Source organism: Lolium perenne, chromosome 4 (assembly GCF_019359855.2).
Source record: "Lolium perenne isolate Kyuss_39 chromosome 4, Kyuss_2.0, whole genome shotgun sequence".
Taxonomy (NCBI): Eukaryota; Viridiplantae; Streptophyta; class Magnoliopsida; order Poales; family Poaceae; genus Lolium; species Lolium perenne.
Genome location: NC_067247.2, coordinates 335,829,159 through 335,901,247, shown reverse-complemented (window position 1 = coordinate 335,901,247; position 72,089 = coordinate 335,829,159). Strand labels below are relative to the sequence as shown.

The window sequence follows — 72,089 nt, the reverse complement described above, 5'->3', positions numbered from 1 at the left end:
TCTTGGAGCGGACAGAGCTCTGGAGGACGAGGTGGAAACAACAACAACAACCGCAACAACAACAACAACAACCGCAACTACAACAACAACAACAACAATAAGAGGGGAAAGCCTTATGGAAAGCTGAATTGCACATCTTTGGAACAAGCGGAAGAGTCGGATCAAACAGTCTTAGGTACGCTAAGCATTCTTACTCATCCTGGCAAAGTATTATTTGATACTGGGGCAACCACATCATTTCTTGCATTGGAGTTTGTGGAAAAATTCGGGCTTAGATGTTCTAAGTTAGAAACCCCTATAACTGTTCTATCCGCGGGGGGAACGATCTTAGTAACCCACGTGAAAGAAGCACAAGTCCTAACCATATGTGACTGTGTATATTTCGCGGACCTATTCATCATACCCATGAAGGACATATCAGTCATCTTAGGGATGGATTGGTTGACAGAAAATGGAGCGGTGATTAACTGTGGAGACAAAACAGTATCACTTCGCAACTCCATCGGAGGTAGAATAGTGTTCCAAGGAGATAAGTACAGTGAGTTGGAGATCGGATTGGAACTCAATAGCTTGAAGGAAGTGAGAATTGAAGATATTCCTGTAGTGAATGAGTTTAAGGATGTATTTCCTAAGGAACTACCGGGTATGCCACCCGATAGAGAGATAGAATTCACAATCGATCTGATTCCAGGCACAGCACCAATAGCACAACCACCATATAAGATGGGGCCAAAGGAGTTAGTGGAACTAAAAGCTCAGATAGATGAAGCTGGAACAGAAGGGATTTATTCAAGAAAGTGTGTCACCATGGGGTACACCAGTTATTTTTGTGGATAAAAGAGATGGAGGAAAGAGAATGTGTGGAGATTACGTAAATTTGAACAATGTAACCATCAAGAACAAGTATCCTTTACCCAGAATTCAAGATCTTTTTGATCAAGTTCAAGGAGCGGGAGTCTTCTCGAAGATAGATTTAAGGTCGTGGATACCATCAAATCAAGATCAAGAAGGAGGATGTACCAAAAACAGCGTTTGTATCAAGGTATGGACACCATGAATACTTGGTTGTACCATTTGGACTAACAAATGCACCAGCAATTTTCATGAATTTGATGAACAAGATATTCATGAAGTACTTGGACAAGTTTGTGATAGTGTTCATAGATGATATTCTAATCTATTCCAAAGATAAAGAAGAACATGCCAAGCATTTGAAGATAGTTCGCAAACTTTGAGGGAACATCAGCTATATGCGAAGTTCAGCAAGTGCAAATTTTGGTTAGATAGTGTTGAATTTCTTGGACATGTTATAACCAAAGAAGGCATAGCGGTGAATCCAAGCAAGGTTCAGTCCGTATTGGAATGGAAATCACCCAAAAATGCTAAGGAGATACGAGGATTTCTTGGTATGGCAAGCTATTATCGGAGATTCATAGAGGGATTTTCGAAGATTGCAGGACCAATGACCAAGTTACTCAAGAAAAATACTCCATTTGTATGGACTGATGAGTGTGAAGCCAGCTTCCAAACACTCAAAGATAAATTAACCACAAGACCGGTGTTAGCGGTTCTGAACCTGGAAAGGATTACACGGTGTATTGTGATGCTTCCAAGAATGGACTTGGATGTGTTCTTATGCAAGATCGGAAGGTAATAGCTTATGGATCAAGACAGCTTGAAACCACATGAACACAACTACCCGGTACATGATCTCGAGTTAGCGGCGATTGTGTATGCTTTGAAGAGTTGGAGACAATTTCTATATGGATCCAAGTGTGAGTTATACACCGATCACAAAAGCTTGAAATATTTCTTCACCCGAAGGAATTAAACATGAGGCGTAAGAGATGGTTGGAGTTGATTAAGGATTACGACCTTAAGATCAACTATACACCGAGCAAAGCTAATGTAGTAGCAGATGCCCTAAGTAGGAAGAGTACGGAGAATCAACCTACGGAATGGGAGATTCCAAAGGAACTTCGGAAAGAGTTAGAAGATGCTCAGATCTTGTTTATTCAAGGTGATGTCAAAGGAAGTATAGCAACCATGAGGATTATGGATGAAATGTACTCGGACTTGAAATATGAGATTATCCGAAGGCAAGCGGATGATTTGTTCATTCAAGAGGAAATCAAGAGGATTGGCGAAGGAAGACCATCAGAATTTCATCTAGGGGATTTTGATTCATTATACTTCCGTAAAAGGATCTCAGTGTACCGAGATGATCCGAAGTGAAGTCAATCATATTAAAAGAAGCACATGAAACCCCTTATTCCATACACCCGGGAAGTACGAAGATGTATATGGATTTGAAGGAGATGTTCGGTGGAACAACATGAAAAAAGAAATAGCACAATATGTCTCGAATGTCATACATGTCAACGAGTGAAGGCAGAGCATCAGAGTCCTGCGGGATTACTCAAACCACTAGAGATACCGGAATGGAAATGGGATGAAATAGGAATGGATTTTGTTACTGGTTTACCAATGACTAGTAAGAAGAAGGATATGATATGGGTAATAGTGGACAGACTTACCAAGAGTGCTCATTTCATAGCCGTAAACACAAAAGATACTGCAGAAAAGCTTGTGGATATATATGTGAAGGAAATTGTGAGTAAGCATGGAGTACCACAGAAGATAGTCTCGTATAGAGGTTCGATTTTCACATCAGCATTCTGAAACAACTACAAGAATCTTTGGGATCCAAGTTGGATTTCAAGACAAGATATCATCCACAAACCGGAGGACAAACCGAAAGAACCAATCGAGATACTAGAAGACATGCTTACAGCTTGTGCTCTGAACTTTGGAGGCTCATGGGAGGACCATTTACCTTTAGCGGAGTTCTCATATAACAATAGTTATCAGAGTAGCATTCAGATGGCACCGTACGAAGCATTGTACGAAAGGAAGTGTAGATCACCAATTTGTTGGTTTGAAACCGGAGAAAACAAGGAGTTTACACCAGACTACATCAAGGAGAGACAAGACGTCATCGAGGTGATCCGGGATAGACTCAAAATAGCTCAGAGTCGTCAGAAGAGTTACGCCGACTTAAAGAGAAGAGATTGGGAACCGAAAGTGGGAGACATGGTTTATCTGAAGGTTAGCCCAATGAAAGGACTTAAGAGGTTCGGAGTGAAAGGAAAGTTAAGCCCTCGATATATTGGACCATTTAAGATAATCAGTCAGAATCGAGGAACAGCTTTTGAGTTGGAGTTACCGGCACAACTAAGTCAAGTTCATAATGTATTTCATGTATCACAACTCAGAAAGTGTTTGAAGGCACCGGACGATCCTATCACATATGAAGAAATAGAATTGCAATCTGATCTAACCTATGTGGAAAGGCCTGAAAAGATCTTAGAAGTACAATGGAAGAAGTTAAGAAACAGGGCAATCAAATACTGTAAAGTGCAATGGCAACATCATCCTGAGCGAGAAGCCACTTGGGAGACGGAAAAAGAACTCGTAAAGTCTTACCCGAGAGATGTTCAGTACCAATCTTAACTTCGGGACGAAGTTTACATTAAGGGGAGAGGCTGTAATAACCCAGAACATAGGAACAACGAAGGGTAGATTTAGAAATGGGATGTGCATTTCATCGCAAAACGGGGGAAATTTTCGCGCCTTATTGCAACTAAACCTAAGAGGGATCGAGGTTCTCTCTCATTTTGCACTTAGGGTTAGGCAATGTGAGTTAGGGAAATTTCGACATGATCTCTTTTGTATCTTGTTGATTTGGGGAATTGATTTCATTTGACAAGTGTTAAAACATTTAACAATAAACATTGAACAATATAAAATGGAATTCATAATTTAAAACACAATTTAGGAATTCAAATCACTTTGAATTTCAAAGGGAATCATAAATACAATATTCATTCCAATATAAATATTACATAAATCAAAAGCTCATAAACAAAAACTTGGGCTTTATTGATATCACAACACAGATTACAAAGTCTTTACAATATTCTTGATACAAAAATTGATGAATAATAAACAGAAATGAAAATGAAGATTACATTATTATTCCTAAACTAAAACTAGACTATATGACTTGAAGTATATCTTCGCCATGTCCATCTTCACAAACCTGCAATAATAAAACACCAACACTAGCGAGAATATAAGTGTTAACACAAGGTTCAGTTTGGACAGTTAGCAAATAACACAATATTCAGTTTGGACAGTGCAAAGCTGTCACCACACACTTGTGCTTGTCCAAAACCAGGGACAAGACAAGATAAGGGCAAGAAGAGACCAAACCTGAGCACACACCGTGGGCTCAAGTTTCAAAGATATGAGAGCACACAGCTCAAGTGTGCTAGGCAGCAACAAGAAGGCCATGCAACAGCATAGTCACCAAGCAAGCCAGGCTTGTGTGTCAATGCAAGGATAGAAGCAGTGGTTCATATAAAAGGGGCACAAACCCTAGAAATCATAACCATCGACCAGATAAAGATTCACCGAGGTAAGGGTGAAGCAAGAACAAGCTCAGTTCATCCAGCTTCTTGAGCAAGAACAGAACCAACACACACAACCACTTAAGCCACCGTAAATCATGGTGACCTAGAAGATCATCCAAGATCTGGAGGTGAAGGGCTGTGAACAAACCCAAGTCTGCATCAACAAAACATTTCTTTCTAGGAGCTGGAACAAGGTATACCTAGTTCCTGGAAAAGATCCAATGGATCTAATCCATCATATGCATAAGCATGGGATGAGCAGATGCTCATATGGGTAGATCATCACTTGGTTTTCACCAAGGATTCTTGCCGCTACCAAAAGCTACTAAGATAGAAACCATCCAGATACAGATCATGTGCATGAAGCTAGAAATCATGCACAAGATGCACACACTAGCAAGATCACATGCACATAGCACCAGTAGATAGCAAGGATTAGCAGCTAAGACTACACGAAAATCCTAAGCATGCAACCATCGTAAACCCTAGATTTCTTCACGGGCAAGCATATTGGCATTCATAGTTACTATGATCCCCAAATATGCAAGCAAAGATGAGTAGCCAACAAGATCCAACCAACTAGGTGAGCAACCGATCGGTAGCAAGGCTGCGAGGTCACATCACACTTAGCACCAATTAAAAGAAAGCCAAATAGATCACATCACTATCCAGTAATGGATTCAGACTTTAATTGCTTGTAAAAGAATCATGAATAGCAAATTCATATACAAGCAAGTCATTTAAATCATCACTGCACAAGCAGTTCATCATAATTAAGTAATCCAAGCATGAATTTATCACAGATCCATGCTAAGCATGACAAAGCAGATACTGTTAAGCAATACAACTTAATTCATAGCCACTAGAGCAAGTCTAGATAGCTAGAAATAAGCAACAAAGCACAAGTAAGCAACGACACGGTGATGCTTGAGCATCGGCATCACCGGATAAGTGAATCATATAGCCACAGTGTTAGCCAAGAACAATCACTGACAATCAATTGATCAAATGGATCAATCATAGCAAGCCAAGTTACACAGAGAGGTTAGCCAACAAGCAAGAAATGATCCAAAGGATCATTGGCTTGCATAGGAAGCACTGAAGCGTATCACAGGCACCACTGGCACACACACAAGTGTCACTGATGCATCACAAATACACCTAGCCAAGCAAGCATGATAGACCAGTAAGCATAAGCAAGTCATAACCAATCATAGCATGGCATAGATAGCTCTTGAGCAAGCACAGTAGAGCATGGCAAGTACAGAGCATGCTAGGAGCGTGAGAGAATTAAGCACGACATAAATAGCAAGCAAATCGACATGTGCCGGTACCATAACGGTAATTTGACCACGAGCGTGCGATGAAACCGAGGCACGGGAAGATTGCGCGGCAATAGCATGGCTCTGCGTGATCACAGACCACCGAGAGAGCAACAGAGCATGAGGAGGAAGAAGAACGGTGGCAAGGGAGGCGCACGAGAAGAGAAGGAGGAGGAGCGAGAAGACCTTACCCGCGCACGGAGGCGAAGCTATGGCATGGCGAGGCAAAGTGCCCGCGCGGCCATAGCAAACGCAAAGCCAGGGAAGTCGCCGGCGTTACGCCGACGAACACCACCACAGAAGACAAAGATGGAGACGACGGCACAGGCGCTGCGAGCAGCACCCGCGCCAGGTCGGTCTCGGAGGCGCACACGTCGACGGCGAGGGCGAGAGCTCGTCGGAGATTCCCAATCGCCCGAGGCGATTCTCCACGAGATCCAGAGGGGAGGCGATTCGCCAGGAGAAGAAGCAATCGAGGAAACCACGCGGACAGATCGATAGATCGTCTCGCGGCGGTTCAGGAGCGGTAGACGGCTACGGCGGAGGAGGCCGGCGATGGCCGGAGCAGGGCGGCGGCCATGGCGGCGACGCCATCGCCACGGGAGTCGCCAGAGATTAGGGTTAGGTCGAGTGAGTGAGAGGGCCGAGTGAGAGTGAGTGAGGTGGGCCGCTTCGGCGCCACCGAACCCAAAAGGGGGCCAGCCTTATTGGGCCGTCCCTGGGTTAGGTTATTGGGCTGGGCCCAATATGAGTCCAGGGGGTATTTTGGTCTTTTTACATTTAATAAAAGACCAAAACTTTACCAAATTTTAATAAATCATAAACAACTCTAAAAATCCAATAAAAATTGGATTTATGAATGAAAAATAAATCTTAACCAGAATAAAATATGAAATGGAATTTATGAAACAAATTCAAAATTATGAATTTTCAGAATTTAAATAATAACTTGGAATTTTAAATTATTATTTCCTTGTATTTAAAATTCAAGGAAAATCTCAAATAAGTTCAAATACTTATTTTCAAACATTTCAAAATGAAATTCTATTATTCCAAGTCATTTCTTTTGAAAAAGGGTATTTTTCCCAGAAAAATATTATATTCCCTTTTATTCCAAAAACTATGGAGGTAACTCTATAATTTCAAATTATTTTTGAAATGACTAAGGTAATCATCAAGTAAAACCATTTTACTTTGAATTGTTATACTTTGTGTGAATTACAATGATTAATACTTTTAAATCAATTGTAAATTACCGTCAAAGACATAAATCTTAAATACAACCCTAAATTGTAATAACTCAACGGGGTAAAGGGATTCAACATAAAATAATACATCCATGATTGCATTATTTGGATTTTTATAACATTGTCCTTACCGGACAATGATGCTTCTTACAGAACCCGAGGTCCAGGTTCCATCAACTGCATTGAACTGCACTATCTCGCAGTCCACAGGCAAGTTCACCCTTGCTCATGTCAACTTGATTATTTTCTATTACTTTAATGCAAAGCTATATACTTATCATTCCTGCATCGCAAATGAAATGTTATTTTCCAACTATGAATATGACTATGTGGCTGGCAATGGAACCATGGTATGTGTTGATATGGTGGAGGTTCCATTGCAATGGGTTATATCACCCTAGGATTAATTACCAATGCCGTCCAGTGATTCTAGCGCCGTACAAATCGCGTTGACCATGAGATCTATAATGGCTGCAGGGAAGCCACGCTATCTTTTCCTTACGCACGCCAACGGATTGGTAGAGCCGGCGGGGTCTTTGGAGGCACTGCCGTAGGTTGGGATAGCCTTTTAAATCCCCATCCATTAGTGATGATGGCTCTACGATCTATGAAGGATTGTCCAAAGTACACCATGAGTAAAGCCGTATTATCGGGGGAAGTCTACTGGAGGTGTGCGGGTGGACAAAAGGGTGGGTTTGCAGTCGCGGAGAAGGCGGTGTGGGCTTGGATCTTTATACCTGGCCTCACACCAAAGGAAGTGTGAACGGGGGCAAGTCCCTGCGGATGGCAAAAAGGGTGAGATCTCTTGTGGGAAAAGTAACGCACCTCTGCAGAGTGTATCAAATTGTGGCTGTCACTCCCTGTTAGGAAGGGAATCGCGAACGCGGCAGGAAAGGAACTCCACGAAGTTCTAGTCAACCTGTGAAGACTGACGGGCATAGTTTTCATAATAAAAGCAACCTTTTGAAGAAATGTTTTCAAAACATGCATTGACCTGCGATTTCCTGATCAATGGTCGTAGCTAGTGCATCAAACACCTTTTATTCTTTTAGAACTTGCTGAGTACCTCTGTACTCACTTTCTTTCGACACCCTTGCTAGACTGTGATCCGGAAGTGGAGGCTATCAACGATGGAGCACCAGAAGGAAGCTACGAGCTGGTCTACGAAGAACCTGATCTTAGCGGCGGAGTGGAAGGCGTAGACTATGGGATAGTCTACGGACCAGATGACACGGAGGTGGAGGAGTAGTGACATACCCTAGTATCTTAGAGCCGAGCAACGTAGAACTTACCTAAATAAGTTGTTGAGTTCTTTATATTTGTTATGAGTTGTAATCGTACTTAAGTAGTATCTTAGGGTGTTCTCATAGGACCTGTGAGAATACCAACTTGTTAAGACAATGTTTGTAATAAAGTATGGAGTGTTATGACCTGCAATGTTTCTGTTGTACCACTCTGAGGGATATGGCAATTTGTGAGGAAGCCCCTTCACAAAGATCATATCAACGACTTGTATACTACAACATGCAGTGGTATGCTGGGTCACCGCAGTATCCCTTGGCGTGAGTTATCGTTATGAAATATTAATGAGAAGTCTTATCATTTACATATTGCACACCTTATTTTAGTTTGCAATTTCTACTATATGATTGATCTTGATTTTAGTATTGGTACCACTTTGGGAGCATTGAGTAAATCTATTTGGTTTTGGCAAACTTAGCAATGGTCAATAGCAACAACACTTTGAGTTTAAGAAGAATAGAGGAAATACATGTAGAAGATGTTATTATCTTTCTTATCAGTTCTTAGCTTAGTATTCTGAAGTTAAAACTGTTTGTACTTACAAGTAAGATGCATGATTGTTTCTATCACATGTATATTTGTTTGTTTCCCTCAACTCTTATGCTTGCTATTTAACCTTGCTAGCCAAAGACCTGTACTGAGAGGGAATACTTCTCGTGCATCCAAACCTGAACCCAAACCCATGCCATTTGTGTCCACCATATCTACCTACTGCATGGTATTTTCTGCCATTCCAAGTAAATACTTCATGTGCTACCTTTAAACAATTCAAAACTTAGTATCTCTTATTTGTGTCAATGTTTTATAGCTCATGAGGAAGTATGTGGTGTTTTATCTTTCAATCTTGTTGGGCAACTTTCACCAATGGACTAGTGGCTTCATCCGCTTATCCAATAATTTTGCAAAAAGAGCTGGCAATGGGATTCCCAGTCCCAAACTAATTAACCTAATTAGACACTCCTCCATGGTATGTGATTGATGGATGGCACCCGAAGGATTCGGTTAGCCATGGCTTGTGTAAGCAAAGGTTGGGGGGAGTGTCATCATCATAATAAAACTAAAATAAAAAGGCACTCCTTCATGGTATGAGATTGTTGGCAGGCACCCGAGGATTCGGTTAGCCATGGTTTGTGAAAGAAAGGTTGGAAGGAGTGCCACATAAAATGAAAATAATATGGGAGCCGCTCTTTGAAGGTTTGTCTGGCAAGGGGGTTAGAGTACCCGCTACCATTCGTTGACAAACAACAAACACCTCTCAAAATTTTACTTTTATTCTCTTTATATGATTTCAAAACTGAAAAAGCTCTAGCACATGATTTAATCCCTGCTTCCCTCTGCGAAGGGCATGTCTTTTATTTTATGTTGAGTCAGTAAACCTATTTCCCTCCATCTCAAGCAAGCATTTTAGTTGTTGTGATCAAACTATTATATTGTGATTTGCTTCATCATGTCTTTACTCTTCCTTGTTTAGTACAAGTTTTACCTGAATGAATATAGCTTTGAAAGTCATCAATGATTAATATGATTGAGTATGCAAGTTTACCATAAGCTTTAATATGAGAGCGCTGCTCAATAGATAAGTATAATCTGTTAACCGTTCTCTGACCAAGAACAAAGTTTGCCATCACCAATTATGATTTCTTATGCACCTTTATTTGTGATTACCTTATACTTGTTTCAAGATTGAGTTATATGAGGAAGTTGTTTACTATAATGTCTTGTGTGAATGAATATGATGCTTCTTGTCCGTATTTTATTTATCGACTCTTCACTCCATAAACATGTGGTCCTGTTTACCGAGTTCAGTTTCGCTTGGGGACAAGCGAAGTCTAAGCTTGGGGGGAGTTGATACGTCCAATTTGCATCACTATTTTATATCATAATTTGCTGTTATTCATTGATATATTTCATATTGGGACACAATACTTATGTTATTTCATCTATTTTGCATATTTCATGATTATTGGAGGATCGAGCACCGGAGCCAGGATTCTGCTAGAAAAAGCACCGTCAGAACGCAATATTTCGGAAGATCAACTGCGGAAGGAAATTATACCAAAAATCCTATTTTCCAGATGACGAAGGAAGCCAGAAGGGAGAGCCAGCTGGACCCAAGGTGGGCCCAGACCATAGGGCGGTGCGGCCCATGGCCTGGCTGCGCCACCTTGTGGTGTGGGGGCCCCACAGCCCCTTTCGCCTCCTTTTCTTCGCGAAACCCTTCGTCTCGAAAACCTAAGCCACAGAGGGTACCTCACGAAGAGTTACAGCCGCCTCTGCGGGGCGGAGAACACCAGAGAGAAAAGAGCTCTCCGGCGGGCAGGAATCCGCCGGGGAAATTCCCTCCGGGAGGGGGAAATCGACGCCATCGTCACCGCCATCGAGCTGGACATCATCTCCATCGCCATCACCATCATATTCATCATCATCATCGCCATCTCCACCGCAGCACCTCGTCACCGCTGTAGCAATTTGGGTTTGATCTTGATTGTTTGATAGGGGAAACTCTCCCGGTGTTGATTTCTACTTGTTATTGATGCTATTGAGTGAAACCGTTGAACCAAGATTTATGTTCAGATTGTTATTCATTATCATATCACCTCTGATCATGTTCCATATGATGTCTCGTGAGTAGTTCGTTTAGTTCTTGAGGACATGGGTGAAGTCTAAATGTTAGTAGTGAATTATGGTTGAGTAATATTCAATGTTATGATATTTAAGTTGTGGTGTCATTCTTCTAGTGGTGTCGTGTGAACGTCGACTACACGATACTTCACCATTTATGGGCCTAGGGGAATACATCTTGTACTCGTTTGCCAATTGCGGGGTTGCCGGAGTGACAGAAACCTGAGCCCCCGTTGGTATATCGATGCAGGAGGGATCGCAGGATCTCAGAGTTTAAGGTTGTGGTTAGATTTATCTTAATTACTTTCTTGTAGTTGCGGATGCTTGCAAGGGGTATAATCACAAGTATGGATTAGTCCTAGGAAGGGCGGTACATTAGCATAGGTTCACCCACACAACACTTATCAAAACAATGAAGATTAATCAGCTGTATGTAGCGAAAGCACTAGACTAAAATCCCGTGTGTCCTCGAGAACGTTTGGTCATTATAAGTAAACAAACCGGCTTGTCCTTTGTGCTAAAAGGGATTGAGCCACTCGCTGCAATTATTTCTCTCGCATTTTACTTACTTGTACTTTATTCATCTGTTACATCAAAACCCCCTGAATACTTGTCTGTGAGCATTTACAGTGAATCCTTCATCGAAACTGCTTGTCAACACCTTCTGCTCCTCGTTGGGATCGACATTCTTACTTATCGAAGATACTACGATACACCCCCTATACTTGTGGGTCATCAGGTATCAAGTTACAGTCTGAATTTGAGGAATGTTTGCTTGAACCTGTCTAATTAGGTCATTGAGTTTGGCCTTATTGGCGTTTGACGATGAAAGACCGATACTTTGCTATCGGTCCTTGGAGCGTTGACCTGTTTTGACAATCGGAAGAATTACTTTGACAATCGGAAGAATCGAATTGCACAATTGGAAAGTCAAAATTGGAAAAGTACTCTTCATTGATCAAAAGAGGGATTTTACAAAGAAAGAGCCGATTGCTCTCAAAAGGATGATCTACTGCCTAATGCACTACTACTAGCCCTGTGAATCCCTAATCTACGGGCCGTCGCTGCCCTCGTCGTCGCCGTCTGCGCCGCTATCGGTACTGTTGCCGGCGATATCCTCCTCGTCGCTGCTGAAGCCCTCCGCGGGAGCTTCGTCTTCATCTTCATCGTCGTAGTCGTCGTTGTCTTCCGACCCGGCGCGGAAGCGTTTCGCCGGCGGGTACTCGTCGGAGGAGGTGTCCTCCTCCGCTTCCTCGTCTTCCTCGTCAGAAGAGGAGAAGCCGTCCCAGGAGAAGAGGTCGTCGTCACTCTCCTCCTCCAACCCCCCATCCACAAGGAATTGGAGGTTGTCCTCCCCGTCCATCAGGGAGGCATCGTCCTCTGACCCGTCGGTGAAGATCCAATCCCTCTCGTCCCACCATTCCGGGGCGAGGGCTTCGTACGCTGTCATCAGGTCAAATTCTGGCTCCGGCTCGCTGGAGGAAGAGGATTGGAAGGATAGGCCCGAGAAGGCAGAGGAGGAGGAGGAGTCCATGGTGGGAGAAGGGGTTTCGAGTGCTACAGAGGAACAGAGGATGAGGAGGCGATGAGGAAGAAAACGGCTCGGAGGAGTTTAAATAAAAAGGATCTAGTGAAAGGCGATTCAATGCTGTGGCAGTTTCGAAGACATGCTGCCAAAACTGTCAAATCGTGCAGAGAAGTTGAGAAGGCAAGGCATCATGATGAAGGATACTGTGACGGTTCTGCTCTGCCACGACGTGACCCTACGAAGAAAAAAACAGAGTGGTTTTGAAATTATCATTACCAAAACCAGGGGGGCATGTGTTATCACCAGAATTTAGCCAGAGCAGGAGATGGGCCGTAATTGAGATGGGCTTGGAGGATGTGCGCATGAAGTGTCTCTAAATCGGCCTCGTAGGACATTTTGGGCTAGATTGCCCGTGTATCTGTATATTATGGTAGATTAGAATTAAGAGATAGAGTTTAGCTCGTACACGGTTAGGTTTATTCCCGAATTAGAAAGTCCACGGACTATAAATATGTACCTAGGGTTATTGAGAAAGGAGGAGGACCACGTTCACAACAAACACAATCTAGGCGCATCGCCACCCCTTGTTTCGAGGGTTTCTTCCGGGTAAGCATCATGCTGCCTAGATCGCATCTTGCGATCTAGGCAGTATAGGTTTATTCGTTATCTGGTGTTGCTCGTACTGAAGCCTTGTTGATGGCGAGTAACACTACTTATCGTAGATGTTTTGGGGCATGCATCGTTGTTCTTCTGATATGCTTGCTTAGCTATGCTGCCCCTCGATGTCTACCCGCCCTTACACCTATCTTAGGTGTAAGGCGGCATCTTGCTTCATCTTTATTTAGTGGATTTGATCTGTTATAGTTGCTCCTTGTTTTTTAAGGATTAGTTTGATATCCGTATGGTTAGGCCTTGCAAACGGGTTGAACAATCCGGTAGTGCGTTGGGTATGGTTTGCCGATCTTAGAAGGGATGTTCCGGGAATCGACTCCATGTTAGTTTTTATGCCTCTTTTAGGGTTAGTTTTCCATCATCTTTCGTATCTGCTAGGCTCAACTACGTGTAGGATGTTCCGGTCATACGGTGAAAACCCTAAACTGTCGTAGATCCATTTAGCTTAATATTATTGAAGCAGGATACCCATGTTATTACAAGATCTAACATGAACCATGGGTCAATCGGCTCTTTGAGCCGATGAGCAGGGTAACCTGAGAGCCGATCGAGGCATATTTAATGTTTACGTGTCTACCATGCAGTAAACTAATCGAAGCGATCCAACACCTTCCTGACCAGGTATAGGTCAGGTGGCACGTCCTTGCGACCGTCAGGACGTGTGCCAGAGCATTGCGGGCCGTTGACCGAGGGACCAGGGCCCACCAGCAGTCTTGGGAGCCTCCCGGCTCTTCGTGTTGCTCTTCGCTGCTCGCCGGTGGGTTTTGGCAGGCAACAGGTTCCCGTCCCTTCCGTTCCCACCCGCGGCCCAGCTTGCCGTTGGGAGATCCTACGCCGTTGCGCCTTCCAGCCACCGGATCTACATCACGTTGGAGAGATGCGGGCTACCACGAAGGTCTCCCGAACGCCATGAAAGCTCATCTTCTTCTCCAAGCCAATTCCACGAAGGACAAAGGCCTTTCCCTTTTGGCTATCTTTTCCTCCACTCCGGAGATGGCAAGCTCCACAACCACTTCACCAGCCGTGCGAAGGAGAAGCCCGGACCTCTTTAAAATCTTCCACAAAGAGTTCATCGAAGCACCAACCTCCAAGCCAACTAGGAGGTCACCCTCCATGAGTAAAAGCTCACAGTCTCTCAGTCGAACAAATCGTAATGGAGAGATCAACACTATGCAAGGATGCAAATCAAGAACAACAAAGATATTTAAATCCTTCACACCAAAATCCTACCAAAGCAACAAATCCTAGGGAGGAATTAGAGAGGAAGAAAAAAATGACTCAAAGATCTAGATCCCAAGAGTTCCCCTCACTTAGAGGAATCGATTCATGGAGATTGTAGATCTAGATGTCCTCTTCTAAATCCCTTAGGAAGATGCAAGAATCAAAGGAGGGATGGAAGAGGAAGAAAACTTTTAAGGTTCAAGAATGGTGTAGAGAAACATAGCTCAAAGAATAGTTGGCATAACATCCTCAAGGAGGAAGAATGGCTATTTATAGTCTAAGCCAGCGGTAAGCTTGGACACATAGCTCAACACATCAGACTATCATCACATCAACTTAGACCATATCTTGAATTTTTCTCTTGAAATCAAACTCTCAAGATCTTGATCATATTATATTCTTATCTTCAAATAGATGATCTTGATGCCAATACTCAAGATATATCATTATCTTCATGACATCCATACTTGAATCCAACACTTGGAATACAAGCTTACCCGTGGAACATTTCTTCATATAAACTCAATAAAAATATTAGTCTATAGGAATTGTCATTAATTATGAAAACCACACATAGGGGCAATATACCCTTATAACACCCAATACATGGAGCCGCTCCCGTGGGTGTCGGTGTTCCTCCCGAGAGGCCTACATTTAGGACGACGCCATCCGGAAGACGACGACGTGGAGTACGAGCCAATGGAGGAGGCGGATCGAACAGGGGAGGAGGCTGTCGCGCGCTCCATGTCCATCTCAAAGGCCGTGGTGCGCGCCAAGTGGATTGGCCCCATGGAGGCCATCCACATCTCGCAGCAGGCCACGGAGGCGCCGACACCGCTCGCAGCGAAGCAGCTACTACTGCCTCCTCTGGCGGCCAATGTGTGGCCGCCGCTGTAGGTTTTCATCGACTTCGGTGAGGAGGACTAAAAGCTGGCGGCGCCAGCGAGAAGGACCACATGCCTGCACACTATTATTTGTTTTCCTTTTTTCCTGCCAACTCTGAACTTTTGGGCCCACTTCTAGGCCCTATATATTATGTAAATTATGTTTATATATGTTTTCTGCGTCGATTTTTTTGCAGTTTGAGGTTGTTGTGGCCGCTGGCCTATTCGGGGACCGGTATAAATGAACCATTGTAGATACTATTAGGATCTTAAATGATGTCCATTGTTGGGGTTGCCTGTGGGAAAGCAGGACCGAAGCATCATCCTCTTGGGTGGACCATCGAAGTGCCAAATGCCACACTTTTTTTTGCGAAAATTCCACCGTTCTATTAAAAATCATCAACATAAGTACAAAGATGCCTAAAAGTAATAAAAATTACAAATATTTCATTGGACCACTTGCGACGACTACAAACACTAGCGCAAGCCGAAGGCGCGCCGCCATCCTCGCCCCTCCATCACCGGAGCCAGGCAAAATTTGTCGTAGTAGAGCTTGTTGTAGTAGGCAGACGGGAAGTTGTCGTGCTAAGGCCCCAAAGGACCATCGCACTAGAGCAGCAACCACCGCCAATGATGACAATCATAGATCGAAAGAGAGTGACCTAAAACCACACAATCAAACACGAAAGACGACTGGATCACGAGAGAACCGCCGGACACACAACTCAACATGCCCTCCGTCGGTGCTAGATGCACCACCAGAGTGAGGATAGCACGGGGAGAAACTTATTTTGATTCAGAAAGTAGCCGTTGTTTTATCACCTCTCAACATCTCGAAGAAGACACCGAAAATAAACTAAACGAAGAGCTGAAACCTTCCTGCCGACGAGAGGGCACGGTTCGCGACGTCTCCAAAACCCAGGAGGCTACCCGAGGCGGAGCGGACCAGAGGCCAAATGACACACTTTGACCTTTTGGTCTTAGCACACCTTGCAATGCAATGCTTATATAGTAAGTTAATAAGACTTGATCCGCTGGCTGTTGGAGCACGGATGAAACGTACTGCACACATGTGTGTGTCATGGAGATCTGCGCCGCACACATGTGGCTGATTATTTACTAAACTTGATTGAATCTAGCTGATCCTACAGTTTATTACAATGTTTGTCTGAATCCAGAAGGATCAGGTAAGCTTTAAATATTGACTGATATTGGTACTCAAGGGTTGTATTGTTGTTCGAGCACACGTGACCTAGTACTATAGTATCTTGAAGAGATTGGCCAACACAGATTACAGAGCATAGCCATCAACGACGTTGAAGTGAAACTGATGCAGGCAGCATCAATGTGAGTTGTGTCCTTCAGGAGGAAATGCATGGCATCATTGGTGTTGGGTGCACGGGGAGTAGTAGTTCATGGTATGAAACTGCAAACATGAGTAGTAGTAGTAAGCATCCCCACTCGTTGGCGCTCCCCACGCCCAAATCCGGCGAAATTTTCGTCCGGATTGGATGAAGATTTGGCGTGGGGAGCGCCGAAGTTCCAGCCGTCCCCCCGGCAGGAAACCCCCAACCTCGACCATTTGACATATTTCAAACAAATTCAACATAAAATTTAACAAGTTCGGCAAACAAGAGTACGAAAATTGCTGAAACAAATTCGGCGATAATCAGTACAATGTTTAACAAGTGCTGAAACAAATGAAGCACACAATTTCACAATTTTTCAAACAAATTAAGACAGACTAGTTGGCGTCGGCGCTGCCATCTCTTCTTGCATAAGCTCGACGAACATCTGCTCCTCCTCTTCGTCCGAGTCCATGGCCGGCGAGGCAAATGGACGAACACCTGACGGGCGTGGTCGAGGCAACCCGAGCCGCGAGCGACGAGGAGCAAGCAGGCCGGAAAACAGGCCGGCGGAAGAGCAGCCAGATAGGCCGTCGTCCAAAGACGGCGGAATATAGGCAGGTGGGGAAGGAGGGGCGGCGGAATCTGGGCAACAAGCCGGCGGGGTGGTGCCGGCGGCGAGAGAGATACGAGGGGTGGGGGAGATTTTGAGCGACGTGGCGGTGGGGTTCGTGCGTCGAGTCACCGACAGATCAGGCCCTTCCCCGCTTTTCACTCGTCCGGAGTCCCGAACGCTCCCCGGGGGGCCGGGGGTGGCGTGGGCTCGCCGGATGGATGAAGGGCCAAATTCGGACGAAAACGAGGAACCGGGGGCGCGACTGGGCCGAATTACGCCGTCCGGATGGAAAAAACGCTCGCCGGGGGCCTCGACGGGGGCACGAGTGGAGATGCTCTAACCAGTACATGTAAAAGTCATTCCCAAGAAGAATTGCTAACTTGCCAGTAGCTGGAATCTCCAACTAGCTTGTATCTGAAGGAAGGGGTGGAGAAAAAAGAAGGCTCGTTTGTTCGATCCTTTCTCTTTTTGCCACCCCCCATGTCTGTCTATTTTACAACAGTGGTTTGGACATTTGGAGATAAATTCTTTGCTCTGTTACTTAGTCTAACGAAATTCTTTGTTATTACTACTACTACTACTAATCAGGAACTATCTTCTTAATTGTTTTTGTTTTCTGCGAGCTAGCCTGTCTGTCCATCGTCGACTCGTCGTCTTCCTCGTTCCTCGTGACGACGCTACAGTACTCCTCTTCTGCTCGAGTCCCTAGGCAAGCCGGGCTTCCGTGTCTATGCGAAGTGAGCCATCCCCTCTCGTTCCCACTCTGCTCTGCCGCTGCAGCACAGCATCTTTCTCTTCCGGGGAGAGCAGCAGCAGCACTCCATTAAAGCAGCACTTCTGCTCCGGTGCTCCACCCCAAGTCAAAACTTAAGTCTGTGAAACACAAGGACGGCTAAGATCCTCCGATACCCCTTCGGACTGGAGGGCATGATGGTAATCTCGTACTCTATATGGTGTACATAGAACCCACAAGAAAGCCTGTACATCCTGGTCACACAGTACGCGTATGCATACGCGATGTATACGTATGTGCTCGCTCCGTCTCCACCTGCACGTGTGCGCTGACGAGGGCGAGACCGAAACATCACGGAACTGGATACGATCGGGTATGGAAACCCTAGCAAGGAAGAGACCGAGAGCAGCCGGTGGTGATTGGATCCTGGTGGATCTGGAGCGGCGACGTGATCACTGAGTATCGCGACGAGTAGCGAGGAGCAGCCGTTGCGGAACCGATCCGTGCCGGCGGAGAGGCTGTGTACGGCGGCGTCCCGATGCGTGCCGATGACTGCGTACGTCGACGGCATCGATCGGATCCTGGCCGCCAAGGAGAAGAGATTCATCCGTGACTGTTCCAAAATTATGGAAGACGTGGGTCGAGAATGACGGAACTGGATCATCAGGTAGGGGCGTGCAGTTTTTTTTTTTGACGTAGAGTACACATACGGTATGCATACACAATTACACATAGGTATACGGGGCTTGGATTTGGGTTTTAACGGGCCAAAGAAAAAAAAACTGGCGGGGCAAAATTACCCCTTCAAACTTGGGGTTAGGGGGGAGCACTGAAGTAGGGCTCTTTTTTTTTTTTTTTTTGAGATCGAAGTAGGGCTCTTAAAGCAGCTCCGAACGCTCAAGAAAAATCGTTTCTTTCCTTTAGACAAAGAAAAAGAAACCACCAAAAGCGGAAAAGCCACAGCGGCAATGGCGCCGGCGTCCTAGAGACAGAGCAAAGCGGAGCAAAGTTTCTGCTCCCACAGTCTCTCACCTATCCACTCTCTCTCGCTATCTTGTTCGCCGGCCGGGAGCCGATTAATCCTTGGTTCGCGCGACAATGGAGGCGCCGTCGTCGTCGGACCAGTACCGCAGCTCCTCGTCCTCCGCGGGCAGCCCCTCCGCCGCCGCGGCTGCCGGGCGCAGGTACTACTTCCCCAGGCCTGGCCGGCCAATCTCCTTCGAGGACTCCCCGGACTGGGGGGACGACATCACCGCCGCCGGTCCCCACACCCTCACCTCCGCCTCCCTCGCCAGCAGCTCCTACCCGTCACCATCCCCCTCCCTCCCCGAGCCTCCCGCCCCCGCCTTCAGGGAGAGGAAGGTGGCCGGCGCCGCCCTCGTCTGGAAGGAGCTTACCGTCTCCGTCCGGGATGGCGGGCGCCGCTACTGCTCCGGCCGCGCCGTGAAGGGCTCCAGCGGCTACGCGCTGCCCGGCACGCTCACCGTCGTCATGGGCCCCGCCCGCTCCGGCAAATCTACCCTCCTCAGAGCCATCGCAGGTTACCCACTCCTACTGATTGATTCACCTCGAGCTTCTGTAGTTCTGTTACTGAATATTAATTGATAGCTCTCACTGTCTCACACGCTCACTCACTCAGGGAGGCTACGCGGCGCCGAGCGGATGTATGGTGAGGTTTTCATCAATGGCGTCAAGTCACCCTTACCATATGGATCATACGTAAGCTCGTCCTCAAGTCTACTGTGATTCATTGCCCAACATATTGGCCAAATGTCATTGCTTGGTGCTTTAGCACATGTATCACACTTCGTCAGTGATGGCTTTCATCAGTTTTTCATATGTTTACATTGCTGAAAACTGATGCGCTACTGTTGTTGGAGCACTTTGTAGGGGTATGTCGATCGGGATGATGTGCTAATTGAGTCTCTCACAGTACGGGAGATGTTGTACTACTCGGCGCTCTTGCAGCTTCCTGACGTCTTCTCTTCGAAGAAGGCCGCCGTGGACGACGCAATTGCGGCGATGTCACTGGGTGACTATGCTGACAAACTCATTGGTGGGCATTGTTTTGCGAAGAGGCTTCCGACTGGTGAGAGGCGGCGGGTCAGCATTGCGAGAGAGCTTGTGATGAGGCCACATGTTTTGTTTATCGATGAGCCTCTGTATCACCTTGACAGGTTTGTTTCTCCTCTCTATACATAGTTATATTTACCTCTTCAGATTCTTACTGAAAAATAGTACCTGCTGCTCATGTGTCCGCTAGTGAGGAAAAGTATATGTTTAAGCTTATACTACTATTTCGGTCTACTAAGCATGACATAGTATGGCATTAGTGCAGTCTTGTCACAAGATTTTTTTCCCATGGTATAGCAATACCTGTAGATTAAAGCACTTGCATTTATGTGACTTCTCCTTTTGTTTCTTTTGATGCAGTGTTTCTGCACTCCTCTTGATGGTAACACTGAAGAAACTTGCAAGCACGGGGTGCACTGTCATCTTCACAATGTATCAAAGCAGCACTGAAGTTTTTGGACTTTTCGATCGGATTTGCTTGCTTTCAAATGGGAATACCCTCTTTTTTGGCGAAACACTGGCTTGCCTGCAGGTGAATAGGCTAATCTTTTATTTATTACTTTAGTGAAACGATGGTATCCAATTACGTGGACAGATTTAACTTCCTGAATGTTTTTAGTTACATGCAAGGGTCATCTAAGCTACTTTCAAATAACATGATATGCTAATTGAGTGAGATGCTATTTGCTTAATTTCACTGAATCACCGATGTCTGTGTCCAAGTTGCATTGATACAAACTAATAAGCCCACGGAAAGTAGTATTGACACAAGATATTCCATAAAAAAACTATATATTACTGAGAGCAGTTTCTACTTTCTTATATGATCCGTATTATATAGCACTCATGTTCAATTGTCCTATAGTCACTTTCTTTCTTCCTGCTGTTGATGACCCTGTTTTTTCAATACCTCATTGTATGGCTTTCTGTACTCTTCTTACTTGGCCTTTTTCTATTGTAGCACTTCTCAAACGCTGGGTTTCCATGTCCAATCATGCAAAGTCCAACTGACCACTTCTTGCGGGCAATCAATACCGACTTCGACAGAATCATAGCCATGTGCAAAAATCTGCAGGTATCTTTTGATTTTATTGTAACATAAATTTTGATTTTTTCCTTCAGTCTTTATACTCAACTCCATGGAGATATGTACCTTTATTGTAAGAGATTAAAACCTCTGTAGCTATTTACAGGATGATCAAGGGGATTTCTCATCAGTGAGCATGGATACTGCTGTGGCAATCCGGACACTAGAAGCAACTTACAAATCATCGGCTGAATCTGCGTCTGTTGAATCAATGATTGCGAAATTGACTGAGAAGGTATTACTGTCCTACACCCTTGAATAATATCTGAGAAATCCATGTTAAATTGTTATTTGCATATTGCATATACTACCCTCATAAAACTTGTTGCATATACATGTCCCTTCAAAAAGCATGGCTTTACATCTATCAAGCCTCTCATTTTTTTCTACATGTTGTGATGCAGGAAGGTCCTTACTTGAAAGCTAAAGGCAGAGCTAGTGATGCAGCAAGAGTTGGGATTCTCACTTGGAGATCATTGATAATCATGTCAAGAGACTGGAAGTACTTCTGGAGCAGACTTGTCTTGTATATGCTTCTTGCCCTGTCAATCGGCACAATGTTTATCAACATTGGCCATTCATTGTCATCTGTAGTGGTTAGTACAACTGCCTTATAACGTTTCAACTTACTGGCTGTTTTTATTTTTCGAGCAATTTTACTAAATCTATGACTTGATGCTTGAGATTGCTTTGTTTTGACAGGTTCGGGTTTCTTCAATTTTTGTGTTTGTTTCATTTGTCATCCTTCTAAGTGTTTGTGGAGTACCTGCTCATATCGATGAAGTCAAGGTCAGTTTTTTAAGTCTTTAAAATGGAATTGCAACATTGTGGCCACTGCCTTCTGAATAGTTCTTATTTTTTCAACCAATGCAATTGTAGTTTATCGCTGAATGATGTACTCAAATTCAATGTAGAATATGTTGTTTCGAAAAACATTAAACACCAAAATCATATAAAATATCAAGTATGATGCATAATATACTAACATAGTGTTTCCTCCTATGCAGATATATTCCCATGAGGATGCAAATCAGCATTCTGGGACATCGGTTTTCCTACTAGGCCACTTCCTATCGAGCATCCCTTTCCTATTTCTGCTGTCCATCTCGTCCTCGTTGGTTTTCTACTTTCTGATAGGCCTCAGGAATGAGTTCAACTTCCTAATGTACTTCATAATCACCATCTTCATGTGCCTGCTGGCGAATGAAGCGCTTATGATGATTGTCGCGTACATCTGGCTTGAAACTTATAAGTGCACCTTAACCCTCATTTGCTTATATGTAAGTTCACATCCTTCTCTTCTTTCAAGTAGGCCAATATTGAATGGATCAACATTAAGTAACCATGACAAACTGATTCAGGTTATCATGATGCTGGTGGCTGGATATTTCCGGATCCGAGAAGCAATACCTTCTCCCGTGTGGAACTACCCGCTGTCCTACATGTCGCTCCACACGTATGCTGTCCAGGTAAGTAGCTTATGTTCTTCTTGGGTCGTCTGGTGTCCGCATGATCTGGCATGCTAACGAGCAATGCTGCAGGGCTTGGTCGAGAACGAGTATGTCGGTACGTCGTTCGCGGTCGGCGCAACAAGGACGATCCCTGGAGTGCAGGCCGTCCGAGGCTCGTATGACATCTCGTCGTCGACAGGCGCCAAGTGGGTGAACCTCCTCGTTCTGCTCCTGATGGCGGTCGGGTACCGCGTCGTCCTGTACGTCTTGCTCCGTCTAGATGTAAGGAGACATGTGAGGCTTGGCAGAGTGAGTTGGCCTACCATCCATACTGGTGCAGCTCCAAAATGAGCCGTTAGAAGCTCTTTTTTTTTGGGGGGGTGATGTTTGGCTATTCCATATGCATGTATGTATGCACCTTTGATTCCTTCGTAGGTAGGCATGGAAAGAAGAAAGAAGAACTGGATTACTAGAAGGACAGTTATGTGTAACACAGATAAATACTGAACACGTGAAACCGTTTAGTATTGAAGAGTATTCATCAAATGCCTTAGCTGTGAGCACTTAAGGGACCCTTTGATTTGAAGGATTTGCCTAGGAATTTTCCTGAATTCAAGCTTAGAAATGTTTCCTATGGTGGTTGTTTGATTCATAGGATTAAATCCCATGGGAATATTTTCTGAGAAATCTTGTGCACTAGACTTCATAGGAAACCTAACATCCACTTCCAACATCTTTTTCATATTCCTTTGTTCCTGCTTGTATCAAAATGTAGGATGACACGGAGTCAAACAAATTTTAGTGGATATGAACTTCTGTAGAATTAGAGTGGCCTTCACACTGCAATCATGCGCCTTTCCTGTTCTTGCATTTTTAAAGTCTCTGAAGCAAAGACCGAGCTCATATATCATCAAATGCCTCATGGTACGTAGGTTTCTCTAATTAGTAACCTCAAACCCAGAAAACATCAATGTGTTAACTAGTACTTTAGAGCACATTTTGGAGGAGTTGATCAAGGTATCAAACACTACTCCTGTCAGATTACGGGGAGTATTAGAATTGGAGAACTGGTGCCATCCATTCGATGTCTATTGCCTAGATCCGTAGGAGGCACCATGTACATATACCCTAGTCATCAATAAGAAATCATGAACCCATGGCCATAGAGCCTTCTCCTCTGGATAAACAAACAAACAGTAGCAAACATTCCATCCCAAAAATCAACTGACGGAAGCTTTGCCGCTCTCACCGGCAAACAAAGATGGAATGAGTAGCAATAGTGACCAACGAAATAGCAGCTTGCCACAACGGCATTGACAAGGTCACGAATCACGATCATGAGAGTAGTTCACTTCGGTAGAGTTTGAGGCTGTGTGTAAGTGAGAACATATAGTCAGCAGCAACCTTAACCCATTTCGGAAAAAAAAAAGCAGCAACCTTAACCCTTTGGGCGCTGACTGACCATCTGGCATTTTTCTACCTATGAAAATGATACATATTTCCAAGACATATTCTTGAAAATTCTGCAAGCCGGCTACTAGCATATCCTAAAACGTCAAACAAGGGGTCACATACAACTAGTTCCGCTCGTATCGATTACAGGGAGCATGTGATGAATCACTCAGCACGTGAAATTATTTAGCAACGGAGAGTATTGATCAAATTCATTAACCAGCACTTCAGAGCTAATACATCATCAAAAGCATCATGGTAAGTGCCTCTAATTAGTAACCTGGAGCTCAGAAATCATCAGCGAGTTAACTAGCACTTGAGAGCTCGAACCCCTCACACCAAGTTGATCAACATACTACAGGCAAATTCAACATTAAACATATCTCATAATGGAACTACCCAAGCTTAGGTGGAAACCTCAAACACCAAGGATCAGTTGCAACGAAGCCACCACCAGACACTCCTTCAGCTACCCTGCTGCAAAACCCGATGCTGTTAGATAATTCAACAGTAAATCAAATAGGTTGAACAGTAGATGTCAGTAGACGTACTTAGTATTTAAGACCGCCTTTTTCTCTTCGAGCTCTCCCCCTCAGTCTTGGAACTTGGTGTTTCAAGGTCACTCAAATATTTCTTGCACTCATGCACATTTGCAGGCATTTTATGACCCTTTGGGAGGGTTTTACATATTATATCCAGCAGGTGATCAAATGATTCATCTGAAATCTTGAATTTTGATTTAAATTCCATCAATTCTTTAACGGTGGATATACGCGAGACTTCAGTTTGACTATGAAGGGGCTCCTCTGTTCTGGTAGAACGAACTGCAGGAGGCTCTCCATGTTCAGTCCATCTAGTATAGCCTAGCATGAAACCCCATTTCAAAAGGTGGGATCTCACCAGCGGTCGCTTGTGCATAATTCTGTTGCAGCACTCGTCACATGGGCACTTCACACCTAGCTGGTTGGCGTTAGGCATAATCTGGAAAGCGCGATCGAGAAATGCATCTGTGTTGCGCACCCACTCAGCAGAATGGCGCCCATGTTCGCTCCACCCACTGTGCATCCAACCACGTTGCTCTTCCTCAGACATGTTGAGCTAGTCAGAAAACTGAAACCAGAATGCACACGTCACAGTCAATTTCCCCAAAAGAGATTTTTCAGAAGAGTATAAGATTGCAAAAATGAAAGGAAACAACCAACTATCTTCAGTTTGTTAAATCACATAGCAATGAAATCAATGGCAGGTTTCTAAAAAAGCAAAACAAGGGAGGTCCCAGACAATATCTTAAGTGTAACACCATGATATATTATCTCCAGTCATGCACTAGAAAAATAATACATCATTGCATCTAGCTAAAACGAGATTGTTGCTGCAAACACTACACCACAGTAGTAGAGCTTTGCAGAAAGAAGCAACTGAGACAACTGACATTTTATCCATGATGCACCCAGCACCCTTAATACTACTATTATACTTCTGAAGTATTCAAATTCGATAAGCGTGTGATTAGCATTCGCTTTTGAATAAAGGAAGCACCACTCATAAGTCACACAAATAGACAAATTAAAACCTTATATATCACACAGCAACTAGTTCAAAGATATGAGAGCAGCGAACACTTCAGATCATCTGAGAGAACAAGCTTACCCCAAAGTAGGAAGGCTTGGGCTCTATGATTGCTCCAGAGAAGTGGAAAAATATTTGGATGTCTCGGGCTCAGAGCTTACTAGCAAGTTAGCTAGTAGCTAACAATGTTGGCTGCAAACCAAGAAGGGCAGGTGCTGTCAGTATACAAGGGTCCAAACAAACTTGGCTCGAAAAAGGATTTTCTAATGCACAACACCTATCCAGACAAGAAAGTGCAAAAAATAGGTAAAAGCCTCTTGTAGATGCTTGCCTGATCAAATATTGTACCAAATAATACATGTATAAAAAGCACAAACCTGAGCAGAAAATTACTTCACAGCCACTACCATGGACCTGCAAGTTCACAAATGAAGGATGCATTAGAGCCACAAATACATCCGATCCAAGTATATGAAGTAAAACTGATGTGAGTGCAATTTAAATTTGACAAACATAATGTGATTAGATCTTTTAAGCATACTGGTAAGATACCCATGCTACGCTACGGTACAAAAAAAAATGATGTGAAACGTGGTTTAGTTATATATCAAATTCATTCATTTTGATGCCTCCATTTACCGGGGGCAATAGTAGATGAGCAAGGCTTGAAAAGGAGTGAACGGACGACCCCAACTAAGTATAAGTACCAGGAAAGCTTACCTTTAGATTTCATATAGCACATAAACAATAGTTTACTAACAATGATCTAAAACCAGTTTTTTCTCTTTTGACAGAGCAATTTGCAGAGATCTAGTAGTCAATCGCACCATCATTATGCGATGTTAGTGATGAATACAATTTTACATTACCTTACTTTGAAGAAAGGAGTACAAAAATGTTGGTAGAATTATGCACATGTCAACAATCTAAACACCTGCCATCATAGGCATGGATGTTGAGAGAACAAAAGGTAGGCATAATACAGAGAGAACGGTAGGATCTCACATGCTTAAAACTATGACACATTTTTCTTTTCTATCGAATGCTACCCAACTGAATAACATTAAAACTCAGCTCCTCTGCAAACTCTAACGATGCAGGACTCAGATCTAACCTCGACATGGGTACTTCATGAACAGAAACATAATCAGACACACAGAAATATCTAGTCAGGCTCAACCACCACCGGGGAATCAGCCGTGCCATAACCCAGGGGCGGATATAGGCACGGGGCAACTAAATCTACAGCTGTTTTGTCTAATTTTCGGTTCATAACCGCATGGCCCGAAGCTTCGAATCTGTAAAAATGGATAATCACCTGTCTTCTACTCAACGTAGCTCCTTTGGCCCTAGGGTTTGGAAGATCCTAACTCCGCCACATAGCCTGCCGAGAGAAATACTTCCTATCTGGAGCCGTGAACCCAAGACTAAAATACAGATCTGTGAGGAAGAAAAGGAACCTGGGCAAAATCGCAGAAAATCTGGAGGAGGGGGTTAACTAGGTTCTTGGCTGGGAGAGGTGGCGAAGCGTGTATACTCGCGGTGGTCGGAGGAGGCAGCGGCGGACAGGGCAGCGTCGGCGGAGGCTTGCTGGAGGCAGCGGCGCGGCGGAGGGCAGGAATGGTTGGCGTGAATGCGACGGGGGGCTAGGTGCCTAGGTGACGTTGGGGAAATGAGATGCCGATAGAGCTTTTATGGAGGGCAAGTGAAATTAGCGCGGGCGCCCAGCTCAAAACGTCTCGCGCTATATCGCGGCTAAGCTTCACTTGGGCATCAAAATGAACGATGTGGTTGGTCCATATTTTCAGACTGCAATGGGACTCAGCTGTCCAATGCTACCAATTGAAATAACAATTAATATGCTGGATTATAACTCAACTCCTCAGGTGGAAAACATTGTCAAATAACTTGCCCTAAACTTTGGCATTAACAAAAACAATTTCAACTTATATCTATCGTATACTCAGAATCTTGAGGAATAAATCGATGGTCTAGAACACACACACCCATGTGTGTGCGCACAAAATCCACTCTCTTAACAAAAAACAATTTTAACTTATATCTTTTTTTATAGAACTACTGTGATATACATAATATTTTTATACTTAACACTCCTTGGATAGGAAACATTGTCATATAAGTTGCCTAAACTTCTTCATCAACAAAAACATTGTGTGCATATTTTCAGGTTTGATCATTGGAATAGGAGTTGGTAGTGGGACAGGAGCTATTATTCTACTTCTCGTAGCATTCCTCTTGACAAGGAAGCTTAGGCATCAAAGAAAACAAATGTTGAAGCGTAAGTTCCTTGAGCAAAATCGTGGGCGGCTGCTGCGACAATTGGTATCTCAAAGAGCTGACATTGCAGCTAGAATGATTATAACCTTGGAAGAGCTAAAAAAAAGGCGGCAATTTTTTTGATAAAACTTGTGAGCTTGGTGGTGGGGGCATGGTACGGTCTACAAAGGGATTTTATCGGACCTCCATGTCGTTGCCATCAAGAAACCAAAAAAAAAAGTGATTCAAAAGGAGATTGATGAGTTCATCAATGAGGTTGCTATCCTATCACAAATCAATGATAGAAATGTTGTCAAACTATGGTTATTGTCTTGAAACAGAAGTCTCGATGTTGGTCTACGAGTTCATATCCAATGGAACCCTTTTCGATCATTTGCACATCAATGAACCAAATTCATTGTCATGGGATGATCGGTTGCAGATATACGCAGATAGAAACTGAGACAGCCAAGTCAATGGCCTATCTTCACATGATAGTAATATAGTATCAATACCTATTATACATAGATATATCAAGTCTGCTAACGTACTATTGGATGATACTCTAGTAGCAAAGGTAGCAGACTTTGGAGCATCAAGGTACGTTCTCGTTGATAAATCATGTTTAACAACAATGGTGCAAGGCACAAGAGGATATTTGGACCCTATGTACCTCTCCACGGGGAGGATCACGGAGAAAAGTGATGTTTGCAGCTTTTCTTCGGAAGGTGACGGCCTTGTTGGACATTTTGCTACCTTGTTTGCAAAAGGAAATTTGCCACTTATACTAGATCCACAAGTTGTGGACACAAAATTAGGAAAAGTAGTGGAAGAAGTGGCTAAGCTTGCATTGGCATGCATAAAATTAACGAGAGGATCGTCCAACGATGAGAATTGTCGAGTTGACACTGGAAGGTCTTCAAGCATCCAAGAGGCATGTCTTATGTAATGTGGTGGAGGAGGCATCACAGGAGAATGGTGCTGGAATGAGCGTCCTAACTTCTACATGCTTTCCGAATACAAAAGAATCAAGCTGACAATACAGTATGGAAGAAGAGTTTGTTCAATCAGCAAAGTATCCTCAGAAGTTCTATTTATGATTGAGCATTGTAAGTAAGAGGGGAATAATAATGTAGCCCTCCCTTTGTTTATATGGCTTTATTTGTATCATGTGTCCATAGAAGAGTGTACTAACTGTGGTCTGTGGTGTCGCATCCTAGTTAGAACTAGATAACTGGTGTCATCCATTAGGTGTCTATTGCCTGAAGGCACTTGTTTCAGGCACAGGGCATGTGATGAATCACTCGGACATACTGAACACTAAAAGTCATTTAGTACTTAAGAGTATTCATAACACGCGTTAACAAAAATTTAAGAGCTCATACATCATCAAAAGACTCATGGTAGGTGTCTCTAAATAATAACCTGGAGCTCAGACATCTCGATGTGTTAACTAGCACTTAGAGCTCCAATTCATTCACACCGAATTGATCAACAAAAGTACGACACTCAACATATCAACATTATCTCATAATGGAACTGGTCGTCTTTGGTGGAAACCTCCAATACCAGGATCAATTGCAACGAAGCCACCACCAGACAATCCTTCAGCCACCCAGCTGCAAAAAAAGATACTGTTAGATATCTGAACAGTAAATCAAATAGATAGAACAGTAAATCTCAGCATAATTACCGCATCACTTTCGAGGTATACGACCATGTTTTCTCTTTGAGCTTTCCCCCTCAGTCTCATCAGTCTTGATACTTGGTGTTTCAAGGTGACCCAGCAACTTCTTGCACTCTTGCACATTTGCAGGCACTTTATGACCCTCTGGGGCAGCTTCACACACTATAGCCAGGAGGTCGTCGACACATTCATCTGAAAACTTGAATTTTGATTTAAGTTCCATCATTTGTTGAGCGAACGATAGACGTGGGAGTTCAGTTCTACTGTGAAGGGGCTCCTCTGTTCTGGTCGAACTAACAACAGGAGGCTCTCCATGTTCGGTCCATCTATTATAGCATAGCATGAAACCCCGTTCAAAAAGGTGGGATCTCACCATCGGTCGCTTCTGCATAATTCTGTTGCAGCACTGGTCACATGGGCACTTCACACCCAGCTGGTCAGCGTTAGGCATAATCTGGAAAGCATGGTCGAGAAATGCATCTGTGTTGCGCACCCACTCGGCAGAATGGCGCCCATGTTCGCTCCACCCACTGTGCATCCAACCACGTTGCTCTTCCTCAGACATGTTGAGCTAGTCAGAAAACTGAAAGCAGAATGCACACGTCACAGTCTATTCCCTATTTTACAGCAGATTATGAGTTTGCAAAAAGGAAAGGAAACCACAACTGCCTTCAGTTCGTTAAATCACACAGCAATGAAGTCAATGGCAGGCTCTGAATTCATTAAAAAAATCAAAACATGGGAAATCCTGGAGAATATACTGAGTGCACCAGCATTATATGGTATTCCCACTGATGCACTAGAAAAATAATACTATATCATTACAGCTAGCAAAAATAAGAATGTTCCTGCAAATACTGCACCACATTAAGCAACTGAGACAACCACATTTTATCCATGATGCACCTTTACAATATATTTATGAAGTATTTAAATTCGATAAGCATGTGCTTAGCATTAGCTTTGAATAAAATAAGCACCACTCATGAGTCACGCAAATAGAAATAAATACCATATATATCACACAGCAACCAATTGAAAGATATGTGATCAGCAAATACTTCAGATCATCTGAGAGAAGTAAAAGGCTTATCCCAAGGTTCTTACGCCAAGGTAGGAAGGCTTGGGCTCTATGGTTGCTCTAGGGAAGTGGAACAAGATTTGGATGTCTCAGGCTCACAGCTTTACTAGCAAGTTAGCTTCAAGCTAACAATGTCGGCTGCAAACCAAGAAGAGCAGAAAGTGTCGGCATACAAGGGTCCAAACAAACTTGGCTCGAAAAAGGATTTTCCAATGTATGCGCCTATCCAGACAAGAAAGTGCAAAAAATAGCACAAACCTGAGCAGAAAATAACTTCACAGCCACTACAAGGACCTGAAAATTCACAAATGAAGAATCATAAGATAAGAGCCCACAAATACATCGAATCCAAGTATATGAAGTGAAACTGATGTGAATGCAATTTTAAAATTGACAAACAAAGTGTGATATGATCTTTTAAGCATCCTAATAAGACGCTCATGCTACGCTGCCGAACCACAAAACGATGTAAAACGCAGTTTAGTTATGTATGTCAAATTAATTCGCTTTGATGCTTTCATTTACCGGGGGCTGTAGTAGATACAGTAGCTTGCTTCTATGGTTGAACTTGTCTTGGCTAAGACGAGTAAGGCTCTAAAAGGAGTGCGACCACCATATAAGTATGAGCAGGAATGATAATGCTAACCTTCAGCTTTTATATATATAGCACATTAACAACATTTACTGACAATGATCTAAAACCAGCTTTCCGCTTTTGACAGAGCCGTTTGCGGAGATCTAGTATGTTAATCAAACCACCATTATGCCATCATGTTGCAATTCATATGTCAACAATCTAAACACCTGCCACAATAGGCACGCATGTTGAGGAGAGAATTAAAGGTAGCCATAATACACAGAAGATAGAACGATATGAGCTCACAATCTTAAGCCATGAAACGATTATTTTTTCTATCGAATGCTACCCAATTGAAATAACATTAATCTACCTAATTAGATTTAATTACTCTAACAATGTAAGACTCAAATATAACCTCTTCATGTGTAATTCATGAACCAAAACATAATCAGAATTATCTAGTCAGGCTCAAACGACCACCTGGGAAACACCTTGTGCCATAGCCCAGGGGCGGATATAGGCATGGGGCAACTGATTCTACAGCCCTAGGCTTGACAAAATTACTAGTTGCACGTTTGGTCTTTGGTAGTACTTTTTCTAATTTTGGACTGGTAACAGCATATAGCCCCAACCTTCGACTCAAGGTAGCTCCTTTTAGGCTTTTAGCCCTAAGTTTTGGAAGATCCTAACTCCGCCACATGGCGTGCTGAGAGAAGTAATCCTACCTAGAGCCGTAGACCTAGAACTAAAATACTAGGCACAAATTGATCCGTGAGGAAGACAAAAGAACCTGAGCAAAATCGCAGAGAATCTGGAAGGGGGATGAGGAGGAGGAGGGCGTTTACTAGGTTCTTCGCGAGGATTGGTGGCGAAGCGTGTAGATCTGCGGTTATTGGGGGAGGCGGCGGCGGACGGTGTTGTGGCTATGGGTATCAACGTCGGCGGGGGCTGGCTGGCGGCGGGGGCATTGCCTGGGCGTAGGCGGCCGCGAGATGCGTGGACTAGGTTATGGTATATATGGGCAATCGCACTCTGGCACTCGACGGTCTTTTGAGGAAGGGAGTGAGCGGAATTTGCGCGCGCGCACAGCCCAAATTCAGTCTCGCGGCAAAGTTTCACTTTGCATGGAGGGGTAGATCGGTTCCCTCTCCTCTAGTTGGTCTCGCCGGCGCCTCTCGACTCGAGGGGTGAGGAACTCGATTTATGCATGAAGTTTTTAATTAAAGTAGTACTAGTACAAATGCCCGTGCGTTGCCACGGGCTCTCAAATTTCATTTCTCAATGTACATATATAATTCACAACTCACTATGAAAAATTAAAAAAAATTAGAGATATCATGTAATACAACATGATAACACCGAACACAATAACAAAACAACATTGTTTTGCATCTGTGTGGTTCTAGGTTCTAGGTATTTTTCAATAACGGGTAGTTTAATGTCCGTGCGTTGCCACGATTCCACAATTTTTTTGTGCTACACATGTAATACACCTAAAAATTCACGTATAGAAAGAGATATCAGCATAGTATTTTAAAAAGTATTATTTGATAATAAGGTAATGACACATCTAGTTATTTCATTTTCAAGTTTTCAGTGACTGCTAGTATAATTCGATAAGTATACCGCTAAAAATAATGGTTGTCTAAGTCATATGGGAAAATGAGTAAATGATTGAAATGGCCCCTTTTCTAGTGGACATTATAAATAAACTATAAGCTAGTATCTAGGTGAAGTTATCTTTTATCTAAATAATGCAGGTCCACTTCGTGAACTAAAAGGTAGTATCGAATCGGCAGGACAATCTTTCTACCGTGGTCATAAAGTGGCCATGCCCATTTCTAGAACTGAATTCAAATTAATGGACATGATTTTTTTTGCAAGGTGAAACTAAGCACACACATGTAAAGTTTTAATGGTAAAAAAACAAAGCATTTATTCATTAGGTATGTAATAACCACAAGTATATTATAGTACCTAGGTGGTGGAATTTGTATGTACATTCTACGAAAATTTAGTGAAAGTATAATAACATTGTACAAACTCAGTAGGTGCAAGTATTTGATTCAAACTTGAATTTATTGCATCAAAACTCATATTTACAGCATAAGTTAGTAACACGGTCTCATTATGTCCAAACTCAGGAGTTGTAGCCAACTTGTAAATTATCTCAGGTAATATGTGGAGAAAATCTCACTTCAACTATATCCCCATACTTGAGCTTGGTCTGGGGTAAAACAAGTTCTCTATTGACTAAAAGCATCTTCTCATCCATGCCCATTCGTAAACCAGCGCAATCAGCCATGCTCCCATACAATCAGTAGACAATGTCCAGCGCAAAAATGGATACAAACTCATAAAGGAAAGACGAAGGTGAAGCACCATAATAGCATGGTTCTAAGTGCTGCAGCTACTCCACAAGTGTTTTTTCATTGAACATCATCTCATGAAACTGAAAGTAGATGGAACATCAGTCAGTATAATAGAACATCAAACAATGAATATGTGTTTGCACAGTATATATCCACAATAGCTTCATCTTGATCCAGTTCATAGTTCAACAAAGATATTATAATTGGTATGACTTGGCATGAAAAAGGAAATAACAATATGAAGTTAGAAATAACGTATCCCCGTTAAGGAGCTTAGATAAGACCATTGAAATGCCAAAGAGGAAAATCAACCTTTCGATACAATAGAAGGGTGCAAACAAAGACTTTGTTTCTTACCCTACGATATATATAAGCAAAAAATACCAGATCAAGATTAAAAAAAAGGTCATGATGAGAACCATAGGAGACTGAGTTTCTGGAAATTATAGTGCACCATCCAAAAAACGTAGTGATGCTTTGTCTATGGAGGTTCAGACTAATAGGACCGATCAGACAATCCAAGGCATGACCAAATAGCAAACCATATTAGGAGTATACCCAGCATGATGAGCACCTCAGGTAAGGAACACTAAAATAGCAAGTAGGTCAAGCAACAGACAACATAAATGCTATAGGACCTCACACGCATTAGAACCTAACACACAACTTATTCTTATATGTACGGTAGAATGAGGGTATGAGCATCTCCACATAAAACTGTTAGAAACAAAATGTTACAACATCATGATGAATTGTGTAGCTGTTGCTATGATATCATGTAGACATTATGACAACATGTACGCACCATGACAAATTATTGTCAAAACACGAAATTAATTATCCAACAGTGTTTGGTGTTTGTGTAATCCATACAGGATATCAAGTTCAATAATACAAAAATGGCATATCATATGTTATTATTTTGCTTTACCACTTAATTAGTGTGTATCTTTATATTGGGAAAACTGAGCATACATCAGATTGCCCGAAAAACTGCAAAGTATTGTCACTAAGAAACAATGAATCTCTATAAGCTGTAGTAGTGTTTAAGAGCATCAGAGTGAGACTGGCAAGAACATAATCTCTTATTTACGGAAAAAACCTCAAAGAAACATGAATGCCCTTGAACCGAGGATTAAGAAACAAAATTTTATTATACCTATCGTAGGCCAATTCCACCTCCGCAGTTGCCATATGAAATGTTATGAAACAAACTGAAAAATGAAGCATCATGAGTAGAAAAGGCACAATATTCAAGTGTCGAACAAACTAAGCCATGATATAAATTGTGACAGGTTTAGATTCAAGAAACAATGCAGTACATGATATTTAAGTGTAACAAACATCTTCCAGGACCTACGTGTAAGCTGGAAAAAGTTCAAAGAGAAACAAAAAATGGAAAAACTAAGGAGAAAATTACTAAACACAAAAGGAAAGGAGAAAAGTTATCTTCAAACCAAACAAATTAGTCATGCGTCAGTAATCATGGTGCAACATTGCAGTGTACTTGCTGCTGGTACTTATTACTCTCTAAAGAAGGTACATGTTCTTAAAAATCAATTTGACAATATAAGTAAATCTCAATCATCTTAATCAAGCATAGATAAGTAATTCAATGTATACCTGTGTATATATTCTTCTTTGACATGTGTTCCAAAATATTCTTCTCGGAAATCGAAGAGTTCTCTGCAATAAATTGTATGCCCTTAGGATGCTTGACCAAAATACAATTAGAGTTGCAACACTTATATCGACGGAATTAGAACAAGATGAATAGACAAATTAGAACCACATATACATCTGGCATTGCCTAAATAGTGGGATATCACAACAGTAGGTTTGTCCCAGCCTTTTGGGAATACCTGGAAGAAGTGATGTACTTCCTCCAATAGAAAAGTTGAAGTTCAAGTAGGCCGAAAGTTATGTACCTACACAAAATAAATCAGCTCAGTTCCATGTTTTTCTAATACCTCATTCACCTGCCTGGTTAGCAGGGAACCGTCGCCAGAGGAACCTGTGTCATGCCTCGCCACCGCGGCCAGAGGCAGCAGGGAGGGCAAGACCTGATCCAAGGCTTGCCGTCTTGACTCTCGCGGTCTCACCATCTCGCTGGCTTGACTATCGCGGTCTCGCCGGCAACTCCAACTCGTTACCGTAGCTCCTCCGGTGACAAAAACCCGGCCGCCATGCCACCTAAGTGTCGGCCATGCTCGCGCGTGCTTCTTCTTCTCTCTGGAGAATAAGAAGGTACATGGATTCAAACTTCCCTATATTTCAGAAACTTGATCATTATTGCAGAAATGTTGCAATTTTTCTGAAAATAAATTGTGAAGTGAACAAGCTACAGGAATTTTGATCAGCATTTGTGTTCCAACATTTGTCAACATTTGTCTAGGATTACAGTGACCAACATTTGTTGGATTTGATGCCTTTGAAGCTTTTTCACTGTAGGGTGTGAATAGGGTGTGAATAGGCTGTATAGGCTGTACTGACTCTGTGTGTTTATGATTCCTGTTGGTTATACAGTTGACTATGAATTGGATATGTGCTTGGATACTTTTCCAATCCTGGAGAAAGTAGCACTAAATCTCCGGGAACATAATATTCAGCCAAAAATAAAAAATATATGGCAATATAGTGTATTTATTATTGTTTGCATGTTTCTCCAGTAAAAGTTGTTTCCCATGTACCTAAGCATATCATTTATGTTGCAGGATAAATAAATATACTGTTGAGAATAAGACTGGCTAGCTAAATAACTGCCAAGAATATATCACAAATAGCTGGATTCACATTACAAACACAGTAAAATGCATTTCAGACCTTAACATCTTCAATCTCTACAAGACAAATGATGTGGTAGTAAGCTAATGCCAAAACAATAAATTTCAAAATAATTTATTCAAGGTCAGATAGCCAAACCTGTTTTACAAAATAGACAACAACATTGTTATCTGCATAGATTGCTTTTACAAGGCCTACACCAATTGCTTTTACACAGTTCGTTGTCTTCAATAATTAGCATGGCTACAAAGATTGCTATTCAATAAAATATTGAAGTCAAGAAGTCAGGACAACACTACTGCAATTCTTATCACAACATATCCCAGAAGTACAGGAAAGGTTAGTTCATCATCAGTTTAAAATTGGATTGGTTAGAAATAATGGCTGCATGCATCTAACCGATGCAGAGGCAGGGGCTGATCCCCATTTCGAAAATAAAAAATTGGATTGGTTGCCCCATCCGAGCATATCCAAAAGGGGAAACGGTAACTTAAAATTTGGTCAACCAAACATTCTTCTTTAAGTAGAGAACATAATACTCCTCACTTTCTCTTGCATTAGATTAAACTGATTCTTGCATGATACAGTACAGGTAAGATAAAGGAAGAAAAACATCTACTGACGTCCATCACTTCAGTATCCTCCTCACTTTCTCCATCACCAGAACAGGAGCAAACTACTTTTGCAATCCGGGGATGTGTCAATGAGTTGTGCTATAACTTTGATGCATGATTGGCAGGAGAAAAGCTCCCTCCACGGAGCAAAAATTGTCAGCAACTTGCGATACATCTGATCACCGTGGCTTTGTTCGTGAGTATTGATTCACCACTGCGAGCTTGCAATTATTTGAATCCCTGGAGCTATGATTTCACAAAAGTAGGATTCAGTGTATGTATCACCTTACAGTGACACAGAGCAACCCGAAAATTATTTTTGTACATGACCATAGTTTTCTTGCAGATTTTGTTTCAGAACTACTAATAATATTGTTACTGGTCTCTAATGGAGATAATTATTTAGTGGGAGTAATCCCAGTTCTTGGCCGATCTAGAGCGCACAAAATTAGGGAGGAAACAAAAGTGATGGAAACGGGTCCTCATCTCCACAGCAAGAGGGCAGCTGGATGCAGACGAGGTCGCCGGCGGCGACGTGAAAATGGCCCCGGAGCTGGTGGCCGTTTCTAACCAGCAGCAGCAGCAAGCCTGAGCGGTGGCCAGCGGCTTCAGCTCGGGGAAGATGCATATTTTCGGGTGCCTCGGATGCTGACGGCGATGTGGAGGAGGAGGAGGGACGGGGATGGGTACCCGTGGCCTTGCGTTGAAGACCTCCTCCTCGGTCTGGTTTGTGTCGCAGCGGCGGATTTCGCCGACGCGGGGGCAGACTGAGCGGCGTTCCCATGGAGCCACTCCTCCTCGGTCTGGTTTGGCGGCGATGACCCTTCCCTGAGGCACTGGCGCAAGTCGGACGGCCTCCCGCACGTACGGACGCACGAGGAAGGTGGTGGCGCCAGCGCACGTGGTGGAGCGATGGAGTCCGGCGGCGAACGCCCGTGAGGAAGAGAAAGGGATTGCTGGCGGTGGAACCCTAGATCTCGTCTCGCACCAAAGTGAGGTAAAGGATTGTGGGTTAATTCTCCAATTTGCAAGGGACCAAAGTGCAGAATGCACACGACGGGTCGGGAGTGCTGGTTGACGACCAAAAGTTTGACGTATTGAGAGATTGGCAGAATAAGGAACATGTTCCTCCTTTTTAAGTAGTGTAGATTTTTAGAGTTTAATAGTTGTCTTTTTCTTCGTTTCCGTCTCAATGAAGATAACATCGTTTGCAATAAGTGATCTTGAGCTCTTGTTCGACGACGAGATCCTCCTCCTGACGTTAACTGTGGTGTTAGAAGATTACAATTCATTAGGTATGTGCCTTCAGATCTTGTTTTGTCGGATCAATTTTGGATCTTTTCTCAAGATTATCCTCGCAGCATTTGTCTCGGCTGCTACGCCCTCGATAATGGTGATTCATATTCTCGACTCTCCAACGACTCTGACCAAGCTGTTCGATTATTTTTCGCTAGCATATTGGTGTTGGTACTCTTGCCGATGTTGCTTGACTATTATAATGGCTGCACACGTGCACGTAGCCTTGGCATTGCGTCTTAAATTAAAATTATGAGAGAATTTTCATTGGTATTCACATGTCTATGGTTTGGTGTTTATCTTTCTGAAAAGTACATGATTATGTCATTGAAGAAAAAAGAGTTTGAAGACCTTCAAGACTTTTTTTTTACTACTTTATTTTGTAATAGTTGAAATCGGTGTATCTCTATCATATACTATTTTATATGGTATTGATTGGTAAAAAAAACATCCGAATCGATGACTAAGAACACTAACAACTAGAAAGCCAGGGATACAACCAAGCCAGTTGTGCGTCCCATCGGATACATATTGAATAGTAAAAGAACTAAAATTTAAAACAAGCTCTTCTATATCAAGTAGTAGAATTGATCTCATGGCAGAACGAGCCGTGACGAGATTTCCAGGGCTCAACAACCTCTAGGCAGTCTGTCTCCACCACCACTCTTGTCCTGAAAAGATAGTGGATGAAGATCTTACGACTCCTGCAGCTCCAGCCTTTTGAGTTTCTAGTAAAAGTCATGCATCGGTGTTTATCTTGGTGGCATCATCTCCAGGAGGTCTCCAGCTATGACCTAGTAGAATCTATGTATGCTTCTTAGGAATGGAAAACGCCGCAAGGGCTTCCTTCGTCATATGGCAAGCTGTTCCTCAAATTATAGATCCTCTCATAGTGGTAATGATGTTTGCTCGATCTGTCTCCGAAAATCTTTGATCACATAGAATATCTCTTGACCACTTGTGAGGGTAGAGTCTTGGCATTGAAAACACCAACCATTTCAAATTAATCGCATGCATCAAGTCTTCATCCGCTCCAAGGCATATTTTGCACCCGTCTAGCTGAGCTATATGTGTATGCTTCACTGCTTCAGGATACTTTCGGCAGCTAAGATATACCACGCAATACCTTCCACAAAATAACCCTAACCTTTGGCATATATGGCATTTAGTTTCAAGATAGTAGACAACATCCATTTTTTTGTCGATGAAGATTCCGTGATTGCCCCTTCGTCTAGCTAGAGTTAAATAATCGTTGCGACTCATTAGAGCATGATACACTCACTTCACAAAGAAGTTTCCCCTCTTCCGCAATGGAACATAAGCGTCGACAACCAACAAAGCATCAGCGCCCAACAAAATGCATCAACGCCCAACAAGAACGACAAAATGTACATCAACGACCAACAAGATCAATGCGGCCGAGAAGGAGAATAGAATTTTTTTTACCCCTCTAGCATTACGTGGAGGACTTGGTGGGCATGTACGTCGGTGTCGGCTGTGGCGGCCGCACACGCCGGTTGACGAGGCGTAGAGATCGCCGGAGGTGCGGTACGAGCTGCTGGACTAGGAGTAGCCTTGGTTGCCGCTGCCTTCCTCTTCCTCATTTTCTCCTCCGCCTCGGCGAGCATCTTCATCGCCATCATTGGCTTCCTCTCCCGCAAGGAGCTGACAAGAACATGGGGAGGGAGAGAAAATGTGTCAACAGAGAGGCAACCTTGGTCGCGCCCTTCCCGCCGGCCTTAATCGTCGATGCGGTGCCCTTCACTGCGCCTTTTTCCCCTAACCTTTTTTCTTGTCAAAACCTTGGGCACTGCGGTCGGAATGGAACCAGAACTCCCTTCCGCAACCCTCGCCGGACTATCCCTCTGGCTCTACTACGCGGCCGGAACCGAGCGTCATCTGGGAGATATAAGGTGTGGAGGCAGGCGAGAGAGGGGAAGATATACTCGTCTGGTGGTGCGGTCGAACATATTTGGGAGAGTTGGCCCGGTTTTGGGGACCGACTCTTAATTTTCTTTTACTCCTCTAACCTTGTAAGGGATCGGTTAGGTGCGGTTTAGGCCAAGGGATCAGTTAGAGATGCTTTTATTCGGGTGGAATATATAAAATATAAAAATAAAATAAAAGAGCCTAACCATAGATAGAAAAGCAGTTTAAGATTATCAATCAAACTAGATCTGAATGATCAAATGGAGCATGAAATACTCTAGATCAAAATCTCATTATTAATTCAGGTGAAATATAACAAACAAGAAGATAAACAAAATTGAAGAGCTTATCAATTAGATAGTAAAATAGTGATTCAATGAAAACTTACGATAAATCTTAGGCCAGGTGAAAATGTAGGTACAGTCTCACAGACTGTTTCCTCCTCTCGCCCCCGCGTGGTGACGGAGGAAACCCTAGATAGCTGGCACTGCCACCACACTAACCTCGATCCTTCCTCCTCCCACCGCCGCCATGGGGCGCGGCTGGGCTCTGCTTGGTTGTTGCCTGGCGTGGTGGATCGGCGCGGGAAGGATCCTCCACGGTTGGGTGCGCTCGCTAGGCACCACGACATGCTGGCTGCTCGATGCGCGTCGGCATGAGTGGCGGCACGCCTAGGGCATCAACGGCGTGGGGGATGGTGTCCTGTTGATGGTGGTGGTGGCCGCTAGCAGCGGGCCATGCCGGCGGTGGAGGTGCGAGGTGGGACAGACCAGATGGGTGTAAGCCCTAGGCCGGTCTTCTCCTTTCCCTCTCCATGATCTTGGTTGTTGCCGGTGGAGGGTCGGCCGGTTGCAAGGGGTCTCGTGTCAACACCCGGATTTTTAAGTCCAGATGTCTATTATGCCATACATCGCAATCCCATGAATATTGTTTTTGCGAGACATAATAGATTGATATCACAGAACATCATTCATTACAAACCATAATTGTCTTACATCAATGGATCACATGATCCAGTCTTAATACAACATAGTGGATCTAAGGATCCAATACAAAACACACAACGGAAGTAGCGTAGTAGCGGTCCATCTGTTCCACAGGCAACTATTGACGTCAGGAGTAGTCCTAGTTATCGTAGACGTCCTGTTGTCCATCTTCATGGTACTGGTTCTCCTCTTCATAGTCTGGCCATTTGAATAGCCAGTGACAAAGCCATGAGTACTTTAAAGTACTCGCAAACTAATACTAGTGTAAGTATTATCAACAATGGTAAGGGGGTTCTAAGATCTAGGTTTATTTGCATAAAGCCCGTTTTATTTCATAAGCACTTAGTAATAAAAGACTCTTCATTTTCCTAACTTAACTCAAGTGGGAACATTAGTGTCATTCCCACAACTCTGTTGTGATCAAGTCAAATTCACCTTTCCAGTTCAAGTCACAAGTCACCCTTCACATGTCACATTTTTAAAATGGTCTGATGACGGAACATTATGGCCTTTCCAACCATCCATAACCGTGGACACGGTTATTCGAATAGGTTTACACTCTACAGAGGTTGTACACTTGTGCCACAACTTTTGATTACATCCGTCAGGGATAGCCCTGAATAATCATACTCAGTATGCAGATCATCAACCATAACCTTTTACTTACATACCCTAGTATAGGCACCTCTCCCCATGAGCTTGGCCTCCCAGTGAGGGCAAACCACCAACCTGGGAACTGCACAGGGCTTGGGTAGGACATTCACCTCATTTCACGTCATTTCACTTTCAACGGAGACAGCCTCGACATAACCCCTATGACGCTTGTTTAGAGGGAACCCATACTAAAATACATAAACTTCCAGTTAAGCCCTACCCATAATCAGGTATTGTGGGGGTACTTGTAAAATTGGAATGGTATCGCATCCGAACTCAATCATCAGTTTTTGTCAAATTCATCATGTCATTCAAGTCATATTCACCTTCAAAATCTTTCAATAGAATGACTCATCATTCCAAGGTTTCAAAGTCATTTGTTTCACATGTTCCCATCTAGAGTAGTCAATTTTAGTTTTAGCACTAGCAATTAATCATGAGGGGTGCTAACTAGCTAGCTTGTATTTCTCTAGGCTAAATTTGATGCTCTTATACTACTCCATATCTAGACCAAGTGAATCATGAATCAAAAATAAACTTGGATAAACCAAAGTCAAAAACTTGTAAGGTAAAAACTTGGGTTGGGATCATTAAACACAAAGTAATATGTAATGGTATCTTGCTCTTGTAGAGCTTGGCACTTAGGGTAACTTGCAAGAGGAGTGGATTTGGTGACCATGGGGGTACGTGAGCACCCCTTAGCTGTCGTTGGATCAACGCTGAGATTCATTTTCTGGCTCACGTGTCAAACGCCGTTTATTGCCCGTCAAGAACTGGAATCGATTAGCACCTCTCCAATCCCCAACCTGCCCAGCTCCTACCCACCGTGGTTCCCGTCTGGGTTGGCCAGGGAGGCATCGCAACCTCCGCCACCATGTGCCCGCCTCAGTCGGAGCGCCCTGGTTCCCCTGCCGCGGGCTCGCCCACGAGTGTTCACTTGCCCCTGAGACGAAGTCTTCTGTGAGTCCAGGCATGCCGAGCGCGGCCGTCTTCTGCAGATGTGCACCCACCTCGAGCCAAGGCCTCGTCCTTGTGGTCGACCTGGCCGGCTACGGCCAGGGGCCACGCTCCCTCCTCCGCCGGCATGAGAGAAGCTGACCGTCATGAGAGGAATTGAGCCTGTCGCGTGGAATCGATCCAGCACATCAACGCCATCCTGTATGCGTGCATTTGTGATTTCTGGTTTACTGATTCCACCATCTCCAGATCTTTTCTAGATGCAGGATTCGGCTAGCCTGTAGTTGTTGCCAGCCTTGACGTAGAGATTGAGGGACAGGACAACGGCTAACCTGCAGGATTCGATTAGCTCTTGATCCCCTTGACGCAGAGATTGAAGGATTAGCTCTCGATTAGCCTGTGGGCGAGCCGGAGGGCGCGTGCGGCGGAGCCAGCGAAGGGCGCGCGGGGCGTTGGCGGCAAGGGCGGCCTGCGGGAGCCGGCGGAGGGCGCAGCAGGCGGTCGAGACCTTGAGTCTCGATTTGGGCCGTATGGCCACCCCTCGAGGTCCTGTCGATGGAGTGTGGAGCAGAGCATCAGCGAGGTATAGGGGAGTAGGGGAGGCCGGCGCCGGCGAGGTATGGAGGAGCTTAAGGTCGGGAGGAGAAACGCCGATGACAGGTCAGCGCCGGCGGCGGCATTTCCGGCCAGGGCGGTGGCGCTCTGATTTTTGGTCGGGAAGAGGAGTAGAGGCACTCGATTTGGGGCTACCTGTGAAGGAGCCAGACTCGCTGTGGGGCTAGGGGGTCACTAGCCAAAAAGCGTTAACGGATTAATGGATGGCGTTAGACACATGTTGATCAGCTAGGGGGTGCTCACGTACCCCCCTGTTCACCGGGCTTCATTCGCTTGCAAGAGTATAGCTTTCCTTGGTTGGTACAGTGTACCCGTGTACTGTGGTGGACGGGCGTCCTCCATGGCGTCGTCTACAGGGCGCGGGCGAGCCAGTGAGGATGTCTACAAGGTAGTTGAGGTCACGGTGGGTGCGTGGGGAGAAAGGAGAGGGCGAGAGGTGGTCAGACGCGACGAGGCGAGCTCGTGTACTGGCGCGTCCAGAGCGTGGTCGTGCACACTCTGGCGCCTCCTGGGCATCGTGGGCGCGTCATGTTCGGGTCAAAATCTTGCTCTCCTCGGCCAATGGCTGGTACAGGCAGGTGCAGGGGGTCAGGGCCAAGCTAGCTGACATGGTGAGAGAGAGAGAGAGAGAGGGGAAGAGAGGAGCAGGTTTGGGCATGGTGGTGATCATGGTGGCCGGCATGGTCAAGACATGGATCCTCTGTGCATTCTCTTGGGCAAAAAGGGATACTACAAGCTTAGTTGAGTTGAGGCCAGGGTACTAAACATGGTTGGCAAGGTTGGAGAGGGTTAGAGTGTGTCCAATTGGATCTTGGCCAAAAAGTGTGTGACATATGCAATGTCCTTGGCATGGCTTGTGTCATGGTGTTCATGCAATGCTAGGTGATGTCAATGGGAGTTGTTAGGGGTACAATGCACTATAGATGAGCACAATAAAGGGAATGTGAGAGCATCCCCACTCGTTGGCGCTCCCCACGCCCAAATCCGGCGAAATTTTCGTCCGGATTGGAGGAAGATTTGGCGTGGGGGGCAGTAGTTTCCCAGCCGCGTGCCCAGGCGAAGTCGACGATGCGAATTTAAAAAACGGAAACTTGACAAACTTCGGCTAAATTCGGGTGAATATAGACTAAATTTAATGATATTTAGACTAAAACGGGCGGTGTTCATACATAGAGGCCGAATTCGACTATATTTCGAATTCGGCTAGGTGAATTCAAACGCTAATTTTAAAACACGGCGCTCTACATGCCCAAATGGCGGTAGAACACCGTGTAGTCGTCGTCGCCGTCGTCGTCGGAGCCATCGTCGTTGGCCTTCGGCTGCGCGGCCTGGCTGCTGCTGCCCTGGCCGGCGTCTCCCCACCCCGGGCAGTCGTCGTCGGAGGACTCGAGGTCGACGACGGGGACAGCGACGCCGGATGGAGGTGTCGCAGGACGGCGGTACCGCGCGACATCGTCGTTGGCGGTTGGAGCGGCGCGGCGGCGAGTTGGCGTGCGGCGGCCAGGTCCAGCAGCCGCCGCCGTCGCTCCGCCTCTGGCGCTCGCCGCCGCGCTCGCCTGGGCCCAGTGCGGCGTCGTCCGCGCGCTTCTCCTCCTCCATGTCGGCAAGCGACCTGGCGATCGCCTCCGCCATCGCGGCCTCCTCCGCGCGCTTCGCCTCCTCCTCGGCGAGCTGGCTTGCGGCGGCCTCTTTCTTCGTCTTCTTCCGGCCGCTCTGCGGCGCGGAAGGCTGTTCTAGGATGACGAGGGCGCCGCCGTCGCGCCTTCGGTCGCCGGCGGAGACGCCGGCTCCTTCTGACGCGCACCGGCGTCGAAGGCGACGTCGCCTCCTCCCTCTTCACCGGCGCCAAGGATGACCTTGACGCCGATCCGGAAGACGACGAGCTGGCAGCCATGCGCCGTGGCTGCCAGACGCTTCCCCGACGGCGGCTCGCCGATGCCCTCGATGCCGATAGAGGGGGCATCGTGAGCACCGGGTAGTTGCCGCCCTCGATGTGCGCGAGGACGTTCGCCAACGTCCTTTCCGGCGCGCTCCACCACCGTCGGCGGCCCGCGGCGTTGTTGCGCGCAGGCGGAGGCGGCGGGCCGTCGTAGGCCGCCAGCTCCCGCTCCCACCGCTGGAGGAAGTAGGAGTTCCACCGCGTGTAGTTGTCGGGGTGGTGGCGCGGGTCGGCGCGCTCCTCGTCGGTCATCGTCATCCTCGCCTCCTCGATGGCGACGTCGAGGGCATGGCCCCGCGGCGGCGGCGGGATTGGAACGCCGCCAGCACTTAGCCGCCAGCCGCCTCCGGGAGGCCTCGTGTCCGGCGGGCAGGGGTACCCCGCCTGGTGGAGGAGGTGCCCCTCCCACGCGTGGAGCGACCGGCGGGGGAAGCCGTTGTTGGCTGCGCCGTCGTCGTCGTAGAACGCCATCTTGAGAGTAGAGGGAGAGTGGAGGGAGAGTGGAGCACGGGGTACGCCTCGCGGCGAGCGGACCGGCGTATATAGGCGTGGCTGGCGCGGGGATTAAATGCCGCGTGGATTGCGACGCGTCCGCGGCGAGCTGACCGGCGGCAGCCTTTAGTGCGCGCGGAAGACGATGCGTGCGCGGAAGACGACGACATTAACTCGCCGCGTGGCCGGCGAATGCAGACCGGCGGCAGGCTTTTACAGCGCGCGGAAGACGATGCGATGAGGACGACGATCGGTTTCTCTCACCGACAAGTTGGGGCCACCAGACGCGCGGGAAGTTTCCTCGCCGTTTCGCGCGCTTTCGTTTCGTCCGGAGTCCCCGAGCGCTCCCCGGGGGGCCGGGGGGGCGTGGGATCGCCGGATGAATTTAGGCCCAAATCCGGACGAAAACGAGGAACCGGGGGCGCGACTGGGCCGAATTTCGCCGTCCGGATGGAAAAAACGCTCGCCGGGGGCCTGTTCGGGGGGACGAGTGGAGATGCTCTGAGGTGGTACATAGTGGTTGGAATAGTGGTTGTACCCTAATTTAAACTATGTGATAAACATATGTGATATGCAATGGTGGAAAAATTTCTTCATAGGAGTGATCTAAATAATGTTTGGCATCCATTGGTGGCATTGGTTTGAATTTTGGAATTGGTTTGTGAAAATTCTAAAAGTTGGGGTAATCTAGAATCTGTTTCAAAGTTGCCACTTTGCATCCTTATACTAAGCATTAGAAAAGGAACTAGTCAAAGTGGTCAACATAAAAAGTGTTCAACTTGATGAGGTCTTGGATGAGGTGCAATGATTTGAGAGAGTTTAGTTTAGAAATCTCTTAATACATGGGCTCTAAGTGGGTAAGATGTTAAAATTGTCACATGTGACCATTATCTCATGTAACTTAAATTTGATTTATCTTTTGATTTGATTTGTGTTTCTTTGATTCAAAAGTGATTCTTATTAGTTTAGTAATAATTCCAAACCATTGACACCATTCAAAATGGCCTAGGCTAAAGATTTGCAAAAGTGGCCATAGCCTCATATGTGATGTTGTTTTCATTTTTCTTTTCTTTTATTTTGGTTTCTCTTTGATTTTGAGAAGGGTAGGATTTAGGGTTTAGAAAATTTAAAAATACTTCACACACGCATCATGGCAAAACTCACAACAATTGGGCATGAGCACTATGCACATGATATAACTTAAATAAAGTTTTTGTTGGTTCCACTTTTTGGAAAAAGGAAATTTATTTTCTTCTTTGTTTAAAAATTTGAGGTGTTACATCTCGCCGCGTTGCCTCAGCCGACCTAGGATGGTCGCCGGCGCTGGGCCCGATCTGGATAATGGTGGCGGTCCCCGAGTCTCTCTTATGCGAAGATGAAGATCTACCTGAGGCATGTTCGTCTTGATCTGGCTGGAGTGATGAGTTCCAGAAAGCTCCATCGATGAATGAAACAATGCATCTTTTGCCTGGAGTATGCTGGATCAGGTGGTATTCGGTCGTGGGCACCCATGCTTTTATTCCGATCGTTTGGTTCTGGAGGTTCCGATCGTTTGGTTCTGGAGGGAGCGACGCGAAGCTCTGTTCTGTGTTGCCATCATATGACATTCTGGTACATGGTGAAATCAGAGGCGGAGAATATCATGAACGGATTGAAAGACTAGCAATGGAGGTTTGAGTTTATGTATTGTTGAGAGGCTTTCTTGGTGTTATGAGTCTCGCAGCAGCAATATGCAAGTGAGAGTGGCAGCACAGGTGAAATTTAAAGTCTTACCTTTCAGAGTGAAAATCTAAGGTCTGGTATTAATTGGTTGTGTCTGGCAATGGCCTTGTTGAAGGCATTGTTTTGTGAGAGGGGACTATCTTCGGGGTGAAAATCTAAGATCTTTTGATCGGGCGACGACAACGTTTGTGCACTGTAACATCCCAAAAATTTCAAAACACAACAAATGAATTTCCCTATTTCCAAATTTTGGAACCAACAAAAACTTTTATTCAATTAAGTTTGATACATAGTGATCTTGCTTAATTCTTGTGCTATTGCCATGATTGCTTGTTATAGTATTTTTGAAATGATCTTAAACCCTAAACCTCACTCCTCCTTTCACCATCCAAGTTAAATCAAATAAAAAGAAATTAAATAAGAAAAGGGCCTATGTGCCTATGGCTATTTTGGTAAAACTTTTACCTAGGCTTTTCTACCTTGATTAGATGTTTTGAAAACATCAACAAACCCAATCTAGTACTTCACCAATCAAAACTAAGGTGAAACAAAAACATTTAAAAATAAAATCAACATATGCATAGAAGCATATGTGGCACCTAGCCATTTTATCAAATCTTGTCCTATGCACTCTTACCTTGCCCAAATAGTGTGAAACCATATCTAAACCTAATCCCACACTAAATGGACCCTAAACCATGCCCAAGTAAAACAAGGGGAACAAATTAGAAGATTAAGAAAAATTGGAATATCACCTCTTATGTGTTTATGGCCATTTTTGCAAATCTTTGAGCTAGACCTTTTGGAATGGTTTCAATGGTTTGTAAATGTTCCTAAACTCATAAGAATCACTTTGGAGTCAAGGAAAATCAAATCAAATAGAGAGAGTTAAAATAGTGAGAAAATGTCATTTTTACTCTCATACACTTTTAGTCAAATCTTTAACCAAGGCCACCTTAGCTTGTGCCTTTGCTTGTGAAACACTTAGATATCAATAACAAACACTTTTTCATCCAAGAAACACAAATCAAATCAAAGGAAAAATCAAAATTCAATTACATGTGATCATGGTCACTTTTGACCTTTTTAATATCTTACCCACTTTGAGCTCTTCTATTAAGAGATTATTAAACCAAACTCTAACAACTCTTTGCACCTCATCCAAGACCTCATTAAGATGAACATTTTTTGTGTTGACCACTTTGACCAAAGCTTTGACCATTGCTCTAATTATTCAAGCCAAGATGCCACCTTGAAACAAATTCTAGATTCCCTCCACTATTTGAATTTTCACAAAACCTCTCCAAATTTCAAACCAATGCCACACATAGTTGTCCAACATCATTCAGAACATATCCATGCAAAATTTTGATCAAAAGTAAGTGCAAGAGAGATCATTGCATTAAAGGGAAGAAGTACACATAGAATCAAATGGAGGTACAACCACTTTACTCATCACTTTCTCACCTTTTTCTCTCTCTCTCTCCCTTGTACTCCTTGTTAGTACACCATGGTACTCTGAAAAGCACATCATGATATGACACCACCTTGGCCATGATCACCATGCTCATGATTGCCACTCATTGCATGTACCACATACACTTTTTTTGAATAAATCCAATGTGCACACATCTAGCCTCTCCTACCTTGTGCACCATGTCAAATAGATGCATCTCACCCCTCTCAAACTTGCAGCACCTTTGTTACACAAGAATCATGCACACACGATCATGCCAAGCCCATGCCATTGATTTGGACACCACCATGCCAACCCTAGCTATCCTACCCCTCTGGTCACCACACTACAAGAAAAGTTCTGATAGACAACGTCTCAAAATCATCCGCTAAGGGGTATTTTTCGTCGCCTATGGGCCTAACCCGATGATATGGGTTCTGTTGTCGAAACTGCGTCAGGCAAAGTCCTACGACGGTTTTTCGGTCCGTCGCGCTTGGGCGCCCTTCTGCCACGGAAAATCGGACCGTTGCAGAAGTGTTTCCGGGAGCCCGTTGACTGCTGACGTCATGCAAACTGACACATGGCAGACGCCGTTAACTGGCAGTTAACGGCGTTAACCGCTGAAACCCCGTTGTAGATGGTAGGCCCACACGAGGCCTGCCACGTCTTAAGCGGGCCGGCCCATTAAGCTTGCGGGCCGGCCAACTGACTTAGTTTGACCGGTCAACTATATAGCTGGGCTGGTCCATTAGTTACGTGGGCCGGGCCTAACCTCTAAGGTTGACTGGTCAAAACATTAATGGGCCGGCCCACTAAGCATGTGGGCCGGGCCGAATGCACTCGTTTGACCGGTCAACAGGCAAAAGGGCCGGCCCACAAAACATGTGGGACCCACTTTCATGTTATCGGGCCGGCCCATTTACCAAGTGGGGTCCACCTTAAAGCAAGTGGGCCGGCCCAAGAAGTTATTGGGCCGGCCCAATTAGCATGTTGGTCCCACTTTCCTGCTATCGGGCCGGCCCATTTAGTGCGTGGGGTCCACATTAGATCAAATGGGCCGGCCCATGATACGTCTGCGACGTATCGATAATTTCTTATGTTCCATGCCACATTATTATTGATATCTACATGTTTTATGCATACTTTATGTCATATTTATGCGTTTTCCGGAACTAACCTATTGACGAGATGCCGAAGGGCCAGTTGCTGTTTTCTGCTGTTTTTGGTTTCAGAAATCCCCTAGTAAGGAAATATTTTCGGAATCGGACGAAATCAACACCGAAGATCTTAAAATTCCCGGAAGCTTCCAGAGCACCGAAGAAGGGCCAGAGGGGAGCCAGGGGGGGCGCGCCCCCCTAGTGTGTGGGCCCCCTGTGGCCCCTCCGACTCCGCCTCTTCGCCTATTTAGTCGTCCCTGACCTAAAACATCGACCCAGTTCGACGAAAACAGAGAAAACCATCCAGAGCCACCGCCATCGCGAAACTCCAATTCTGGGGACAGAAGTCTCTGTTCCGGCACGCCGCCGGGACGGGGAATTTCCCCCGGAGTCATCTCCACCGCCGTCTCCACCGCCATCTTCACCGCCATCGCTGTCTCCATGATGAGGAGGGAGTAATTCACCCCCGGGGCTGAGGGCTCCGCTGTAGCTATGTGGTTCATCTCTCTCTTTGTGATCTAGTTGAATATCATCTATGTGCTACTCTAGTGATGTTATTAAAGTAGTCTATTCCTCCTCCATGATGTAATGTTGGCAGTGTGTGCATCATGAAGTACTTGGTATATGCTATGATTGTGATCTCTTGTAGATCATGAAGTTAACTATTACTATGATGGTATTGATGCGATCTATTCCCCCTTTCATAGCTGATGTTGACAGTGTGCATGCTATGTTAGTACTCGGTGTAATTGCGTTGGTCTATCATGCACTCTAAGGTTACTTAAATATGAACATTGAATGTTGTGGAGCTTGTTAACTCCGGCATTGAGGTGCTCTTGTAGCCCTACACAATTAATGGTGTTCATCATCCAACAAGAGAGTGTAGAGTGGTTTTATTATGTGATCAATGTTGAGAGTGTCCACTAGTGAAAGTAGGATCCATAGGCCTTATTTCCGAACATCGAATCTCCGTTTGTTTACTGTTTTGTTGCATGTTTACTCGCTGCCATATTTTATTCAGATTGCTATTACCACTCATACTCATCTATATTACTTGCATCTCACTATCTCTTCGCCGAACTAGTGCACCTATACATCTGACAAGTGTATTAGGTGTGTTGGGGACACAAGAGACTTCTTGCTTTGTGGTTGCAGGGTTGCTTGAGAGGGATATCTTTGACCTCTTCCTCCCTGAGATCGATAAACCTTGGGTGATCCACTTAAGGGAAACTTGCTGCTGTTCTACAACCCTCTGCTCTTGGAGGCCCAACACTGTCTACAAGAATAGAAGCTCCCGTAGACATCAAGCACTTTTCTGGCGCCGTTGCCGGGGAGGAAAGGTAAAAGGCACTCATACTCCGGTTCCAGGTAACTAAGTACTTTTCTGGCGCCATTGTGTGTGTGCTCGAAGCTATTTCCTTTAGATCCTACAATTGCATCTTTTTGTTTCTTGTTTTACACTAGTAAGGCATAATGGAATACAACTATGAGCTTTTTAATTTATTTCCTAAGTTAAGACATGAATTGTGTGATGCGAAAATTAAAGAACCTATGGAACCTCATTTGCATGCTAGTAGCAATGTTATTGGTATGAACGCAATCACTGCTAATGCTATGGATAAGTCTAAGCTTGGGGAAGCTAGTTTATATAAAAATAATATTTTTTGCTCTTCAGCTTTGGAGGAAATATTTTGTTCTGATAATGCTTTATCTCCCATATGCGATAACTCTAATGATGCTTCTGATATTTTAAATCCACCTACTGCAAGTACTTCTTTCAAGATACCCATGAAAATTATTGAACGTGTTATGGATAACCGCTATGAAGGGGATGGAACTGTCCATCCTGGAGATCATTTACTGTTTTTGCATGAATTATGTGGGTTATTCAAGTGTGCAGGTATCTCTATGGATGAAGTGAGGAAGAAGCTATTCTCTGTTTCGCTGTCTGGTAAAGCGGCGCATTGGTATAAATTGTTGAAGAATAGTTATTCTCTTGGTTGGGAGGAAATTGTATCTCTCTTTTACTCTAAATTTTATCCTCCTCATGAAGTGCATATTGATAGGAATTACATTTATAACTTTTATCCTCGTGATGGAGAGAGTATCTCTCAAGCGTGGGGGAGATTGAAGTCACTAATGCTCAAATGTCCATCCATGAGCTCCCCCGTAATGTTATTGTTAACAATTTTTATGCGAGGCTTTCAGGACAACATAAGGACTATCTGGATGCCTGTTCGGAGGGATCTTTCACAAGCAAGGAGGTTGAAGCTAGGTGGGATCTTCTTGATCGGATTGAGGAGAACGCTGAAGGATGGGAGAACAACAAAGGTAAAGAGTCAGGTATAAATTACAATTATGAATGCATTGAAGCTTTTATGGATACTGATAAATTTCGAAATATGAGTTCTACTTATGGTCTTGACTCTCAAGTTGCTGCAAATCTTTATAAATCCTTTGCTTCTCATTTTGAATTGCCTAAAAAGAATTTTGATAAGTATCATGAACCTTTTTAAAGAGGCTTGCATGAAGAATGAAATTGTTGTTAATGATTGCAATAAGCATGCTCAAACTCCTAAGAATGCTATTTCCTATAAGCATGTTAATTTTTGTGGAATGCATAGACCTTGTGGAATTAATCAAATCAAAGATGAATATTGTATTCATCATATTAATGAAAAAACTAGAAAGTGGTTTAGGGATCTAGATGATCTTAGTAAAAAAGTGTGTGCCCTCTATCCTTTTATTTGTGAACTTTGCCATAGAGTGGGTCATTTTAATTTTCAATGCTCCTCCAATGATAATATGAACCCCATGAGTGCTACAAAGTTGTATTGTGATGATGAAATTACTCCTAATCAGCATGATGAACTCACTTTATTTTTGTGGTGTGAAGAGTTATCAAGGAAAATTTCTTTGTTAGATATTAATGATCTTGATATTGATGATGTCCTGCGTGGGTGTTTTTCTTATTGCATTGATAATAGCCATACAAATACTTACATACAAAATATTTTAGAAGATGACACCTTGCCAAAATATGATAGGACCGCTGTGTGTTTTGAACTAATTAATGAAAAGGAGGAATCCTCCCAAGTTTCTTCTATTGTTTCTGAAAGTAAATCAGGTTATGCGGACAAGCCACCCTTCAAGCCTCTTCCTTCTAAAGAAGGGAACGAGGAGAAGGAAGAGAAGAAGAAGAAGAAGAAGAAGAAGAAGAAGGGAACGAAGAAGAAGAAGTAGAAGGAGAATAAAGAGAAAGAGGTAACGGCATATCCCCGCGTGAACGAGATAACGCTAGGTAACCGTAAGTATGTTGCTCCTAATGATTATTATGATAATGAATCTGAATACAATGATCTTCCTATGCCCTTTACATACATTAGTGATCATGATTTGAAAGAGCACACTACTTTTGATATTGTAAATCTCTGGGAAACTAATTCTGAAAATGATGATGTTAATAATTGCCATAGTATCAGTGCTATCCATGCTTCCTCTCATAATGATATAGAAAGCTCTAAGCTTGGGGAAGAGGTGTTTGAAAATCCTTTTGCTACTGATCATTATGTGTTTGATACATCTCCTTCTAATAACAATGATGGTATGGTCACAGATAAACCGACTGTGAAAGATAACTATTCTATTTCTTATGATGACACTGTGCCTCCGACCTTTGATGATTATTATAAAGAATGCTATGATATAGGTTACAACTATCCTTATGAAACTTGTCATAGTCATGATTGGATTACCAAAAACAATTCCCTTAATATGCAACTTGTTTACCATGTTCAAATTCTTGATAATAATCTTGCTCCAATTACTATTAATGAGAAGAACTCTTCTTATGCCAAAATTAATGATACTTCTATGCATATGAACCATGATAAGAATGTTTTAAGTGATGGGTATATTGTGGATTTCTTCAATGATGCTACTGAAAGTTATTATGAGAGAGGGAAACATGGTTATATGCATCTTAATAATATTAAGTTTCCCCTCTTTATGTTGAGAATCTTGAAGTTACTCGTGTTTTATCCTCTTATGCTTGTCACTTTGTTCTTCATGAATTCATTTGTGTAGAAGATTCCTTTGCATAGGAAGCATGTTAGGCTTAAATTTGTTTTGAATTTGCCTCTTGATGCTCTCTTTTGCTTCAAATACTATTTCTTGCTAGTGCATCATTAAAACTGCTAAGCCTATCTTAATGGCTATAAAGAAAGAACTTCTTGGGAGATAACCCATGTGTTTATTTTGCTACAGTAATTTTGTTTTATATTTGTGTCTTGGAAGTTGTTACTACTGTAGCAACCTCTCCTTATCTTAGTTTTGTTGCATTGTTGTGCCAAGTAAAGTCTTTGATAGTAAGGTTCATACTAGATTTGGATTACTGCGCAGAAACAGATTTCTTGCTGTCACGAATCTGGGCCTAATTCTCTGTAGGTAACTCAGAAAATTATGCCAATTTACGTGAGTGATCCTCAGATATGTACGCAACTTTCATTCAATTTGAGAATTTTCATTTGAGCAAGTATGGTGCCTCAATAAAATTCGTCTTTACGGACTGTTCTGTTTTGACAGATTCTGCCTTTTATTTCGCATTGCTTCTTTTGCTATGTGGGATGGATTACTTTGTTCCATTAACTTCCAGTAGCTTTGGGCAATGTCCAGAAGTGTTAAGAATGGTTGTGTCACCTCTGAACATGTGAATTTTGATTATGCACTAACCCTCTAATGAGTTGTTTTGAGTTTGGTGTGGAGGAAGTTTTCAAGGGTCAAGAGAGGGAGATGATACAACATGATCTAGGAGAGTGAAAGCTCTAAGCTTGGGGATGCCCCGGTGGTTCATCCCTGCATATTTCAAGAAGACTCAAGCGTCTAAGCTTGGGGATGCCCAAGGCATCCCCTTCTTCATCGACAAATTATCAGGTTCCTTCTCCTGAAACTATATTTTTATTCGGCCACATCTTATGTACTTTGCTTGGAGCGTCTGTGTGCTTTCGTTTTTGTTTTTGTTTGAATAAATGCTTGTGTGGGAGAGAGACACGCTCCGCTGGTTCATATGAACACATTTGTTCTTAGCTTTTAATGTTCATGGCGAAGGTTGAAACTGCTTCGTTAATTGTTTTATGGTTGGAAACGGGAAATGCTACATGTAGTAATTGGTATGATGTCTTGAATAATACTTGGCAATTGTTGTGCTCATGTTTAAGCTCTTGCATCATATACTTTGCACCTAGTAATGAAGAAATACATAGAGGTTGCTAAAATTTGGTTTGCATAATTGGTCTCTCTAAGGTCTAGATAATTTCTAGTAAAGAGTTTGAACAACAAGGAAGACGGTGTAGAGTCTTGTAATGTTTACAATATGTCTTTTATGTAAGTTTTGCTGCACCGCTTCATATTTGTGTTTGTTTCAAATAAACCTTGCTAGCCTAAACCTTGTATCGAGAGGGAATACTTCTCATGCATCCAAAATCCTTGAGCAAACCACTATGCCATTTGTGTCCACCATACCTACCTACTACATGGTATTTCTCCGCCATTCCAAAGTAAATTGCTTGAGTGCTACCTTTAAATTTCTATCCTCTACCTTTGCAATATATAGCTCATGGGACAAATAGCCTAAAAACTATTGTGGTATTGAATATGTACTTATGCACTTTATATCTTATTAAGTTGCTTGTTGTGCGATAACCATGTTCCTGGGGATGCCATCAACTACTCTTTGTTGAATATCATGTGAGTTTCTATGCATGTCCGTCTTGTCTGAAGTAAGGGAGATTTACCGCTAGAATGGTTAGAGCATGCATAATGTTAGAGAAGAACATTGGGCCGCTAACTAAAGCCATGATCCATGGTGGAAGTTTCAGTTTTGGACAAATATCCTCAATCTCATATGAGAAAATGAACTGTTGTTGAATGCTTATGCATAAAAGAGGAGTCCATTATCTGTTGTCTATGTTGTCCCGGTATGGATGTCTAAGTTGAGAATAATCAAAAGCGAGAAATCCAATGCGAGCTTTCTCCTTAGACCTTTGTACAGGCGGCATAGAGGTACCCCTTTGTGACACTTGGTTAAAACATATGTATTGCGATGATAATCCAGGTAATCCGAGCTAATTAGGACAAGGTGCGGGCACTATTAGTATACTATGCATGAGGCTTGCAACTTGTAAGATATAATTTACATAACACATATGCTTTATTACTACCGTTGACAAAATTGTTTCTTGTTTTCAAAACCAAAGCTCTAGCACAAATATAGCAATCAATGCTTCCCTCTGCGAAGGGCCTTTCTTTTACTTTTATGTTGAGTCAGTTCACCTATTTCTCTCCATCCCAAGAAGCAAACACTTGTGTGAACTGTGCATTGATTCCTACATACTTGCATATTGCATTTGTTATATTACTCTATGTTGACAATATCTATGAGATATACATGTTACAAGTTGAAAGCAACCGCTGAAACTTAATCTTCCTTTGTGTTGCTTCAATACCTTTACTTTAAATTATTGCTTTATGAGTTAACTCTTATGCAAGACTTATTGATGCTTGTCTTGAAAGTACTATTCGTGAAAAGTCTTTGCTATATGATTCAATTGTTTAATCATTGTCTTTATCATTGCTTTGAATCAATGCATTCATCTCATATGCCTTACAATAGTATGATCAAGATTATGATGGCATGTCACTCCAGAAATTATCTTTGTTATCGTTTACCTGCTCGGGACGAGCAGGAACTAAGCTTGGGGATGCTGATACGTCTCCGACGTATCGATAATTTCTTATGTTCCATGCCACATTATTGATGATATCTACATGTTTTATGCATACTTTATGTCATATTTATGCGTTTTCCAGAACTAACCTATTGATGAGATGCCGAAGGGCCAGTTGCTATTTTCTGCTGTTTTTGGTTTCAGAAATCCTAGTAAGGAAATATTTTCGGAATCGGACGAAATCAACACCGAAGATCTTAAAATTCCCGGAAGCTTCCAGAGCACCGAAGAAGGGCCAGAGGGGAGCCAGGGGGCCCCACCCCACAGGGCGGCGCGGCCAAGGGGGGGCGCGCCCCCCTAGTGTGTGGGCCCCCTGTGGCCCCTCCGACTCCGCCTCTTCGCCTATTTAGTCGTCCCTGACCTAAAACATCGACCCAGTTCGACGAAAACAGAGAAAACCATCCAGAGCCGCCGCCATCGCGAAACTCCAATTCGGGGGACAGAAGTCTCTGTTTCGGCACGCCGCCGGGACGGGGAATTGCCCCCGGAGTCATCTCCACCGCCGTCTCCATCGCCATCTTCACCGCCATCGCTGTCTCCATGATGAGGAGGGAGTAATTCACCCCCGGGGCTGAGGGCTCCGCTGTAGCTATGTGGTTCATCTCTCTCTTTTTGTGATCTAGTTGAATATCATCTATGTGCTACTCTAGTGATGTTATTAAAGTAGTCTATTCCTCCTCCATGATGTAATGTTGGCAGTGTGTGCATCATGAAGTACTTGGCATATGCTATGATTGTGATCTCTTGTAGATCATGAAGTTAAATATTACTATGATGGTATTGATGCGATCTATTCCCCCTTTCATAGCTGATGTTGACAGTGTGCATGCTATGTTAGTACCCGGTGTAATTGCGTTGGTCTATCATGCACTCTAAGGTTACTTAAATATGAACATTGAATGTTGTGGAGCTTGTTAACTCCGGCATTGAGGTGCTCTTGTAGCCCTACACAATTAATGGTGTTCATCATCCAACAAGAGAGTGTAGAGTGGTTTTATTATGTGATCAATGTTGAGAGTGTCCACTAGTGAAAGTAGGATCCCTAGGCCTTATTTCCGAACATCGAATCTCCGTTTGTTTACTGTTTTGTTGCATGTTTACTCGCTGCCATATTTTATTCAGATTGCTATTACCACTCATACTCATCTATATTACTTGCATCTCACTATCTCTTCGCCGAACTAGTGCACCTATACATCTGACAAGTGTATTAGGTGTGTTGGGGACACAAGAGACTTCTTGCTTTGTGGTTGCAGGGTTGCTTGAGAGGGATATCTTTGACCTCTTCCTCCCTGAGATCGATAAACCTTGGGTGATCCACTTAAGGGAAACTTGCTGCTGTTCTACAACCCTCTGCTCTTGGAGGCCCAACACTGTCTACAAGAATAGAAGCTCCCGTAGACATCAGCCCACCAAGCCAGTGGGTCGGGCCAAAAGCACAGGTGGATCCCACTTTCCTGTTAATGGGCCAGCCGATTTAGTATGTGGGGTCCACCATATAGCAAGTGGGCCGGCCCAACAAGATAGTGGGCCGGGCCAAAAAGACAGGTGGGTCCCACTTTCTAGTTAAAGGGCCGGCCCATTTAGTATGTGGGGTCCACCATATAGCAAGTGGGCCGGCCCAACAAGCTAGTGTGTCGGGCCAAAAGCACAGGTGGGTCCCACTTTCCAGTTAAAGGGCCGGCCCATTTAGTATGTGGGGTCCACCATATAGCAAGTGGGCCGGGCCAAAAACGCAGGTGGGTCCCACTTTCCTCTTAAAGGGCCGGCCCATTTATTATGTGGGGTCCATCATGTAGCAAGTGGGCCGGCCCAACAAGACAGTGGGCCGGGCCAAAAGCACAGGTGGGTCCCACTTTCCTGTTAACGGGCCGGCCCAGTCAGTAAGTGAGTCGGCCCAAAATGAAAGTGGGTCCCACACTACTGTTAATGGGCCGGCCCAATCTGTTATAGGGCCCTGGTTGTTTGACTAGTCAACTTGCATTAAATTTCATGAGCCTAAAATCTGATATCAATGATACACACAATTACATACACAAATAAAATAACTAGGAAAATTACAAGGCAATTAATGTGCCCAAATAAAAAAATTACATAGAATCATTGAGGACTTCTATTAGCATCATCAATAACACGTTGACATTTGGCAATCGCCTTGATTGAATCTTGTGTACTCTTGGTCAACATATCAGCTACAGACCTTAAAGCAGCAATACCATGTCTTTTATAAAGTACAGCCTTGAGATGTTCACTGTTTGATGAAAAGAATGGTCTAGGTTGACGGCTATGAGAGGATGCATCAGAACAAAGATCAGAACTTTTTGTGCGCCTCTCTTCTAATGAAGATTGCTTCATCAGAACTGCATTCTGATAATAATGCAAAAAGAGTTAAACGATGAACTATGCAAACATGTATTAAGCATTGTCGATATGAGATAGTCACAAGTACTAAGCGCAGACTTACATTATATCGTTGCATAGGCTCACACCGGAACCTTTTTTGCGCTCTATCTTCTACTAAGGACTTCTTCATTACAACTGCATTCTAGTAATATTGCAAACATAGTTACAACAGTGAACTATTCAAACATTTATTATGCAATGTAGATATAAGATAATAACAAGTTGCATAAATAAGACAATGTATGGAACTTGTACTAAGCAGACTTACATCATAATGTTGCAGTGGTCGCTTTGGCGACTATCTTCTAATGATGACTGCTTCACTAAAACCGCATTCGTAATATTGCAAAAATAGTTACAACAATTAACTATTCAAACATGTATTACGCAATGTAGAGATCGATAACAAAGATGTAGCAGAACATACTGGCTCGCTGCAGGTCCTTCTCTTGCGTGCACTAGTCGTGGTCGACATGCCTGTCATTTTAGGTTCAGCCATCAAGTGAAATGATAATCCTCCTGCTCCATTGTCCTTAATCTGTGTTTAGATATCATATTTAAGACCAAGTCAGCTGGTTTCAAATAACAAAAACCTTGAGCTGCCAAATGAATAAGCCAATATTTACCGTGATATCGATTAAAACCAACTAGATGTTGCTTTGCATGAGATACGAATTTCGAGACATTCAGATTTAGAGTAGGGTAATGCCAAGGTTTTCCACATAAAGTAAATGGCGGCATTAAGAATGACCAAATGTCAGGTTCAAATCACCTTCGCAGTTGCTCCAACACAAGCATATCAAATAGGCAGAAACATAGTAAAGCATGGATGGCATTGCTATGGCAGGGTTCCAAGTGTTTATCTCTTGCATAAGGAACAATGCATAAAGGTTATAGATAATAATAGAAGTAAACTGCCAAAGTTACCAACCAAGAACTCAGATTCCAACCTTCCCTAGCGTCCCCGCTGTTAATGTTGGATATTCTAATAAGTGGTTCGCATGATCAATCCCTAGGAAAAATAACATTGACAAGTTAGTCTACGATAATACAAAGACCAGACATGCACGCAAGAATAACTATACAAGGCTGTGCGGACAGAGCATTCATGGAAAAAATAGCTATAAGCTAAAGACGAGGTATAAGAGCAAGCAGATTGGAAATGCACATAGCATGATTATAAAAGCAGTAAAAGAATAGCATACACGAGAAAACAGCTAGCGGCTAGCGATGAGCTAATGACGTGGTATAAGAACAACCAGATTGGAAATGCCCATAGCATGACTATAAAAGGAATAGCATGCAGTACAAAAACAGTTGGCAGCAAATGAATGGGTCCCCTATAAATATGTGGATGCACACAGGTGTCAGTAGAATGAACAGGATGGTAGCGACCGGATAATTCTTTGGTACTGTACAATATTTAAACGAACTTCATGCGAAGTAACACATCAAGAAATTTAATGGCATATGAGATCTGCAAATAACTACACAAAACATGGCTAAAGAAACACCGCGATATAACGGGCCAACGTACTAACCAAGCTGCGGCGGGGTGGATGGGGGCGGCAACTTGCATTCCAGCGGTGGCGAACGCGGGAGACGATGAGTCGACCCTGTTTCAGTAGAAGCGGGCGTTAGTGAAGCATATCTGGTTGGCTGGCAAGGGATTCGGTGAAGTTGATACAGCCGCTGCGCCGAGGTAGTCGGTGGAATAGATCGGCTTCTGTGGAGGGGGGGCGCGGTGAAGTAGACACAGTTCCGTTGGAGAGGATCCGGTGCGTCGACAGGAAAGGCGTTGATTGCTACGCTGTGGATGAGGTCGGCGGTGAAGCAGATCCGTCGGTGGCGAGGTCGGCGGTGAAGCAGATCCGTCGGTGGCGAGGTCAGCGGTGAAGCAGATCCGTCGGTGGCGAGGGCGGCGGGGGAGCGGATCAGGTGGGTGGACAGCCAACATGATCAAGGCTACGCTGTGGAGGAGTATGCCGGCGGCGAAGAAGATCTAGTACTGTAGAGAGTCAGAGCTTTGGCGTGTGAGAGTATTTTTGAACTAATGGGGCGAATGGTTGGTGGGTGGGTGTGGGCCTGTGGGGAGGGTTCGGGATCTAGGCAAGATATTTCATTGTTACCGAATGAGCCCTCCATGGTTGGTGGGTTGTAGCTTCCGGACCAGGGTTAAAAGGGTAAAACTGGTCACGGGATTTTCGAATGGATGCGGCGGGATGATTTGGCGCGCGGACGAAATTTTCAGTTTCAAGCTACGAGCAGAACGACAAAAATAATGTTCTTCCCCATGGAGCTCTCATTTCTTCCTCTTCTCTTTCTCTCTTGAGTCTCTCCCACTCCCCTGGCTCCTCTCCCCCTTCTCTCCGGCAGCCTCGCCGGCCGGAGACGAGGCCGACTTCTCTCTGTATATCGCACACCCTCCGAACTAAATTAATTGATTCAACTTTCCTTAGACGTGTATGTATCTCGAGTAAAAACATGTGTGGATACATCCATATTTAGATAAGCAAAGTTGAGTCAGTTAATTTGGATCCGAGGGAGTTCATGTTGTTGTAAGCTTAGATCCAGTGTTTCCCATGAGCAGAATGGCGCAATGGAGTCGGGGATCTCGTCATCGGCTTAAGATCTGGCCTATGGTGAATCTGGCGGATCTTGCCGGCCAAACCCTGATCTGGTGCCATCAAGGTGATGGCGCTAACGGTGAGGCTTGCTTTGGTCAGTGCTTCAGATCTGGTCAATGGGGAAGTCAAGCTGCTAACGTTCACAAGCTCGGGGCATACGACGGCGTCATCCGTCTTGCCCGTGAACATCTTGGCCTTTCAGCGGCCCTTCTCAGAGCCAATGTGCCGTTGCTGAGGCCCTTCTTCTCCTTCGTCCTGGCGACTACCGGCGACACCGTCCCAAGTGGTGCGTCCCCGGCGATGGAGTTGCTGGAAAGGATGCGGAGCAGAGATCTGATGTGCGATCCAGAAGGACTCGATTGATTTTCTTCTATATGTTTTGGGGTCCTTTTTGTAAAGTTGCAGGTCCTATTAGTTATTGTCTAGTTCTCTTGGACCTCTATGTAATTTTTTGGACTAGTTTCCATTTGCACCGATAAACTTGAATTTTGACAAGTTCACGGGAAAAAATTCCTTTGCACATATGGCCTATCATGTATGAACATTCTTGAGTTTTAAACTATATGTAATGGCCAGCACTTGCGCAAGGGGCTCGTCTAGTGCGCACTAGTTTGCATTAGCACCGATAAATTTGAATCTTGACAAGTTCTTGGAAGAAAAAATTGATTCACATATAGCCTATCATGTATGAACATTATTTGGATTCAAACTATACATAGATGGCCAACACGTGTAAGAGGGGGTCCTCTAATGTGCACTAGTTTCCATTAGCACTGATAAATTTGAATCTTTACAAGTTCTCGAAAAAAAATTGCTTCACACATATGCCCTATCATGTATGAACATTATTGGGATTCATATTATATATAGATGGCCAACACTTGTGCAAGGGGTCCTCTAATTCTTGGAGATTTCAATCTATCTATCTCTCTCGATCTATCGTTGGTCGCCAGAACAACACACATATGCATGCACTTTATGCGCAAAGGCGCGGGTGCCTCTAATAATTCATGTGTGTGCGTATATTTGAACATATTCTTGGGGATTTCAATCTCTATCTCTCGATCTATATATCGTTGGTGGACAAGAAACACACTTATATATATACGCATGCACTTTATGCGCAAAGGCGCGGGTGCCTCTAATAATGTGTGTGTGCACTCGATCGATGATCCCTAAACCTTAAACCCTAAAACTCTAATCCCTAAACATACACCCTAAACACCCTAAACACTAAACCCTAGACCCTAAACCCTAAACACTACTCCATATACCCTAAGCCCTAAACACTAGACCCTAGACCCTAAACCCCAACCCTTGACCCTGAACCCTAAACCCTAAACCATAAACCCTAAATATATTTCAATCTCTCTCTAGATCTATATATCGTTGGTGGCCAAGAAACTTACTTATATATATATACGCATGCACTTTATGCGCAAAGACGTGGGTGCCTCTAATAATTATTAATGTGTGTGTGCACTCGATCGATGATCCCTAAACCTTAAACCCTAAAACCCTAATCCCTAATTATACCCTAACCGTACACCCTAAACACCCTAAACACTAAACCCTAAACCCTAGACCCTAAACCCTAAACCCTAAACACTAAACCCTAAACCCTAACCCTAGACCCTAAACACGTACTAAACCCTAAACCCTAAACCCTAGACCCTAAACCCTAATTAACCCTAACCCTAACCCTAAAACCCTAGCTAGCTAACCCTAAAACCTAAACCCTAATTAAACACTACATATATATATAGGCCAACGACACTTAATTGCGCATCAAGCAGTCGACCAAATAATTAGCGCTGATAAATTAACTAACTTGAATCTTGACAAGTTCTCTCGAATGAAAACACATTTGATTAAGTTGCCTCATAATATATATACAATTAGTGTGCATGCGCGCATGGCATACCATGGACATATCATTCGTGCATATATATATCTCAATATATATCTGAACATATTCTTGGGGATATATATATATATTTCAATCTCTGTCTCGATCTATATATATAGTTGGTGGCCAAGAAACACACTTATTATATATATACGCATGCACTTTATGCGCAAAGGCGCGGGTGCCTCTAATAATGTGTCTGTGCACTAGCTCGATCGATGATCCCTAAACCTTAAACCCTAAAACCCTAATCCATGATCCCTAATTATACCTTAAACGTACACCCTAAACACCCTAAAGACTAAACCCTAAACCCTAGACCCCAAACCCCAAACCCGAAACCCTAAACCCTAAACCCTAATTAATTAACCTTAACCCTAACCCTACCCCTAAAACCCTAGCTAGCTAATCCTAAATCCTAAACCCTAATGAAACCCTACATATATAAATAGGCCAACCACACTAAATTGCGCATCAAGCAGGCGACCAACTAATTAGCGCTGCTAAATTAATTAACTTGAATCTTGACAAGTTCTCTTGAATGAAAACACATTTGATTAAGTTGCCTCATAATATATATACAATTAGTGTGCATGCGCGCATGGCATATACCTTGCACATATCATTTGTGCATATATTTCAATATATATCTGAACATATTCTTGGGGATAAATATATATATTTCAATCTTTCTCTCTCGATCTATATATATATCGTTGGTGGCCAAAAAAACACACTTATATATACGCATGCACTTTATGCACAAAGGCGCGGGTGCCTCTAATAATGTGTGTGTGCACTCGATCGATGATCCCTAAACCTTAAACCCTAAAACCCTAATCCCTAATTATACCCTAAACGTACACCCTAAACACCCTAAACACTAAACCCTAAACCCTAGACCCTAAACCCTAAACACTACACCCTAAACCCTAAACCCTAACCCTAACCCTAGACCCTAAACCCTAATTAAACACTAAACCCCAAACCCCAAACCCTAAACCCTAAACCCTAAACCCTAGACCCTAAACCCTAATTAATTAACCTTAACCCTAACCCTAACCCTAAAACCCTAGCTAGCTAATCCTAAACCCTAAACCCTAATTAAACCCTACATATATATAGGCCAACGACACTAAATTGCGCATCAAGCAGGCGACCAACTAATTAGCGCTAATAAATTAATTAACTTTGTTGAATCTTGACAAGTTCTCTCGAATGAAAACACATTTGATTAAGTTGCCTCATAATATATATACAATTAGTGTGCATGCGCGCATGGCATACCTTGCACATATCATTCGTGCATATATTTCAATATATATCTGAACATGTTCTTGGGGATAAATATATATATTTCAATCTTTCTCTCTCGATCTATATATATATCGTTGGTGGCCAAAAAACACACTTATATATACGCATGCACTTTATTCGCAAAGGCGCGGGTGCCTCTAATAATGTGTGTGTGCACTCGATCGATGATCCCCAAACCTTAAACCCTAAAACCCTAATCCCTAATCCCTAATTATACCCTAAACGTACACCCTAAACATTAAACCCTAAACCCTAGACCCTAAACCCTAAACACTACACCCTAAACCCTAAACCCTAACACTAGACCCTAATTAAACACTAAACCCCAAACCCCAAACCCTAAACCCTAAACCCTAGACCCTAAACCCTAATTAATTAACCTTAACCCTAACCCTAACCCTAACCCTAACCCTAAAACCCTAGCTAGCTAATCCTAAACCCTAAACCCTAATTAAACCCTATATATATATATAGTCCAACGACACTAAATTGCGCATCAAGCAGGCGACCAACTAATTAGCGCTAATAAATTAATTAACTTATTGAATCTTGACAAGTTCTCTCGAATGAAAACACATTTGATTAAGTTGCCTCATAATATATATACAATTAGTGTGCATGCGCGCATGGCATACCTTGCACATATCATTCGTGCATATATTTCAATATATATCTGAACATATTCTTGGGGATAAATATATATATTTCAATCTTTCTCTCTCGATCTATATATATATCGTTGGTGGCCAAAAAACACACTTATATATACGCATGCACTTTATGCGCAAAGGCGCGGGTGCCTCTAATAATGTGTGTGTGCACTCGATCGATGATCCCTAAACCTTAAACCCTAAAACCCTAATCCCTAATCCCTAATTATACCCTAAACGTACACCCTAAACACTAAACCCTAAACCCTAAACCCTAAACACTACACCCTAAACCCTAAACCCTAACCCTAGACCCTAATTAAACACTAAACCCCAAACCCCAAACCCTAAACCCTAAACCCTAGACCCTAAACCCTAATTAATTAACCTTAACCCTAACCCTAACCCTAAAACCCTAGCTAGCTAATCCTAAACCCTAAACCCTAATTAAACCCTATATATATATAGGCCAACGACACTAAATTGCGCATCAACCAGGCGACCAACTAATTAGCGCTAATAAATTAATTAACTTATTGAATCTTGACAAGTTCTCTCGAATGAAAACACATTTGATTAAGTTGCCTCATAATATATATACAATTAGTGTGCATGCGCGCATGGCATACCTTGCACATATCATTCGTGCATATATTTCAATATATATCTGAACATATTCTTGGGGATAAATATATATATTTCAATCTTTCTCTCTCGATCTATATATATATATCGTTGGTGGCCAAAAAACACACTTATATATACGCATGCACTTTATGCGCAAAGGCGCGGGTGCCTCTAATAATGTGTGTGTGCACTCGATCGATGATCCCTAAACCTTAAACCCTAAAACCCTAATCCCTAATTATACCCTAAACGTACAACCTAAACACCCTAAACACTAAACCCTAAACCCTAGACCCTAAACCCTAAACACTACACCCTAAACCCTAAACCCTAACCCTAGACCCTAAACCCTAATTAAACACTAAACCCCAAACCCCAAACCCTAAACCCTAAACCCTAAACCCTAGACCCTAAACCCTAATTAATTAACCTTAACCCTAACCCTAGTCCTAAAACCCTAGCTAGCTAATCCTAAACCCTAAACCCTAATTAAACCCTACATATATATATAGGCCAACGACACTAAATTGCGCATCAAGCAGGCGACCAACTAATTAGCGCTAATAAATTAATTAACTTGTTGAATCTTGACAAGTTCTCTCGAATGAAAACACATTTGATTAAGTTGCCTCATAATATATATACAATTAGTGTGCATGCGCGCATGGCATACCTTGCACATATGATCATTCGTGCATATATTTCAATATATATCTGAACATATTCTTGGGGATAAATATATATTTCAATCTTTCTCTCTCGATCTATATATATATCGTAGGTGGCCAAAAAACACACTTATATATACGCATGCACTTTATGCTCAAAGGCGCGGGTGCCTCTAATAATGTGTGTGTGCACTCGATCAATGATCCCTAAACCTTAAACCCTAAAACCCTAATCCCTAATCCCTAATTATACCCTAAACGTACACCCTAAATTAACACCCTAAACACTAAACCCTAAACCCCTAGACCCTAAACCCTAAACACTACACCCTAAACCCTAAACCCTAAACCCTAACCCTAAACCCCAACCCCAAACCCTGCTAAACCCTAAACCCTAGGCCCTAAACCCTAATTAATTAATTAACCTTAACCCTAACCCTAAAACCCTAGCTAGCTAACCCTAAACCCTAAACCCTAATTAAACCCTACATATATATATATAGGCCAACGACACTTAATTAATTGCGCCTCAAGCAGGCGACCAACTAATTAGCTAGCGCGCTGATAAATTAATTAACTTGAATCTTGACAAGTTCTCTCGAATGAAAACACATCTGATTAAGTTGCCTCATAATATATATACAATTAGTGTGCATGCGCGCATGGCATACGTACCTTGCACATATCATTTGTACACATATTTCAATATATATCTGAACATATTTCTTTGGGATAAATATATATATTTCAATCTTTCTCTCTCGATCTATATATATATCGTTGGTGGCCAAAAAACACACACATATATATATACGCATGCACTTTATGCGCAGAGGCGCGGGTGCCTCTAATAATGTGTGTGTGCACTCGATTGATGATCCCTAAACCTTAAACCCTAAAACCCTAATCCCTAATCCCTAATTATACCCTAAACGTACACCCTAAATTAACAACCTAAACACTAAACCCTAAACCCTAAACCCTAAACCCTAAACACTACACCCTAAACCCTAAACCCTAAACCCTAACCCTAGACCCTAAACCCTAAACACTAAACCCCAAACCCCAAACCCTAAACCCTAAACCCTAGACCCTAAACCCTAATTAATTAACCTTAACCCTAACCCTAACCCTAAAACCCTAGCTAGCTAATCCTAAACCCTAAACCCTAATTAAACCCTACATATATATATAGGCCAACGACACTTAATTGCGCATCAAGCAAGCGACCAACTAATTAGCGCTGATAAATTAATTAACTTGAATCTTGACAAGTTCTCTCGAATGAAAACACATTTGATTAAGCTGCCTCATAATATATATATAATTAGTGTGCATGAGCGCATGGCATACCTTGCACATATCATTCGTGCATATATTTCAATATATATCTGAACATATTCTTGGGGATAAATATATATAGTTCAATCTCTCTCTCTCTCGATCTATATATATCGTTGGTGGCCAAAAAACACACTTATATGTACGCATGCACTTTATGCGCAAAGGCGCGGGTGCCTCTCTAATAATGTGTGTGTGCACTCGATCGATGATCCCTAAATCTTAAACCCTAAAACCCTAATCCCTAATCCCTAATTATACCCTAAACATACACCCCCTAAACACCCTAAACACTAAACCCTAAACCCTAAAGCCCTAAACCCTAAACCCTAAACCCTAAACCCTAAACCCTAAACCCTAACCCTAACCCTAACCCCTAGCTAGCTAACCCTAAACCCTACATATATAGGCCAACGACACTTAATTGCGCATCAAGCAGGCGACCAACTAATTAGTGCTGATAAATTAATTAACTTGATTCGTGCATATATTTCAATATATATTTGAACATATTCTTGGGGATATATATATTTAAATCTCTCTGTTATCTCGATCTATATATCGTTGGTGGCCAAGAAACACACTTATATATATACGCATGCACTTTATGCGCAAAGGCGCGGGTGCCTCTAATAATGTGTGTGCACTCGATCGTTGATCCCTAAACCTTAAACCCTAAAACCCTAATCCCTAATCCCTAATTATACCCTAAACGTACACCCTAAACACCCTAAACACTAGACCCTAAACCCTAGACCATAAACCCTAAATGTACACCCTAAACACCCTAAACACTAAACCCTAAACCCTAGACCCTAAACCCTAGACCGTAAACCCTAACCCTAAAACCCTAGCTAGCTAACCCTAAACCCAAAACCCTAATTAAACCCTACATATATATATATAGGCCAACGACACTTAATTGCTCATCAAGTAGGCGACCAATTAACTAATTAGCACTGATAAATTAATTAACTTGATTTTTGACAAGTTCTCGATCTTGAATGAAAACACATTTGATTAAGTTGTCTCATAATATATATATAATTAGTGTGCATGTGCGCATGGCATACCTTGCATATCATTCGTGCATATATTTCAATACATGTTTGAATATATTCTTGGGGATATATATATTTCAATCTCTCTCTCTCGATCTATATATCGTTGGTGGCCAAGAAACACACTTATATATATACGCATGTACTTCAATTTATTTGCCTCACAATATATATAATAAATATGCATGCATGGCCTAACCATGTATGCTTATATATGTGTTTAATTTGGATATTTCAATCGCTCTCTCGCCGCTCTCTCGTTGGTGGCCAACAACACACACATGCACTTTGTGCGCAAAGGCGCGCATGTGCCTCTAATAATGTGTGCGCAGTCGATCGGTCTAGTTTTGATTAATCATAGCACACAAATATAGAAGTTGTATTTGAATCCACACAACCCTAATCTAAACCACATAGCCCCTAACATGGCCTAATTAACTGACCCCTTCTCTCTAGCTAATTAGTGGAAATTGCACAAAATCAAAAGGGGTCCCTCACTAATTATACATATATATCTAGATTGTGATAAACTTTTGCCCCATATTTGGTGGATGGGTGCATCTTGGCATGTAAAACAATTAATGTTTGCAAATGGCATTGTCAAAATTTATGTACACATGATTTCTTTCCATCCAAAGTGCATAAAATGGGAGTTTTAATGAAGAAGGTACAAATAAAACAGCTCAACATGCCTCCACACCCCGATTTTCACAGGAAGTAGAGCATATTTGAAGGATAATTCCAGAGTTTTACTATTTTTCAAGCAACTTTGCTAATTTCCACCCACTCACATGACTTTATGTCGATTTAACGAAAATAGGGCGAATTTAAACTACATGGGCGGGATAGTTTGAATTGTGCGCGCGGCAAAGGGAACCGCCTATTCCTCAACCTTGTGCACAGCAAATTACACACACAACTCCATTAAACACCACCTACCTGGCGGCCCGGCCGCATGACCCCCCACCCACCGCTACACAACTTATCCCCGTCAGTGCGAAGAGCTTCCCCTCCCCGTCCCGTCCGTGCGAAGAAGAAGCTTCCCCTCCCCGTCGTTCTTCTCGAGACGCACCGGCGGTCAAGTTGATCCACGGTAGGGTTGCTATCTCTAGCTCAATCATGCATCGGGCAAGACGGCCTAACGATTTATATTTTCTTGATGCTGCTAAAAAAAATCGTCAGTATGCTCGAACTAATTGGCACTTTATAGTTTTCCACTCGATTTGTCCTCGATCAATTTGTTCATTTGCGTGGGCATATAGAGTCAGTTTTGCACTCGATCCGTTAATTTGCTGAAATGCCATGGCAGAGATTTGTACACGATCTGTTTGCTAAAATGTCGATGGGCATTTTTTGTTTTGTACTCGACATGATTGCTGAAATGCATAATCATGTACTAGTATAGTTTTGTACTCGATGGATATACATTTCCTACTTCGCCTTAAATTAATCACCAACCATTGTATCTCATAATTAAACAGATGGACAGAACTTGGATACTGCATGGACACTAATGTTCCCCTTCATATATAAATGTTGTTCAACCCTTTATGGGGTTTATTAGAGCTCATGAAGGTCACGACCTGGACGTGTATTGCCCGCGCTGCACATGTATGAATGGTGAGAAGAGGCCTCACCATGTAGTGGAAGATCATTTACACATTTTTGGGATGGACCGCACATATGTTAGGTGGGTTTATCATGGTGAACCACATAATGATCCTTCAGCGGGAGAAGCAGATCTTGCTCACACTGTATGTGTGCTGGCATATGTAGTTAATTATTTATATTGATGCTGCCGCTGTTTCGATCAATAGTTTGCATTGCTGTGCAAGTTCTGTACTCAAATTTTACTTGTTGCAGATGGATGGACGGGAAGGAGAGAAAAGGCGCTTGCTTCAGGAACCGGGTTTCAACTCTGGGACATGTGCTGTGCCAGATGAGAAGGTAAATATGTAAAATGACATTTTTTCAGGTTGCATCCCTTAGATGTTTGTCTAATCTGTTGATGTACTAATTGCAGAAGCATAGAGTTGAAGAGGTCTCTCAGTTTGATGGGAGATTTGAAGATGAATCTCAGTTTGATGCACCTGTGGATGGTACTGATGATGGGCCTTTCATAGATGAAGGTCCTGCACCTGAGATTATCCAGCCTACAGAAGGAGGCCGTGGACCGAGTACACAGCTTTGCGTTGAAGTGGATGCACGCCCAGAGATCATCAGTGGCGTCCGGGTAGTCTCAAGACCACCCAGCCCTGATGCACCTGTGGATGGTACTGATGACGAGCCTTTCATAGACGAAGGTCCTGCACCTGAGATTATCCAGCCTACAGAAGGAGGCCGTGGACCGAGTACACAGCTTTGCGTTGAAGCGGATGCACGCCCGGAGATCATCAGGGGCGTCCCGGTAGTCTCAGGACCACCTAGCCCTGATGCAAAATGTTGAGCTACTTTATGATTCGTACTCTTATGTTCTGGTGCTATAGTATGTACTATCTTTGTT

At 43.4% G+C, this 72,089-nt stretch overlaps 1 protein-coding gene and 3 long non-coding RNA genes across 9 annotated transcripts; 1 reads left to right on the top strand and 3 right to left on the bottom strand.

Annotated features, from left to right (window-relative positions):
* The first annotated feature begins 18,852 nt into the window (after nucleotides 1-18,852).
* Nucleotides 18,853-23,125, top strand: LOC127296545 (ABC transporter G family member 3). The gene is made up of 11 exons (XM_051326654.1): nucleotides 18,853-19,508; nucleotides 19,608-19,687; nucleotides 19,859-20,145; nucleotides 20,402-20,573; nucleotides 21,003-21,116; nucleotides 21,235-21,363; nucleotides 21,533-21,724; nucleotides 21,831-21,917; nucleotides 22,136-22,408; nucleotides 22,490-22,597; nucleotides 22,670-23,125. Exons 1-11 carry the CDS (start codon nucleotides 19,067-19,069, stop codon nucleotides 22,928-22,930), a joined length of 2,145 nt encoding a protein of 714 aa, XP_051182614.1. The 5' UTR covers nucleotides 18,853-19,066; the 3' UTR covers nucleotides 22,931-23,125.
* A 1,067-nt stretch (nucleotides 23,126-24,192) lies between these two features.
* LOC127296543 (uncharacterized) lies at nucleotides 24,193-27,287 on the bottom strand. Of its 2 annotated transcripts, none has more exons than XR_007848532.2 (5): nucleotides 27,061-27,287; nucleotides 25,978-26,014; nucleotides 25,682-25,792; nucleotides 24,583-25,141; nucleotides 24,193-24,508 (listed from the first exon to the last, which is right to left on the bottom strand). It is a non-coding gene; the product is annotated as an uncharacterized lncRNA (long non-coding RNA). The 2 variants fall into 2 exon arrangements; XR_007848533.2 differs by having other exon boundaries at nucleotides 24,193-24,505.
* Nucleotides 27,288-29,184: 1,897 nt separating this feature from the next.
* Nucleotides 29,185-32,312, bottom strand: LOC127296544 (uncharacterized). 4 transcript variants are annotated; one of them, XR_007848535.2, is made up of 5 exons: nucleotides 32,016-32,312; nucleotides 30,904-30,939; nucleotides 30,672-30,783; nucleotides 29,571-30,147; nucleotides 29,185-29,496 (listed from the first exon to the last, which is right to left on the bottom strand). It is a non-coding gene; the product is annotated as an uncharacterized lncRNA (long non-coding RNA). The 4 variants fall into 4 exon arrangements; XR_011743890.1 differs by having other exon boundaries at nucleotides 32,071-32,311; XR_007848536.2 differs by lacking the exon at nucleotides 30,672-30,783 and having other exon boundaries at nucleotides 32,016-32,290.
* Nucleotides 32,313-33,372: 1,060 nt separating this feature from the next.
* On the bottom strand, nucleotides 33,373-38,011 carry LOC127296542 (uncharacterized). Of its 2 annotated transcripts, XR_007848530.2 has the most exons (4): nucleotides 36,520-38,011; nucleotides 35,460-35,829; nucleotides 35,221-35,283; nucleotides 33,373-33,677 (listed from the first exon to the last, which is right to left on the bottom strand). It is a non-coding gene; the product is annotated as an uncharacterized lncRNA (long non-coding RNA). The 2 variants fall into 2 exon arrangements; XR_007848529.2 differs by having other exon boundaries at nucleotides 35,460-38,011.
* Between the last annotated feature and the right edge of the window lie 34,078 nt (nucleotides 38,012-72,089).

What these genes read in the sequence shown, in the direction of transcription:
- LOC127296545 (XM_051326654.1), top strand. Translation starts at nt 19,067, where the DNA reads ATGGAGGCGCCGTCGTCGTCGGACCAGTACCGCAGCTCCTCGTCCTCC. An exon ending in ATTCATTGTCATCTGTAGTG is followed by an intron (nt 21,725 to 21,830) that starts GTTAGTACAACT and finishes TTGTTTTGACAG; the next exon opens with GTTCGGGTTTCTTCAATTTT. An exon ending in TAACCCTCATTTGCTTATAT is followed by an intron (nt 22,409 to 22,489) that starts GTAAGTTCACAT and finishes AAACTGATTCAG; the next exon opens with GTTATCATGATGCTGGTGGC.